This window comes from Nyctereutes procyonoides, unplaced genomic scaffold, assembly GCF_905146905.1.
Source record: "Nyctereutes procyonoides isolate TBG_1078 unplaced genomic scaffold, NYPRO_anot_genome, whole genome shotgun sequence".
NCBI classification, from domain to species: domain Eukaryota; kingdom Metazoa; phylum Chordata; class Mammalia; order Carnivora; family Canidae; genus Nyctereutes; species Nyctereutes procyonoides.
This window is the reverse complement of record NW_026575049.1, coordinates 40872077-40944165: the sequence shown is the minus strand read 5'-3', so window position 1 is coordinate 40944165 and position 72089 is coordinate 40872077.

The following is a 72089-nucleotide window of genomic DNA, read 5'->3' as shown; positions in this document are numbered from 1 at the left end:
CATTACTCCCCTGGCCACAAAGCTGTTGGCCAATTATCTCTGAATAAGAATTGTATCGGATCTTAGTTTGTAGTAACAGGGTCTGGTAGTTTGTGAGAAAAATAAAAATAAAAACCACAAACAAAACCAAAAGAACAATCCTTCTATCTTTCTTATACTGTTTCTTTTTGGAGCGAAGGGATCACATAACCCATTCCACACCTACAATGAATGGAAACGTTATCACATTATGTATGTCCCCATCCTCTGTGATAGTATCTCCTTCATCAAGAGGATTCACCCAACTGAGACTGGACACTGTTCTCCATCCCCCAGCTCCACAAACCCAGGAAGGCAGAGTTCTCCACAAACCTTGAAGAATGTTTGTAACTTGTCGGTTGGATCATAAGGAGAATCAATCCTCCTTTTTTTTTTTTTTTGAAGGTTTGTAGCAACCCTGCATTGACCAAGTCTTTCAGGGCCGTTTTTCTTTTCTTTTTCCTTTTTTTAAAAGATTTTATTTATTTATTCATGGGGGGGTGGTGGTGGTGGTGCAGAGACACAGGCAGAGAGAGGAGCAGGCTCCATGCAGGGAGCCCAAAGGGGCTCTTCCCCAGGGGCTCGATCCTGGGACTCTAGGATCACACCTGGGCCAAAAGCAGGCACTAAACCGCTGAGCCACCGGGGCTGCCCTCAATCCTCCTTTAGAAAATAGGTTTATAATCGCAGTTCTGGAAACCATGATACAAGTCTCTCATTTCAAATCAAATCATAGGCTTCTCCAGAGGTATAAAGGGTGAATACAGGCCCGAGGTACCCGTTGGGGGCAGTGTGTTCACGTTTCCTAAAATCTATGCACTGCCCTGAGCAGTTTTTGGAATAGAGCCGGGGAAAGAACAATGACAGAACCTACCCCACCGTCCACTTCACTGGCTCTTCCCGTGGTTTCACAGTACGTGGGGTGGCCCGGCTGCAAGTTGGCACATAATCGTTCCGAACGTCCACTCTGGGGCAGTTCTGAGAAAGGATAACATCGCTAACCAATGCAGTTGCATATTAAATAATTTGAGTTCACATGCAGGCGGGAGGCTTTTTCTGTCCATATTTGGGAGCGGGAGGTGGGCATCTAGCTGGTTCCTCCTGGGCTTGTGTCCCTGGGTGCGCTTCTCTCCACAGTCTGTCCTATGACACAGGGACACTCCGCCAGCCCCTTTGTTTCTGCACCATTCCAGGAGACCTAGCAGGTTGCAGGCATGATTGGCGAAGATGCTGACCATCTCCTGCCCCCTTGTTCCTTGCTCCTTGTTTTTATGCACACGTGGGGGGAAGCAGCCGGTGTAAGAAGGTCCAGCTGCGCAGGGTAAGCTGGAGCCCGGTCCGGGAGCTGCCCTGCGTGCTGCCCCGGGTAAGCTTGCCACCCAAAGTGAGCATCACCAGAGTGACATCTGGAAATAAAAACTTCTCCTTAAGGAGCCCCTGGGGAGGAGGAAATGCCCCTGGTTTTTCTGACAGAGGCTCTGTTCTGGGGCAAATGACACCTGCTCAGCCTGGGGACCATTGTGGGGGGAGCAGGGGGAGGAGGGAGTTGCCCTCGGCCTCCTGGCTGGTGGCCTAGGTACCTGTGTCCCAGTGACGAGGATGACCAAAGGGGACGGAGAGGTGGCAAGGAGAAGCCCCGTCACTCCCCTGTCACCTGCATCCGGACCGGTCCTCCGTCATTTCACACTGGGTTAGGCCTTGGGGGTGACCTACAGCCACGGCTCCGTGGCCACGTGGCCAGCCCATCAGCCGGTGTACAGCACCCACCACCCTTTGTCCAGCTGGCTGCCGGCTCGGGACTGACATTCTCCTGCTGCAGCTTTAACAATAAGGCCAGGAGCTGGGCCCCACGATGGAGCCTGTTGAACCCCTGAGAAACCCGAGCGAGCTTTGCTGGCTTGCGGGAGGCCAACCAGACAGCAGAGGCCGCGGCGAGAAGGGAGGCCGGGTCTGGGGGTCCCTGCGCTGATCCCGAGCGCCCCCCGCTCCCAGGAAATGCACGTCGACAAGGACTCTGACACTTCCATTGCCCATGATCATTTAGGATGTGGTGCCACACGCAGCGTCCCCAGCGGCCCTCCAAACCCCCTTTGAGGTGGATATGAACTCTGCTTCCTTGCAGAGCTGCTAAGACGAAGATTGGTAGATGTGACTTGTGGTGCTGGCGGGCATCGCCTTGCGGTGAGGGCTCCTCTTCTCTGTCGAGGTCTGCGTGGGTGCGGGGGCTCCCTTCTCCCACCCCAGGCTCCTTGGCATGCAGCAGCCTTCATCTTCATCACTCGGAAGTGCCTCTTCTGTACCTCTTGTCCTGACCATCCAGGCCCCCAAAGGCTGATCCTTAACTTTCCTGTTCCCAGGATGGGGGTGGGAGGAAGGCATTTCTGATGCCCTTTATGGTGCGGCTGTGCAATTTATGCAACCAGTGCCTTTGGCTCCAGAAAGGTGCGTCCTTCATTCACCCATCAGGACATATTTATGAACCCTGGGCTCTGCACCAGCCACTGTACCACACAGTGGCCTGCAATGGCAGGGGAAATCACTAAGCCCGTAAAAGACTCTATTGCCCATCTCCTTTCCTCAACATGGACTGGCAGACTGTCTTTGTAAAGGCTTAATTTCCACTTGTGCCACCACATTGCCAGGCAAATCTTTCATGCTCTAAATATCCCTTCCAGGCTCTACCTCCCTCACCTCCTCTCTTGTGTAGAATATATCTGATTCTGAAGATCTGGGCAGCCGGGTGGAGGTGATCTCAACCAAAGGTGGCAATAGGACCATCCTCAGGGCCGGTGGTGGAGCTCAATGCTCTGAGGTGGATTCGCTATGTGGATCTGAAATGTGTGGGGCATGTTTTCGAGGATGTTTTCTGAGCTATGACACAAGAGTTTGCTAAAACAGTTTATTTAAAGATGACACAAGATAATCCTCTGAAAGGACTTGGCACAGAATTAGGCACCAGTGAGTGCTTAAGAAATGCTATTATTGTTCCTTCCCATGATTTCAAGGTACAATGCAGTAACACATGTAAAGAAAAAATTCAATACAATAGTAGTGCTATTATCAAGCTGTAGACCAAAGAAACCCTTAAGATACAAGAATGTTAAAATTTCTAAAAAAAATCAGGGTATAATAATCAAAATTCTTTTCGCACTTGCTTTGCTAAACATCTAATACCTGCCATAGTTCTGTAAAACAGGTGATTATATTTCAAAGATGCTTTTTGCATGCGGTTGCTGTCTTATTTACTTAAGGAGAGATTAAGTAAGTGTTAAAGTGGAATAGCAAGAAGCTCTATTATTTTGTAATACTCATTTTCAAAACCTCATGTAGGTTCCTTTCTCTGGGATCAAAGCAAAGGAGGTCTGCTAGTCTAGAAACTAAAACTGGTACATCACCGTTAAAGAGAACAGTTGCTTCTTTTAGAATTATACCACTAGATGACAAGTAGGAAGAAAAAGCACAAATTTTCACAATTTCTTGATGCCTGAACAAGTTCTTGGCATGAAAGTGTCATACGATCGTTTAAAATGTAATTTAAACATTTCCATCATTTTCTTTTCTCAATGACCTCTTTACTCTTAAAAATCTGATCTGAAGAAGTCACTTTAACATACAAGGTGATCTGCTTCTCCATGTTCACTCAGAGGATGTTATGGGATTCTGATGACGAGAATAAGAACAGGTAGATGGGTCCTGTGAAGGAGGGTACCTGCAGAGTAAAGCCTATGTGTACCGAGTGACAAGTGGGTACTGCCTCCACCGAAGTTTTTTTTTTTTTCTGTCAGGCTGTTTTGGAACACACACTTGGATTTTTTTTTTCTAAGTGGGTGCATACTTTTATGCATATCTCATCAGTGGGATATCACAAGATGAAAGAAAATATTAAAAACATTTTAAAAAAGAAATCCCACAATTGTGGAGACATCATATTTTGAATATTCTTTGCATCCAAATTCAAAAATATAATCTTTCTTGGGTGTTTTCTGTTTGACTTTGCTCAAGTCAGGGGTGTTTGGGGAGATGAAAGGAGAAAACCCAATTGGAACAACACCTTTTAATATCGTAGTGAGTAGCAAGAAAAAGAACAGTTCTCTAAGAAGATTTTTTAGCTATTTTGTGACCAAGAAATAATAAAATAGTATCCATTTTGATTTTTAAAATCAGCTTTTTGCTTTCTAGATCTTGTCTACACAGGTGCCAGAAAATAATTCATTAGTAAAATAAGACTCTCAGCACTTTTTAAAAAAATTATTTCAATAGCAAATTCATTTGACTTTTTTGTTTGCTGATATCTTAAGTTGACTCTGACTCACAGAACTATTTCAGTTTCTTAGAAACACAAGATTATTAGCTAGATATTTATACAACTGTTTTAATGTTCTCATCATTTTGTTCTTATGCTTTGCCTCAAATTGATCAGAGTATGCAATTGTTTTAAAGAACAAATTTTTAAAAGTACAATGCTGGAGATTAATTCTCATCTCCCATTTTCTAGATTTCCAGAATAGAGTTTACAGTTAGAAATCAATAGTGTTAGTTTATAGAAGTTTTCTCTTCCTTGGTTAAGCTTCAACTTTTACTATTTAATCGCATAAAATGTGACAATTGATGAAAATATTTAACACTGGGTATCAATTTCTAAATTCCTCCAGCAGTTACCAACAACTAGCTTACACTGAAGATTTCTCTACACCTCTAAGAGAATATATGTTCAGTCGCTGCACCATGTGAAATACTATAATTGGAACCTATTCTACATTCAAATAAATAAATTATTAATACTCTCTGCTGCTGTTAAACAAGCATCACATTTGCGGTATTGAAATTCTGATTTGTCAAGTATTGGGGGATGTAACTATATTAAACAATGTGTCTATGCAAGGGGGAAAATATTCTTTAGAAGGGGGATCTTAATCAGTTTCATGCTGAGCAAAAGAAAATTGTAAACTATGCATTAAAAGAAGATTTACTGAAAGTTATTTTTGCTAGATCCCCTGCATTCTAATTCACGGCTACCCTTTTGCTTTCAATGATAATATACGTAATCTTCCAGCCACATTCATGAGCAAAGTTTGATGTGGATTTACACTTGTGGAGCTACATTACAATCGGTAGATTTAAGGTATTATAAAATGAGTTTTTGGATTTGTTACAGAGGTATGGAGCCCCTCAGATACAGGCAGATAGGTTTTCCAACATATGGCAACCACCTTATTATAAAACAAAACAGTGTTAAATCAAAGTACCTGATTACGATTCGCGAGTGCCATGCAGCTCCGATAGCCAGGCTTATATTTAATACCTCAGAAACAATATCATTTATTTTTCTGTCTTCTCTTATCCCTAAGTTATTGGGTTTGTAGGCTTTGAAACCTTAAGCAAAAGGATAAAATACAAATTATAGAAAACATTGGAGTATGGAGAAATCAAATTACATTTTCCACAATCCTGAAAAAGATGGTTCACATTCCTCTTGCGCAGTCTGGGCGAATCCCCATTACCAGAGAGCTTTCGAGGGGATAATTAGTAGTCTTTGGGGTACAAGGAGAGCATTCATATTGCACTAGGAATAGCCAACTGTACTAAAGGGTTAATTTCTGGGTTTGAAATAATAATTACCCAAATTAAAAAAAAAAAACATTAATGAGAGGATTAAAATAATAATAAAAAACCCCCATCAGGCGTTATTTACAGACAATGTGTATCAATAGAGGTCTAGAGAGGGTGTAATTTATTTCCGAATATTAGTTGGGTTATCCTTGTTTTTCAGTTCTCTCTTTAACTTGCATATTTACTACAAAATTGTGGAATTTTGGAAGTTGTTCAGGACCTGAACATAAAGAAAAATATAATCACCATCAACAGTAGAAAGCAAATTCCTTTGCAACATCCGTTTCTAATAAACAAGACCTGGTGGAAACTGTTAGTGGGGAGATAGAGTCAGTTGAGTGTAATAACTAGTTAATTTATAACCAATCAGAGTTAAAGTTCCATGGGCTTGTCTTGGGCTCTTGATCCTATACAGGGCTCTCTTATTAACAAGGCTTTATTTCCAGTACTGACAGACAAAAGCGTCGGACCCTAATGAACTGTCTGCTCGGTGTAGAAAGCTGGTGGTAACGTAGAATGTTAGTTACAATAATGATAATCTTTAGTATTTTTAGCTTGTCAGAACTTGCACAGCTAACAACAACCAGTCTTTTACTAAAACTCCACCTCATCAAACTAACTTAATTAGCAATTCAACTCCTTATTTTTGTTTTGGATTCCCCTCTGGCTACTAATTAAAGCTTAATCGAAACCGCTGAACTGAGGTTGTAAAGAATTCATTAATATTAAAATTAGCCCCAACAATTTTTTTGGGGGGCTGGTGCAATTTGTATTTGTTACTGTCAGGGGTTTGAAACTCAGTTGAATTGTTAAAAAAGCCATAACAGAAATTCTCAGTCTGCCATACATATGAGCTGAGCACATATGACGAATGCCAATAGTTATACAAACAGATCATTTCTGACCATACAAACTGAGTCTACTCGGGCCATTTAAAAATATATTTAGCCAAAATAGAGCTTGGGATATTTTTCTGAGGTCACTCACATGGCTTTATCCTCCTAAGTGGTTTCATATTTTGGATAAAAGAAAGGAGAAAGGGCTCTGGAAAAAATTTCAAGGATTGATTTTTATGTATTATCTTGACAAGATTAATATGTTTGAAAAACGAACAGATTTAGCTCTTCACTTTGATTTTTCCACTTTTTGCAACATCAAAGATTACTCGAACAGCGGTACTGGTCATTCTGAAAAGTAAAATCAAATGAGCACCAAACCCAACCGCTACGTATAGGACACTTTAAAAAAAAAACAAAACAAAACAAAAAAAAACAACCTGAAATCTGATCTTTTATCGAAAATGTTTGAAAAGGAAATGTAATACATTTTTTTCTCTAATAAAATGATTATGTCGGTGTATGCCTTCAGTTCTTTTCCAGATTTATTTTGATGGTTTAAGCAGTAAATTTAAAACTATTAATTTTTTTTTCTTTTTTAGCTCACATTAGAAAAAAAATCACTTATTCAATATTTGGATATTTGTAAATATTCTTAGTTTCGATGAAACTACATTTTATTTTCCCGTTCATGACATGAAAATGCAAATTGGAAGCACTTTTCTTCTTGGTGAACAGGAAATGATTTTCATAAATCAAATCTTCTTTTCATTTTAATTTTTGATATTTTAATAATTTTGTGAAAACCATGTATATTTATTTTACCCTTTAGGAAAATTCCTAGTGTGTAGGAAACAAACCTGTTGGCACTAAAATATACAGCAACTAATACTATTTAGCATATCTTATTAAACCTGAACATTTAAATACCCTGATAAAATGCAAAACTTTATCAAAATATACATGAAATTTACACTTACATCTAGGTTTCATTTAGACAACATTTGTGACAAAATAATCATGTGCACGTTTAAAAATAAATATATGTCCATTTTTAAGCCCCCTGGATTAAATCAACAATGGCATAGAAGGCACACAATTTTAAATCTTGGTGACAATTTCCATGAAGTTATTCAAATACATTTTGACTTCTGACAAGAGGATGTAATTTATAAAACAGAACGTGCCTATCAGTGGAACTTAAATTAGCATAATGAGGATACTTTCATTTCTGCAAGCAGTTTTTGACATCCCAATGTGGAACTCTTAGAAGAAACCAAAAAAAAAAAAAAAAGAAAGAAAGAAAGAAAGAAAGAAAGAGAAAAAGAAAAAAAAGGTCAATACACCTTAGTAGAAAATTATGAAAAAAAATACTTAGAAACTTTATCTGATTTGAGTAAACAAAAAAATATTTTCAAAAAAATCATGTTCCCTCATACTGATAAAAAAAATGTTTCTTAAAGGCAGAAAAGTCGAATACAGCCTTCAGCTGCTGTCATCCCTGTAAAGTAAGGGAGGTGTTTTGAGGTTATCATTGCATGACAAGAAACATTGTTTGACATTAATGTTATGCGATTTTTTTTATCAGTGTTTTGAGTTAATTTTCTATTGTGTTTCGCATAAACACAGCGCGAGCATAAGTATAACCTTTTAAAAATTGTTTTACAAATTTCTGTATTGAGTGGAATGAGGCGGGTTGTTAGCTGAATGATTTGGGTTATTTGAGAAAGATACAGCAAATCGTTAAGGAAAATGGATGCTTTTTTACTTGAAGCAATATCAAACTGTATTCACCAGCGGAAATGCTACTCATACCATTAGATTCAAACCTGACTTGAGAAATAATGAAAGAAGCCACAAGTTCTCTGTACAATATTTGAAAAAAAGATGGAGCAGTTAAGCAAGTAAAATAAGCAATTGTATTTGAAGCTTAAGTTACAGATACCATTTGCTTCAAACCTGGAACACAAGAAAATAATGATATTTTTCCAAACACATCCCTAAAATATTACTGATATTCTTTGGAGGCATTTGAACTTGTTGTCCTTGAGTAAGCTATGAAATCACTGACATCTATATATAGTCATATGAATACTTTCACCATTTTATACTAAACTAGGTTGGCAAATGCTACTCCACAATTGAAATATCTTCAAAGGGAAATTTCCGAAGACCTTCTCCTAAAAGGATACAGAGGAATATGTATTTACCTAAGGAATTAATATATTTCAGAAATATGGTGATGTCATTTTGCAAGGAATGGAAAAATTTAATATGAACGAGATATAGAAATGATAGGAGTCCAAAGTGGAATACAGACAAAGGCCATGAGATTATGAAATTTTCACTTTATTGTTTTAACTAGACTTTAATCTGTGGTCTCTTTAGTGAGTCGACTTTCCTTTTACTTGTTTATGATCTTAAGTGAAAGCCAGGGCAGTGGCTCCTGCCAGATTAAGCACATCATTATTAGGATCATACAAAACCTATATGTTACACATAGTTTCCAAGGTAATATTTCAATTTTTTTCCACGATGTCATCCTTGTTTGTCAGTCCTTAACATTTATTTCTTTAATAAATAGGTTGGAACCACCATTTTCAATATTACAGAGATACAGTATATAAATGTCATTTATTTTTAAATGTAGCACTGATGTTAATTAGCATTGAGTCATGTTACAATGTTTTAGGATATCATAGAATAATAATAGGCAAAGGAAGGTATATCTAGTCTTTATATAAAGATTCATTTTCTTCTCATCTGCTATTCCTTCTTTCACTATATATGCTTAATCCAAGAAGTGAAACTATTCCTTGACTATCAGTAACAAAAGAAAGAGATGCCATAATTAATTTATATATATATGTATACACGTATGTCAATTACATAATATTTATTTCTGTAAATGGAACTGATGGTAAATGGAATTCTGTTCTTCTGAAAAATCAAATTCTACGAAATTAATAAAATGTTATATGGAAGATAATGACTTTTCATAATATATAAAACGGTCCTCTGAACACTCCGCGGTGATTTGCGGTAAAGTAATACCACACGAAGAAAAACTTGGTTTGTGTGTATAAAATACCACTGTTCTTTTTGTTTCCTATTTTTCCTATGTGAGGACAGACGGGAAGAATGGGGGGACTCGGCTGGGGTGAGGTAACAGAGGACAGAGGGACATCTGGGAGACACAAAGGACTTGAACTGGCCTCAGGGTCTGCCATCAAATGCTGCATGGTGACTCAGCAATTGCCACTTGAATGAGCTCATTGGAGCTTATCTTTCCTGTTGTCCCCTGGGTCAGACTTGTGATGTGACTACTTTACAAGAAATTTTTTAGAAAGACTCTTTTCACTATGTCCTACCAATTACAGTGTTGGAAAGTTAGCAACAGAAGGCATAACGGAAGAAGGAAAGTGGAACGGTGGTTGCCAAAGCCTCGGGGAGGGAGAGTGGGGAGTTAGAGCTTAATGGGTAAAGTTTCAATTTTGCAAAATGAAAAGCATTCTGGAGATGCATGGTAGTGATGGTTGTACAGTGATGTGAATATGCTTAATGCCCCTGAGCTGCACGCTTAAAAATGGTTAAGATGATAAATTTTGTGTTATGTAGATTTTGCCATTATTAAAAAATAAATATAAGAAGAGGAACTTTATTTGAAAGAAATGTAACTTACACATGGTGAGTAGGAAATGAATGAGCAATAAAATTTCGAACAGCTGTGGCCGGAGGAGGATGCTCTGTATGTGTTTTAGGAACAGTATTGTGGTCTCTGCCTCACCAGATCAGGGAACTGCCTCTCAAGCTGGACCTGGAGTCTGCAGCCCGAGAGAAGCCCAGCTGCCCACCAGGACAAGGAGCAGTGTGCTGTGTGTGTGGGACGATGGGTGCAGAGAAGAGCCGCCTCTTGCTAATTGATGGTAGGCAATTCACAAATAAGGTTTTAAAGTAATAGCTAGGATTGCTCAGATTGGAAAACCCACTATACTGAAACACTATTTCAGCCCAACAATTGTAATTTATAAGACCATTAGATATAATACGATATAACACGAATGAGTCATTGAAGAAACTTTAAGTTTTGAAATTTGAGCAAATGCGATCAGTTAGAAAGAAAATTATCTTTAAAGCTTCTCCTTTTAAAGGTAGATCATTTTTTTAATATGGAATGCAGAGAATATGATAATAGGACAAGGGGCCTCTGAGTGGGGAAGGAAACAGACAACAGATATGACAACAGGGTAGTCAGCTATGAGTTTAACCTGTAACTTGTGGCTCAATTCTGATAATTGCAGAATTGCACTGGATGAAACCTGTGGTTTTAGGTGATAAAATGATTGCTTAAGTTACCTAGTTAGTAAATTGCATATCATCCTTATTTCCATACTGTATATTCAGCCGTTTAAAATTGGATTATGGAATTCTAAAAACCTGAATAAAGGTCCATCTCAGATTCATTAAAAATAAGTATCTAAACATTATCAGATTAAAATTACATACCCCAGGCAGGTAACATGTGCCTCTTTCTGATGGGTTTAACAGAACTTAGTCCTTTTTTGGACTTTATGTACATTACAGAAACATGTGAAAAAAAATCCAATGATTTGTTGTCAAAGATTAGGAGTAAATGAATTATAGCCAGGATGCCTAACAATAAGGCGTTAACGTAACTATATAATTAAGGTCAATTCTACAATTTTTCAAGTGATTTGCAATGGCTCTATAAATGAACGTTGCAACACATGCACTTTTACCCTTGTGATTGTAAAACATGCACAAATGTTAAGGCTTCGCCCCAGAGCCCCCACACACTCTTTATTCATGGATATAGAACTGTCCAGGTTATTCGTTGGTCTATCAGCTGAAGGATTACAAATAACACTCCTTGTAACTGGAAAACCTACTGCATTCGAGGTTTAAAATTCGTTCTTCAAGGTAACTTTTAAAGTGTTGTTTTAGCACAGTCTGCTGTTTCTTTCATATTTTCTTCAATTGTGCATTTCAATATATACTCTTCACTTTTTTAAAAAAGATTTTAAGTAATCTCTACACCCAAGGTAGGGCTCAAACTCACAACGTCGAGATTGAGAGTCACGGGCTCTATGGACTGAGCCAGCCAGGCACCCTATACTCTTCGTTTTTAAAAAGCAAAAACTTTTGAGTAATTTTTGGCACACACTGCATTTTGAGGTGTATCAAAAAAACTGGATTTCCTTTATGAAAATTTGTGGAATATTTGAATTAAGTTTATTAACCCTTTCCCTAAAATTTAAAATTTTATAATAATGTCACAAAGATAATGATATTTTTCTCCTTTGACTTCAGGAAGATATGAATTTCAAGCTCAGTTTAATAAGAAGCATACAGGTGTGTACAGATTACATTAAATTAAAAAATATGTTAGTGATTTTGCTGTTTCTTTTTTACTTTTAAATTGACAAAGAATGAGCAAATTCCTTTTATCTGGATCACATATAATTATGGATTCTGAGGAGTTTAAAGAAATTAACAAAATGTCAAAGGCTTATTCAAAAACAACTCTTTAAATTTTAAATGACTAAATCACTTCAAATAATTTAATATTAAAAATAAAACTGGTTATTTTTAAATATATAAAGAAATATACCACTAGTCACATCATTTTCCCATTAAACTTTGTTTGCAAAGTACAAAGCAGATCAACCACATCTTAATCAAGATTAATGATTTAAAATTTTACTCATAATGGTGCTCATTGCAGAATGTCTTTATTTCTGTCAGAATTCATAAATAGGGATGTCTGGGTGGCTCAGTGGTTGAGCGTCTGCCTTTGGCTCAGGGCATGATCCTGGGGTCCTGGGATCGAGTCTCACATCAGGCTCCCAGTAGGGAGCCTGCTTCTCCCTCTGCCTGTGTCTCTGCCTCTCTGTGCCTCTCATGAATAAATGAAATCTTAAAAAAAAAAAGAATTCATAAATAAAGTCTATTGAAGAAGTCTTGAATTAATTCCACTGATTGGTTTATGTTTGATTCTTCAGCGACAGCTGATTATTCTCAGCATACCATTCATTATGAAATGTAGCCATCATCTCTTAGTCTTGTTACTCATGCTTTACTCGTAGGACAAATGCTGGGGATTTCTCAGATGATCTCAGATGATTTAAGCTTTTGTTTTAAACCTGGCTTATTAAAATTGTTTTAGGTATATTCACAATGTTCTATTACAATAAACACAGACATAAGAAAAACAACATTGACACAGCCCGAAGCAAAGGAATTATTATCTAGCTATCCTTTCCTCTAGAAAATTCAAGAAGGATACACATAGAACTCTAATGAATGTGAGTCCAAAATATATTTTTAAATCCAATCATTTGAGGAAATCAGCTGAAAGCAGATGAACTTGCTCTCAACCTGGCACGCTATTTCAGCCCAACAATTATAATACACTTCTGCTGATACTTCTTGAGCAACCTCATTTGGAATGTTCTCCACAGCTGTTATTAGGAACACTTATGTAGACAATTTTAACCCAAATCCATCTTTATCATATAGGAATCCAACCTTTTGAAGCCTTTGGGTGAGGGGGTCTTTTCAGGGACAGATTTGACCTTTATTAGTGTAGATTTTTAAACATTGTAATGGTGACCCAAATAAAAAAGGAAGAGGGAGTAAAGATAGGGATACAGACAGAGACAGAGATAGACATGGACTTCAGGGAGGAAAGATGGAGAACTCTTCCCTAAGAAGAGCACCCATTAATCTCTGTAAGTGCAGGACCTGAGCGAATCAGTGGCTGGCATGGTGAGAAGCCATTTGCCCAATCAGGCACTGCCCTCTTCCCAGGTCTTATTTCTCATCAGAGTACATCGTGAGAAAGCTCTGCTCACGCTCTTTGCAAATGGAGACTTACCAGTGGTGGTAATGGAGTTGAGGAGCAACATCCCCACGAGAAAGAAAGAAAAGCAGAAAATAGACCTTGGTTTATAAGCTTTTATGATACAATTAATTCCGTGTCAGTAACTTCAACATCACTATCACCAAAAGGTTTCTTGGTGGCTACAGTTGTATGATCAGGAAAGCATGTGGCAGAGAGTGTTGACCAAGAGTTAAATGATATGTATCAGAGAGGGAATGAGGAAAGAAGGGAATAGTGAACTTTTTCAACCCCCGTTAATATTCATCTCACAGATGGGCACAGCATGTGCCGACCAGCACACCTGGGCTGGAGAACCGGCTGCCTGGATTTCTTGGGGACCCTAATATAATTATAAACAGACAAGTGGAGAGATGCCACAGGTCAGCCAGCAGGGCAAAGGGGGAGAAGAAAGTGCCAAATTCTCAAAGTTTCCCAGAGAATAATAATATCCACAACTTTCCTAGCACCTTTCATCTGAAAAAGAACCAGAAACAGATCTGTCATCAAGGAAAGAAGGTGCTAGCCAGGCTCCATACTCCCTCATATCTCTGATTTACATTTATCCACGTCACTTAGCTTCTCTTGAGCAGATAAGAGAAGTCTCGAATCACTCCCCAGAAGTCTTGATCATTCCATGTGGGGTCATGCAGTGAGACAGATAGAAAAGAAATCAGATAATCGGATATTGAATTTTTCTTAAGTGTGGTATTTCAATGCGACTCCAGTTCGCCCACAGAGCAAGACGTCCTGATTTTTATTCCTCATGTGCTCACTGGTAGTGACTTGGCAACAGTCAGGCCAGATGTGATGCTCAGACTCTCAAGGTGAGGATCAGGGTCTCAGTTCTGGAGTCTTGTCTACCTCAGGATCTCTTCATTCTGCCTTGGCATAACCTTACTGTGTTGTCCCTTTCCTGCCCAGATCATACTGATGCTGTCCTCTGCACATTTATCGTAGGGAGGCTAGTCTTTACAGGGGTATTTCGTATTGCTACCACCTCAATTTGTGTCCCTCTTCTCTATTTCTATAGGTTCGATCTCTTTCTTCTCCACTTAGATGGCCTCAGCATTTGATTCCTCTCCAGTGTTTCCAACTTTCACATGGCTATGCATTTCTTTATGGAACTTAGTTCTGTCTGGGAGGAAAAAGGATAAATGTTTTAAGTTAATCTTTGAAGACAGACACAAAGGAATTGCACTCACTCTAATTCACCTAGAATTAAATGCAAACAAGTTTTTCATAAATAGTAGGAGTGGACGATTGCATATAAACAAATACATAAAGATGGATAGGTAATAATGATATTTGATTTTCGGGTTTTGAATTTGAAAGCCAATCATGCAAGAAGGCCAGGGTATCAATCCGATTGCATTTGGCTATGAGTTTTAGAAAACCCAACAAATGGTGGCTTTAAAAAAAGTTCACTTAGAATTTATTTAGTAAGAAATCCTGGATTGGGAGTCCTGGCATTGCAGAAGTGGCTCACCAGCCTGAAGCCCCAAGATTCTTCCCAGGCATCTCCTGGGGCTACTTTGCCAGCTTTTTTTTTTTTTTTTTTTTTTTTTTCTGGAAGCATCCTTCCTCATTATGACAGAATGGAGGCCACAACTATAGATATCCCATCCTTGCCCCAGAGGAGATAGAGACTGGGTGTTGACCCTCAGGTAAAAGATGTTTCTTTCTCCTTTTATCAAAGATGGAAAATCTTTCTCACAGTTCCTCCAGCAGACAGTTCCCTCTGACCTCAGTGGCCAGAGCTGGGCCATGTGGCTCCTATCAAGCTGCTGGGAAGGTAATTTTCTGCCTTTAAGCCTCTCCGATGGGACCTAGAATGGAAGAGGGGTTTGAGAACAGCTATTGAAAAAATAACTTGGTGAATCTACTCCAGCTTTGCTTCTAAGCAGGGGCATGTTTAGAGTCCTGTACGTATTTGGAAGTATGGTAATGACTTTTGTTGAGTTCGGATATTTATTTTATGAGGGAGGGATACTAATAGCAAGGCAGCAATAACCAAAAAAAGGTGAAATGAAATAGAAATGAAGCCTAATCTCTTAAAGTCAGAAGGAATTTTCTGTAAGCAGAAGGTACACACACACACACACACACACACACACACACAATATTCCCCCCTTATTCTTGGGATGTAAGTTCCAAGATCCCCAGTGGAAGCTTAAAATCCATGAATAGTACTGAACCCTATGGATACTATGTCCTTCCTATACATACAAAACTACCTATGATTAAGTTTAATTTATGAATTGGGTACAGCAGGAGATTAACAAGTAATAATAAAGTATAAGAACAATTATAATGCAATGTAATAAAAGTTATGTGAATGTGGATTCTCTCTCTCTCTCAAAATGTCTTATTGTGTGTTACTCATCCTTCTTTTTCTGATGATGTGAGATGATAAGATGTCCACGTGATGAGATGCAGTGAGGTGAACAAGGTAGATGCAATGAAGTAGTGTTAGGCTCCTAGTGACCTGAGCATATGGCAGGAGTGTCATCTGCTTCTGGACCATGGTTGACAGGGGTAACTGAAACCAGAAAGTAAATCCACAGATAAGGGTGGGTGGGGGAGACTCCTATAAACTGGTGAATAAACAGGCTAGTTTTTCATCAGATTACTAACAGGCCTTTCTTTATATATCAGATTTGCCCACAATTTGCATTTATTCATGATAAAATAACATCAATTAAATCATTATAGATAATCTGGATAAGCATGTACCTCATACTCTAGGAAACACTGGTCAGTGATTTGAAATAAAAGAGAGCAAAATCTAAGTTTGAATAAATGCGTTCCTTTTTCCTCAGCTTCAGGGCAAAGAGCCAGTGGCTTGCTTTCTCAGAGAAAGAAATCATCAAACAGTGGACAGGAAGTCCTGCTGCAAGGGATCCCTTACAGCATCTAGCAGCAGCAATCAAGGAGTCACCTGCCACAACCAAGAAGTAGCCGCGCCACTGCTCTTTCCTCAACAAGGCCACGTCACCCAGCACAGTGGGAAGCCCGAAACACTCAGTACCAATAAGGACCCAAATTTTGAGTAAGCTAATTCCTATCAGGTGGTTTCTCCTGTAATTCAATCAGGACTTGAGTTTAGTTTCAAACACTTGAGCTTAGGGATTTAGAAATCCAGTTCTGAGAACAGATGAGGTGTTTCAAGGTATGTTCGCTTTTCATACAATCTTCTGGAGAATGTGTGTGAGCGGCTCTTCAGACCTAGACTTTCTCTTTTCTTCCATCCTGAGGGTGCCAGCCCACTTAAGCGTTGGTATGGTGTTATATTTATTTCTCTACTTGCAGAAGCTAAGCGCTCATGTTTCTTCCTTCACTGTGGATGAGTGGAAGGGCTATTTTCAACCCCAGTAGCTGTTTTTAATTTCATTTCTCACATGTCACTGACCCAGAGTACACCCGCCCTTCCTGATACCCTTAATTCTCTGTGCTTCGAGAATGACCCAGAACAAGCAATGACTTACCACCTGGCTGTCCTAGTTTCCGATGCTATCATAATAATGCCCAACGTTGATCCTTGCAGACATTCCAATGGCTGGTTATTAGTGTTTAACATATGGGGATTCAAGCACACTGGGGTGAAGTCAGCTCTCTCAAATGGCAGAGTCAGGACTCACACACATGAACACAGTTCGAGCCCAGAGCCCCGACTCTCGGCCTTTGTTGTCTGTGGCCCCAAGCTAGGGCCAAATATCAAAGAAGCCTCTAGCATTGGAGGATGACCTTTACTCCACCAGGACATACTCCCTGCCTCTGCACCTGTGGCTCTCCCAGACCTTCTTTCCTGCGCACTCACCTGCATCTCTCCTGGCCATCTGTGTGGTGAGCAAGCTGACATCATTGGGAATGCGTTGGCCAGGACCTGTCACCAGGAGCTCAGCTTTAGCTGTTCCTGAAGTCCCTTGGGAGAGACCCTTCTCTCTCTCTCTCTCTCTCTCTCTCTCTCTCTCTCTCTCTCTCTCTCTCTCTCTCTCTCTCGGCTGTTTCCTCATCTCTACCTGAGAAGTTAAAGTACAAACACCTGCTTCCTCCTAGCATAGGTTGAAATGCCCCTTCTGAGAGGCGAACAGAAACCAAATGGAGTTTCTTTCCTTCTAGATTTCCTTGGGTTTTAATTTGAAGAAAAAGAGAGAACTGCAGGGGACCAAGCCATCTTTCCAGGGATTCATCAGCAGCCCTCGCCTCCCGCGGCTGTTCTGATTAATGGCTGCGCCTCCCGCCGAGTCCCTGTAATAGGTGTCAGGAAGGTGTTTACTCAAAGTTTTACACCCAATTGTCGTGAAGGTCAAAACAATAGGGCGTCTCCCATGCAGGTTAAACATCTTTTTATGAGTACATAGTCTATTAGAGAAGACTCTGTTTTCAGGCTGGCTAAACTCAGTGGGTTTTTTCTTCCAGGCTGACTCAGCAGGTCCCTGGTGGGGGAGCTGGGCTTGGGCTTGACCCTGACCTGGGCCTTGGGCCTTGGGAAGTTAACCAGTGGGCTACCGACAGTCTCTCCAGCTTTGGTGCATGGGTCCAGTCTGCTTTAAAATTCTGAGCCATTTTATAAACCCAAGCCAATCATATCAAAATTCCCTTCCCAGGGAAGAGCCATTCATGCAGAAACAGGGATGGTGTAATTCCTTCAAATTAAAACGTCTCCTTTTGCCACATTAAACAATGACCTTGGACCCCCAGAGTCGTTTTCCCCCTCCCTTATTATCCTCCACCAATTTTCTCTCCTAGCCTCTCCACCTCCTGCACAAACAAGCCCAGAGAGCAAAATGCCACAAGTTAGAAATACTGTCTCCCATCTGTTGCCCACAGGTGTGTGTCAAGGGGGTGGATTTTGACCCTATTTCTGAGGAAGAGGAAACCAAAGGTCAAAGTGAATTTCCTAAATGTCAGATGCTTTCAAAGTGCTGCCTTATGTTTGTTCACACCATGCATGCAGCCGTCTTCGGCTCTGGTTCTTCCTGTTACATATGGGGTGCTTTCTGCTGGGTGCAGCAAGCAAGACCAGACCACAGCCAAGATCAGAAGATCCCATTGGAGTGTAGTAAGAGTCCTCCAGAGAGCAAGGGCTCCTATGGCTTCCACTGGGTTGATGTTAATCTTTTCAAAACCTTTCTGGTATAAAAGCATGTTCCTCTTCCAGTGAGGACCCATGCCACCCTCCACCTGTACGAATGGCCGCTCTTGCTTCTCTAAATAGGGAGATGACTACAGAGTTTTTTATTTATTATTTTAAAAGATTTATTTTTATTTATTTATGATAGACATATATATATATTGAGAGAGAGAGAGGCAGAGACACAGGAGGAGGGAGAAGCAGGTTCCATGCCGGGAGCCCGACGTGGGACTCGATCCCGGGACTCCAGGATCATGTCCTGGGCCAAAGGCAGGCACCAAACCACTAAGCCGCCCAGGGATCCCTACTACAGAGCTTTTTAAAACCATTACCATTCTGGATTTGACTTGAGCTAAAAACAAGGCACATGTTCAGGAGGAAATGAATTCTGTAAGTACTTATTGAGATTTTATCATCTGTTGAAATCTTTGGGATTAAGAAAGATGGATCATAGGCAATGAAAAAGAAGGAGAAGGTAGGACGGGAAATGGAGCTGCAGGGGGACTGAGGACAGTCATTGACTGGTAGAGATGAAAGGGAAGGGAAGGACCCAAGTGGGGTGATAAGCCCTTCACCTGTCTATAATCCTGTGACCATACCTAGCTTTTACTGCCTTCTTCATACATGGATGTGGACACTGGCATCTAGAGAGGTGGAAGGGGGGATCCCTGGCTGGCTCAGCGGTTTAGTGCCTGCCTTTGGCCCAGGGTGTGATGCTGGAGACCCGGGATCGAGTCCCACATCAGGCTCCTGCATGGAGCCTGCTTCTCCCTCTGCTGTGTCCCTGCCTCTCTCTCTCCCTCTCTGTGTCTGTCATGATAAATAAACAAAATCTTAAAAAAAAAAATAGAGAGGTGGAAGGCTTGCTATACACCATGCTGGCCAGGATTTACCATCTTGCATGGAGCAAGACCTGTTTTGCTGGATGACCACTAGACTCAGCTTGTGAAATGACATTGCCAGGCATAGGACAGGATCAGGCAAGAAGTTAAGAATTATAAACAAAAGAATGTGATATCCAGTTCTCTGAGATAAATCTTTCCAGTGGCACCATGAGCTGGAAGAAGGTATCAGGCTAGGTCTGGTGAGTGAGTGGGGAGGTGGATGACAGGCCATGATGTATGTCCTGTGGAGTAAGAATTGGTGGAACTCTGTCAAAAGACTGGATATACAAATAGACAATGGCCAGACCATATACAGAAATAGAACTCTGACTCATCATCTCTGACAACCAGCCCAGGAAAACAACCATGATCTCTAGTAACATTTCATTTATGTAATTGTTTTAAAAAATATTTTATTTATTTGGCAGAGACAGAGAGAGAGGAAGCAGGGGGAGCAGCAGAGGGAGAGGGAGAAGCAGACTCCCCATTGAGCAGGGAGCCCGATGTGGAGCTCTATCCCAGGACCCCAGGATCACGACACAAGTCGAAGGCAGATGTTTAACTGACTGAACCACACAGGCACCCCTCTAGTAACATTTCAAAGAGCAGAATGATAACCCCGATGATCATCAACCTAAAATGGCCAAGACCTGATTGATAATTGACAACTTTTCTCATTTTAGCCCCCATTTCACTTGGGACCAAAAAGAGAAAGCCAAATGTAAACCCCTAACCAATCACGTAGGGCACCCCACGACTAGCTAGCCTGCTTCAAGAGGCCCACACCAACAGCCCCCCATCGGGACATATAAAAAACACCTGAGCCTTCTCTTTTTTTCTACCATAAATCTCTCCCCCGCCTCTGCCTGTTCTTTATGCTAAAACTGGAATATAATGCCTGTCTTTTCTATCTGATGATAAAGTTGTGAGGTTCAGATGACTTCATGGATATAAAAGTACCTTGTATATTACAAACTGCAGTATACATAAAAGATACACTCAAAATAATAGCTATAACTATAATTCTTATTTATTTATTTATTAATAATTCTTAATTTTGAATGATTGTAAAAGAGGCATCAGATTTTAAGAGATTTTTTTTCAGGTGCTTGCAGCTCATTTGTCCTATTTGCAAATAGATATAGGAGTCTCAAATGTAGTAATATAGTATGTGGATTATTTGTTTCACAAATAGAATTTGGAAACTTCCAGAAGACCCAAGGACCAGCCTGGCCCCCATACATATGATAGTGTGATCTTAGGCTCCTGATCTCTCAGAGCTTTAAGCAGAAGGGATCATTTCTGTCCAGCCTACTTGCTTGTGAGTTTCTCCATGAGCTCTGTTGACTGTAAATGCCCGCATAAATGCAAAGTATTATGTTGCTGCATTTGAAAAGTGCTATTTACGTGCCACTTACTATTATTGTGGTTATTATTATAGTTGAAGAGTAGAATGCATTTCAGCAACCAATGATAGAGGTAGCGAATCTTTTACTGCCACATGAACTCCCTGGGTGTCTCACTCCCATAGGTAGACTTCTTTTCATTTGGGGCTGTCTATTGATATAATTAACCTTTGCCATATGATGGGCTTTGCTTTTAATTCTGGATACATATGCAGAAATATTTCATTGTATTTACCCCTATAAATAGGACCTACTTGATTTTTAAATTAAATAGCATTAGGGAACATGCTCTCAGGCTGACTATACTTACCATTTTCCACAAATATATTATGTATGACTTAATATTTTTCTATGTGCCTAGCTTTAGCTATGACCTAGTGAATATAAAGCTTTTATTTTGAAAAATAACTGTTAATATTTAAGATATAGAAGAGAAATAAAGAGTAAATGCTCCTTTGGTTCACCCATAAAATCAACCTATTTAATTTCCGACAAGAAGAATTTAATAATATTTTATCTATCATCTGGTGTTCATTTTTCACCTCACGGTATAATCTTAACAATATTGTCACAATAAGTGTTTTAATCTCTGGGAAGCTTCATTTGATAATTTGTACAAACATCAAGTAACCAAGTTAGGTGAATTGCACTTTGGGGTACATACTGTCTTTATGTTCTGAAAGTCTTAGCAAGAGTCCTAATTCATTTATCATTCTACCATGAATGATTCTGCAGGGACCACAGTTTGCCAGAGACTTGTAGGGCCCCGGTGGCTGCAAGTGACAGAAACTCCACCCATCATAGTGTCTTTCTGCCCCGCAGCATACTCACTACAAAGCACCCCAGGTGGCTGGGTCTTGGCCCTCTTAGCTCCTCAGTTTTATATTATATTATTTCAGCCCCTGGGGAAGAGACTTTAATTATGCTTTCTCTGGTTCCGTGTCCATAAATTCGAGGTCAAGTTCTCATTGGCTTAGTTTACTTAATTGCCCACCCTTGCATCGATCGACTGGGACCAGGGAGCGAGAACAATAAATAATAAGATAACCCTTTTAATTGAACTGTGAGACTAGGCAGTGGGAGAAGGGGTCATTCCTACAAAGGCCTGATGGGAAAGGTCATGGTCAGTTGACCTTTGCAATCACCATCTTTCACAGAGTATCTTGGACAGAATCTAAGTTCATGAAATGATTAGAATTTATTTCATTAAGAAAGTTCCCCAAGTATCTAACACATGAAGTTATGGAAAATTCTGTGGAGGAATAATTCTACCACTTTAGCTAGTGTCTGGCTATGAGTATGATCTCATTTAATTCTGACAATAGCTCTGTTATCTTCATTTTATAGTGGATGGATCTGTAGCTCAGAGATGCAACAGCAGCTAGCTGATCTTGGGGCCAGGACCAAAGCCACAAATTGCTCAGGAGTAAAGCTTGTGGCATATTCACCATTAATTTAAAAAAAAAATTCTTTCCAGAACATTTGTGCTAAATTCAGATCCATCTTTTTTAATCATTTCAGTATCTCAAGATTTCATTTCAGGGTTAATCTAACTTATTTGTCCAGCCCCAGAGTACCATTAGAAACAGATGAAATTTGCCTTGCTCTTTCCAGCACTGCTTTCGGAGACATTTCTCCATTTTCCTATCTTCTGTTGTGTTCAGATTTTTGGACAAATGATAACCATCTGGCATATTTATCCTAAGATGTGAGATTCTTAGCGCATGAGTCTTCTTAAAGTAGCTACACTGCAGAATGTCATTCAATGATTATACATACATAGCAAAAGAGCTAACACATTATTGGTTACTTTTTCTTTAAAGCTACCAAATATACATTATTTTTCCCATGGATGTCTGATAGTAATAGGGAGGAATTATTCAAAGGCAAGTCTCTGCTGAAAGTTTTTTGATTTATATGTCTAATAAACATTTCTAACTTTTTGATCTAGCATATGCACATAGAAAAGGTATGACATTTACAATTTTGGTATAGAAAAGAATAATGATAATGATGTCCATAGTACAGATTAAGTATCATCGACTCTTACTTTAATATGAAATCGAAACATTCACTGACCTCATGCAAGTAAAGAACATACCACATCATTCAGAGCATGCAACTCTCCAAAAGATAGACTTTGCAAACTTGTTTTAGTGTTAAAAGAAGAGTTACCATAGAGGTGTGACCATGCTTCCCATCAGGGCTATGCTAGATTTTGTGCATCAGAGGGGAAGGTATTTTGGGATGAGGGAGCAAGCAGATGCTGACTGGAAAGAACTGTGTCTTCTCTCCTGCTAGAAAGTGAAGCTGCTCTGTGTTTCTGACCCACTATGGCTTTCCCTAATCCAGACAAATGGCAGATGACACCACTGGCCTTGGGGTCAGAAGGCCAACCAGAATTTTTTTTTTGCAAGTTCTGTTACCTGGACATGGAACACTGTAATCTTAAGTAATTGCTTTATGCATTCCCCTTCTGTTACCTGGACATGGAACACTGTAATCTTAAGTAATTGCTTTATGCATTCCCCCTCCCGCCCCGCCCCAGAGTCTCGAACTAGCTCTTCACTTCAGCTTGAAAGTTAAATTTTGTTATATAGTTTCATCTTAAACTGTGTCTGCCTGGGTTGGTTTCCCACCTCACCCTGCCACTGGCATCAGCTCCTCAACAGTGTGGTGGAGGGGAAGGCACACAAGTTTGGGATCCAGGGAGACCTTTGTCCCCAGCCTTGAACTCACACTTTTCTTGCCCTGTGATGTGCAAGTTACTTGACTTTTCTCTGGCTTGGCTATTCCATCTACAAAATGGTGATAGTAGCACTTAACTGACAAGGTTAAATTTTGGCATGTAAGAGATTGACAAAGAAAGGTTTTATTAAAAGGATAATAGAGCATGAGTAAAGTGCCTAGCCTTGTGTTTGACAGCTAGTAGGTGCTTTCAACAGTTGTTCAGTCTTCTGTCAATTTAGTAAATATACATAGAGTGAATATACCAGGCGTCAAGCCATATGCTGGGCCTTGTGATCTAAGGGTGAACAAATGGGTGCAGTCCCTGACTTTGTGGAATCTGTATTTCATTGGTGGATCATGTGATCATAATCCCAAAAATATATACCTGGGATAGAATCCAAGAAGGAAAATGCTGGGGTGCTGGGTAGTGCAAGTGACATTTTGACCAGGTGTGCACAGCACAAAGTGACCCTTAAGCTCAAATCCAAGGAGTAAGAGAGCACGGGAACTGGGAGAAAAGGAGAGGAACATTCTGGGCAGGAGGAAAAAGCAAGTGGAAAGGCCTGAGTTGGGAGAATGAGTTCAGGAACTGAGAATTAAGTGACTACGGGGGTAAAGAGAATGAGGATCAGAGTCTGGGCTTATACACCTAGTTGGGGACTTGGTCCACTGGCGTGTGAATAATGGGACTTCACTGAAGAATTTCTGCTGGGTATGGTAGGATCTGATTGGCACTTGGAGAAGGGTTTATGAAAATAGGCTTCTCGGAGACGCCACTCTTGCCTGGTGGACCAACTAGCTGGGTGACTGTGAGTTGACCATGAGGAGAGTTGGTAGCTGGGACTGAGGTGCTGGTCTTGAAGAGGAAGAGAAGACATAGAAGTACTGAAGGATCAGACAACACAATCACATAAAGAGTGGTGATATGGGGCCCCTGGTGGCTCAGTGGGTGAGCATCTGCCTTCGGCTCAGGTCGTGATCTCGGGGTCCTGGGATCAAGTCCTACATCAGGCTCCCTATGGGGAGCTTGCTTCTCCCTCTGCCTATGTCTCTGCCTCTCTCTGTGTCTCTCCTGAATAAATAAATAAAATATTTTAAAAAAAGGAGTGGTGATGTAGCAAGTGTGCCGTGTCTGCTACCTGAGATCGCCCACTCTGTCACACGCTTGTGTACTGAATTTCTGTCTTCCTCACTGGAAGATATGGACATAACTCCCCAGTCCATGAAAATCTAACACAAACTCATTTGGCAGAAAAATCTGGACTGCACTGACACAAGGCTACTTAGAGTCTTTGTTTATTTCACTTGCTTGGAATATTTTGCCATAAAATTATGTCTGTGTTTTATTATCCCAGACCTTGCCTGGGTGGTATGCAATATACAGTGTACATATCATGTTACCCATGTACATTCTGAATTATTCTGAATTCCAAAACATATCTGGCTCCAAGCATTTATGAACCTGTAATCATAATCCCAAAACCGGCAGAGCGAAATTGCCAAGGTTGCTCGCCCGAAGGCTTTCAGCTGCCAAAATTTGCCCCCAGGTTCATCTAAACCCAATGCTGAGACCACTCAGCACCATGTCCTACCCCTTCTCTCCCTGAGAGAATTTGTCTTTTATTTATTTATTTATTTATTTTTAAAGATTTTATTTATTTATTCATTCATGAGAGACACACAGAGAGAGAGCCAGAGATACAGGCAGAGGGAGAAGCAGGCTCCCTGTGGGGAACCAGATGCAGGACTCAATTCCAAGATCCCAGGATCATGACCTGAGCCAAAGCAGATACTCAACCACTGAGCCACCCAGGCATCCCTACTTTCTCTTTTATTTAGAGGAAATATAGCCATGGGCCAAGTGCCCTCTAATTATGAAGTATGGATAATGGAGAAGTGAAGGAGACTCACCCAGGCTGTGAGGGAAAGAAGTTTCCTCCCCATTGCCATATTTTTCTCTTCTCAGAATCCCACAGCAGCCTCCTATTAATGTACAGCAAACCCGCTCACCTTCTTTTTATCACAAAACTCTTTAAAAACCATCTGCTCAGCAAAGCATTTCCATTACGATAACCACTCACTTCTCAACATTGGTCGCATTGCATTGTGTTTTATTGGTGTTCATTGTCTCGTGTGTCCTTGTGTGCATTCATATTGCAATCCCCCCAAGGAAAATCCTGGCTTTGTTCTGTCTGGTGCAAGGGCACACCCACTGTAGAGCTGTACCCACACCTATGCCCTGTATAAATAAAAGATAAGAACAAAAACACCACCACTGCCGTGTTTCATCTTTGAGGGGTAAGGAGCGGTACTTGTCATATCAAGAAGACATGATATAATTCTATGGGGAAACTTTTTTTAAAAAATGATGATTTATTTAGGTAGGATCTTTCATTAATTTTAAAGTGATTGAAATTATTTGGAAAGCCATTGGTGCAGGTAGATAATAAAGCATCCATGAATGCCCATCTTAAATGACAGGACATAACTGAGTTGATTATTGAAAGAAAATCACCACGGTCACATCATTAAATAAAGAAAATAACAGTCGTTGTCTTCCACATAGGAATAGGCAAATCAAATTTTGGGGAGAAGGACACAGTATAAAGACAATTCATTTTTTATGCTGTATGTATGTGCTTGGAGTTCTGGGCTAGACTCAAATACTAGACATATTATAGCTGCCCAGAAAAATAAAGGAAATACAAGAAAGTACCAAGATTCTCTTCTGTCAGGATGAATTGAGTTGAAATGGGGAGATGTGTTTCAGTATCGGAGATAGATTGGCCTCTTTGTGACAGTTTGTCTTTTTCCCTCCCTTAGTTAGTATTTTGCTATCTGTGGTTTATGAAGGCCATATTTGATGGACCTAAGAGCCATCTTCCTACTTCATCACACTCTTATTTAAAATCTGATGGTTACAGTGATCTGACACCTTTTGGGGTGTGTGTGTGTGTGTGTGTGTGTGTGTCTGTGTGAAAGAGAGACTTTTAACATGAGGGATTATCATTTACCCCTTTTAGCTAAGGGGATACATTGGGATTTTGTTACATATACACTGAATATTTGTGTTCCTTCGAACTCATGTATTGAGATTCTAACCACTATTATGGTGGTATTTAGGGGTGGGCTATTGGCAAGTGATTATGTCACCATAGCAGATCCCTCATGGATAAGATTGGTGCCTATATAAAAGAGATCCTAAAATAATTCCTCCTCCCTCCTACCATGCGAAGACACAGCAGTAAGGTAGCTATCTATGATTTAGGAAGAAGGTTCCCACCAGACACTGAATCTGGTGGTGACTTGATCTTGGACTTTCAGTCTCTAGAACTGTGAAAAAGAAGTTTCTGTTTTTTGTAAGTCACCCAGTGTATGGCATTTTGTTACAAACAGATGAAGATACAACTATATCACTGATTATCTTCAATACCAATTAACCAAATATTAATACTTTCCTTTTACACCCCAAATGGCAGACTTGTGGCCTTGGACAGGTACAGAATGGCACCTGCAGTGGACTTCCAAAGATTGTATCTGACACCAAAGGCATTTCCTCTGGTTAAAAAAATTACTTTTCATAATAGAAGCACTCCACAATATAAGCGACACTCAGACAGAAAGTGTAAGTCTTACCTACATGAAAGGTCTTATATTTTAAAAGTTGCAAGCATAACTTCTTGAACAAGCATCACATTTCTCTATTGGGAAGAATATTTGAGAAAACTGGACTTTCTGAAGCAGTAGTGCCTGTAGTAGTAATAGTAGTAGTAGTAGTAGTAGTAGTAGTAGTAGTAGTAGTAGTGGTAGATTTTATCCATGACAAATCACTATTATGAATGTCTCCATCCTTGCCCAGGTGATGTTATTACGTGACCCTAGGAAGAGGTTAGATGAAAAGCTTACTTTGGGGAGGGTACCACCTCACTCCACTCTTCCTTCCCCACTCTCCAGGAGGGACCATGCTGCACCACAACTGGTTTCCATTTGTGAGACTTAAAAGAAAAATAATAGATAAAATGAAGGTTTATGTGATTACCTCCATGTCCAAGACTGAATACCTGCACCAAATTAGCGTCGGAATATTTGTGATTAAAAACAAATAATAGGGACGGTTGTTTGGCTCAGGGCATGTTCCTGGGGTCCAGGGATGAAGATCTGCATCAGGTTCCCCCAGGGAACCTGCTTCTCCTTCTGCCTGTGTCTCTGCCTCTCTCTCTCTCTCTGTCTCATGAATAAATAAATAAAATCTTTAAAAAAAAACCCTCCAACTCCCCCAAAAAAGCCCAAATAGAAATTGCTCACGTTTATTGAATTGCTATTATAAGCTCGATATTATTTTGCTTTATGTAGATGATCTTGTTCTATCTTCAGTCTACATAAAGCCAATGGTGTCATTTGCCACTTTTAGAGAGGAGGAAACTGAGGCATGGGTAAAGTCATGGTGGAGCCAATGTTTGAAGTCTGGTGGTCTGATTCCCAGAAAATGCACTTCTGCAGTGTGCTTTCTTTTCATTATTTTAATTTTTTTCTAGTAGGTATTCTACATCCCTTGCCTTTCCTGAGTCTGTTTCTCTTCGTGGCACAATAGTCAGGGGTACAGTGAGAAGATTCACACTTGCAGACACAGAGCAACCACCTGGGGGCTGTAGGTGGGCTGCCAGTGGCTGTATTTGCCTCAGGCATGGATTCTAGAAAACTCCTCTTTAGTCCGTGCTGTCACATAAACTGTTCTCCTCAGAGAAGATTGTCTCTACCTCTGGTGTTTCCTTAATTCAAAACAGTGTCTACACTTCTAAGTGCAGTTCTGTAAGGTGAAATTATATACTAGGTATGTTGGAAAGGCTTCCTTGGGCCAAGTGCGGGGGAGGGGCTATCTAGTTCTACAGATAGATTGAGGGCTTATGGGAGCAGGAAGACACTTGGGTACAGGACCCTCATCACCTAACAGGTGCCAGGGCCCCAATATCTGGTCACTGCTGGGAGCCTGTGGGAAGCTGGCATGATCAGTAAAGCTCTGGTCTATGGTCACATTCTGGCTGTGCTCAGAGGCATGTACCTGAGGGCTTTAAATCTTTCCTTTTCTTCTTCCTTCTAATCAAGGTGAGATTTCTTTTCTTTTTTTTTTTTTTTTTCAAAGAAAACCTTTGGAAACTTTCCTACCTCCCTTAGAATGCCTCCACTTCCTTAGGCCATCCTTAGTTAGAACATTATTTTTATTTTTTTTTGCCACGTTATCTTGCTCTTTTTTCTACTTTCTTTTTTCTACTTTCCTATCTTTCTTACTGGATCCACAAGCTAATGAATGAATATGTAATATGTAATATATAGTCACTTAATACAACCGCTTTAAACAAAAACTAAAGCAGAGTGAGGGCATAGTGGGTACTGAGAGATGGGAGTTCAGACGAGGACTTGCGATCTGGATGGATACATAACATAATGAGGGAGTCAGATCCTCCTGGAGAATCAATCAGTCAAATAAGAAACCAAGAAGGAGTAGACTTTCCACCCATTTCAAAGGATCTTTGATATTCTGAAGTTTGAATATGCCAAAAGAATTTAAAGAGTCATTCATATTATTCATAGAGTCATATTATTCATAACAATAGAACTTGTCCTGTGACCTGTATAAAAGAGTAGATTTAACTTTGTTTATTTAGCCACAGACTCTTTTGAATAGCTGCTGCTATTGATCCTAGATAGAAAAATACACATGCATAAAATTTGGATAAAATTTCAGTAGCTCTCTGGAACCATCTGAAGCCCACACATGGATCTCAGCTTACATATCCTTTTTCCACATCCAGAATTATTGAGCAAACTTTTTTTTTAAAAAAAATCACAACTTTTATGTCATTATTCCTTTTGGTTGAAGTTGGCTGTCTTGGCCTGGGCCCCCAAACAGGGGCTGAGACATAATTTTGGATGCAGGTGGCTTACTTTGGAAGTGAGCCCAGGGAGCAGGAGGACAGGAGGGGAGGAAATTACAGCAGGGCAAGAAAGAAATGAAACTCAAGAATGTCTTACTGAGTTGGCACCCCATCTTTCCAAAAGCTTTGGAAAGGAATCTCAAGATTATCTGTCTAGCTGATAGAAGGGGGAACAGGCTCACTTCTGGGTCCTGCCTCCCATCAGGATAGCAGCTTAATGATTGTGAATTCTTTTTGTTAAAAGATGTTATTTATTTATTCATGAGAGACACACAGAGAGCAGAGACATAGGTAGAGGGAGAAGCTCCCCTGCAGGGAGCCTGATGCGGGACTCCATCCCAGGAACCCAGGACTCCATCCCAGGAACATGCCCTGAGTGGAAGGCACTGAGCCACACAGACGTCCCAATTGTTAATTCTCCTGAGCTTCTAACTGACAATGGTGGAGGCTGAGCTGCTTCTCCAGGCCTTCATGAGATCCACAGTGGAAGACCCAGGTAGAGGTAGAGGTGCAGCCTCGGAGTGAGGGCAGGGTGCTGAGCTTTGCATCCTACAGTGTCCGCAGATGTCTGCCAAGAAGTGGTCTGGGCACAAGGGCCAGAAGAAAAGGAGGGGCTCAGGGGATTTCAAGGGATGCTTAAGGGGTGCCCATCAGACTGGATATGCCGTCAAAAATCATCTTTTTTTTCATTGATAGGAGAACAAAAATCAATTTTCATATATGGTTACTTTTAACCATAAGGTTTACATGTAATCATCAAAGTAAGTTGCTTTGACTTCTGTGAATACTTTGAAACTGTTACTTTTTTTCATTTTATTTATGGTCTATAGCTAGGATTTGGTTAAACTGCATTAATTTAGTTACGATGGTAATAATGGCAGAAAACATATATCCTGTAATACTTTGTGCCAGGCACTGTTACAAAGAATGTATATGGATTTTCTCAATGAATCTTTATGACAACCCCATGAGATAAGTAATACTATTGCCTTTTCATAGATGAGCCATATGAGGCTTGAAGAAGATAAATCATGCGCCAAGGGACACGTGGGTAGTTTTGGAGGCAGCCTTCAAGCTTAGATTTTTCTAGTAGCAGGGCCATAAACCACTATGTTTCTCAGAGTCTAGAGTATCTGAGAATCATATGGAGGGCTTAGTGAAACACAGAACACCACCCCCTCCCCATCTTCCCGCTCAATTTTCAGTGGGTCTGTGGTAGAACCTGAGAAAGTTCATTACTTTGTTATTTTTTTAAAAGATTTTATTTATTTATTCATGAAAGACACAGAGAGAGAGAGAGAGAGAGGCAGAGACACAGGCAGAGGGAGAAGCAGGCTCCCCGCAGGGAGCCCAATACAGGACTCGATCCCAGGACCCCATGATCACACCCTGAGTTGAAGGTGCTCAACCACTGAGCACCCAGTGGCTGGGTGGCTTTCTAACTTTCTAGCAAGTTCCCAGAAGATGGTGATGCCAGGGGCATAACACTTTGAGATCCAGTCACCTCACCAAACTAACTGGCCTATCTGGGTCCTAGGCTACTTCACGAAAGCAGCCTGGGATCCTTCCAAGCCTTATTCTCCAACACTTGTTCTTTTGTTTTCATCTTCTGCTTTAGTGAAAAGGCATGATACTGGAGAATCTTCTGAGAGGATTTCTTCCTGGAACAGTTAGTGGTTTTTGTTTTGTCCCCCCCACTCAGCCCATGGCCAAGGGCTTTGTGCCCATTAGCGCTAGAAACCAGTTCAGCTCATGAGGCATTTACTTGTTGGAAATCCAAAGAAGCACATCCATCTTACAAATGATGTTTCGACTCTGCCTAAAATATAAATATTTATGAGAGTGAGGTTAGCTATTTGGCATGCGATACATATTTTTTGTTAAAGTTTTCCCATTAGAAGACAGTTGCTTGGGAAAGCCTTAGAAACTAATATTGCATTTCACTTCATAAAGATTGTGGAAAACTAGACACCAAGAGAATCCACATTCCAATTGCTGATGAGAGGTGAGGACATGTTCCCACAACCTCCCGGTGTTAATGAATTACAGTCACAACACGCAGCATGGCTCAGTGTGGTGTTTCCAAGCCATAATTAAGGAAAGAAAGAATTATAGTATTAGGGCTGAAGAAAAATTTCTGAGAGGAGAGCCAGTGTGAGAGCTGGATGGTAGCAGGAGTTGGCTGAGCTGAGAGAAAAAGCAGTCTAAGGGAGGCATGGTGAAAACCAGCCGTGTTGACTGGCTCCCAGGATCTCTGTCTAGGCAATATGGATGCCAGATTGATGTGAGAGTCCACTGTGGCTAAGGACAATTTGCACTCAGCCACTTTTGGCTTTTCTGGTTGGCGTTTGTCAATATGGGGTGGAAAGATGGCTCCACCAAGTTAAAGTGAGGATGTCAGATTCACACCCCATCACTGGAATGGTAGTAGGCCGAGGAAAGGAAATCTATACTCAGGTGCCTAGAAAATTATATGGGACATCATTTTCCCGTGAGATATTACTTTCTTTTTCAAGACACATAATGGGAACGTATGGGTCTTGAGCCAAACAAATCTACTTTGACTTAGCTCTGCCCCAGGTTGCCTTGGTGAATCTGCATGGCACTTGGCCTCACTCATTCTCAGTGTCCTCTTCTTAGGATGGCCCAGCGCCAAGTCCCTGAGTCATTGTGAGGAGTAGCTGAGGCACGATGCCTGGCATGCAGTGTGCTCTCATGATTTGGCCTTGTACGCTGAGGTGATCCCATCCCAACACCCTGTAAGGACAAGTGTGCAGTTTTAGTATTGATAGAAACATTTCCTGTTTCTATCAAGGGATCTTAGTAGGAACATTTCTCTTTCGACAACTTCTGTAAGTGCTTTCTCTCCATGTTTCTTGGGGGCTGTGTCTGCTTCTATTTAGGGATTTATTTTTTTTTTTAATTTTTTTTTTAAATAAATTTTTTTAATTTTTTTTAATTTTTATTTATTTATGATAGTCACAGAGAGAGAGAGAGAGGCAGAGACACAGGCAGAGGGAGAAGCAGGCTCCATGCACCGGGAGCCCGACGTGGGATTCGATCCCGGGTCTCCAGGATCACGTCCTGGGCCAAAGGCAGGCGCCAAACCGCTGCGCCACCCAGGGATCCCTCTATTTAGGGATTTAGATAGAGTGTAAAGGGGTAGTTTTGAGTCACTCCACAAACATGGCAGTGTTCCTTTTCCATCGAAGAGGTAAGCATATAATGGCTTTACATGCGGCACTTAACAAACTGTATCAGAAGCTGAGACGGAGGAAGGAAACGACAAAGATGAGGAAGGGTGACAAGAGGAGGGAGAGGCAGGGAAGGGGGAAGGAGGGGAGGAGGCAACCCAGGTGTCTTCAGTCATTCGTGGCAAGAAGCGCTAACCGCCTGCATCATCTCATTTAATCTTTACAGCAGTTGAGTAGCAAGTACGATTTTCATCTTCACTTTAAAAACAAGGAGTCAGGGATGCCTGAGTGGCTCAGTGGTTGAGCATCTGCCTTAGGCTCAGGTTGTGATCCTGGGGTCCTGGGATCGAGTCCTGCATTAGGCTTCCTGCAGGGAACTTGCTTCTCCATCTGCCTATGTCTCTGCTTCTCTCTGTGTGTCTCTCATGGATAAATAAATAAAATCTTAAAACAAAACAAAACAAAAAAAAAAGGAGTCAAGAGGCACTTGGGTGGCTCAGTTGGTAAAACATCTGACTCTTGAGTTCAACTCAATTTGTGATCTCAGAGTTGTGAGACCGAGTCCCACTGGGGCTCTGAGCTCAGTATGGAGTCTACTTAAGATTCTCCCTCTCCTCTGCTCTTCCTCCTGCTTGCACACTCTCTAAATAAATAAATAAGTAAAATATTAAAAAACAAAACAAAAAAACAAGGAGTCAAGAAGATAAGCTGGTCAACACACTGCACTCCACTGCCTCTGGTTCTTAACTTATCTTTTCCAATATGCCACCCCCTAGGTGCCCTGTTTCTCCCCTGCCTCCCAGACTTTGCTATATGTATCATAATTCTAAAGTGAAGAATTACAGGACTGTGTATAATATAGCAGCTTGCCTTTCTTCAGTGTGATCTGAGAAAGTTTGGGTAAAAGAATGTATAAAGAAGATGGTAGAAATGTAGCAGGATGGTCCAGCCCTGCTCTCTACAACTTAATCTTTGTGAATGTACTGGGGAAGCCTGCAGGATGTGGGTGTAATCTGAGGCCTTGGAGAGTGAAGAGGGGAGTCTGGAAATAATATGAAAAAAGTAAACAAAAAATAATAAAGGACAACTTCAAAGCCCCTTATAATTTCATTATGATGTTCAACTTGAGAGAGGGCAGGAGTATAAGGTTCTGTTTGAATCATCAGATACTTTCTAGGTGGGTTAGCATGTTCTGAGATGTTCTGTTCCTGTGAGGACCTATGGTTATGTTAACACTTAGGAGTGCATAAAATTGTTCCTTAGGCTGATACTTCCTTTGAGTTCTTGTCACAAAGGAGTTTTAGTATGACCCTTAGCATTGTGTCAAGCAGTCAGATTTCAGTAATTTTATTGCTATTGATTCCAACAATTTTATTTTAAAGATTTTATTTATTTATTTGAGAGAGAGTGTGAGCAAGAGCCATCACAGAGGGAGAGGGAGAAGCACTACCCTGCTGAGCGGGGAGCCCGATTTGGGGCTCGATCCCAGGACCCTGACATCCTGACCTGAGCTAAATGCAGAAACTTGACCAACTGAGCCACCCAGGTGCCCCTGACTTGAATAATTTTACATTTGTTGAAATAACTGTATGTGAGGAGTGATGGAATCATTCTCGGATTTGGGCAATTTATTCATTCTGGAATCTCATCAGTCGGTGGTTCACTTCAAAATCCCTGTTTGATTCTTAGAAGACCAAAAAGAGTCTTTAAAAAGTCATCACACACACTTTTACATGCCCTTGCATGGACACCCACACAAGGGAAGACACAATGAAGTAGCACGTTTCAAGAGTTAATAAGAGCCACTGCTGTTGAGGTCTGATTTCCATTAAGAACTCACTGAACATCTACCCCAAGCCATATATTGCATAATTGTTGGAGATACCAGGATAAGTATGATTTGCTCTTAACTAAATAAGCATGTAGACTAGGATAGAGATAAATGAGTACAATATGCATGGAAACTTAGTATAAGCAATTATGAGTCATTAACTTGAACGCATGGGATTCCTCACAACGTAGTCTACAAGCAGGAGCAGAGAAGTGCAGAATTTTCGCCAAATGCACAGGTGTTATGTTGTTTTTTTTCCCCCCATGTCCCACTTCTAGACTCTGCGATTCAATTTGGGACTGGTGAGGGTATTTCCCAAGGCCGAATAATATCCATCATTTAAGCACTGGGATTTCAAAATGATCGCTAGAGAAGTACTTATGTAGTAAGTACTCTTGGCACCTCTGAGAAAGACACAGTAGCATTTCTGTGAGGGAGCTGGAGAAAGTGGCCAGAAATGGAAGCCAAGTGTTTGCTTATACAGTTTGCCTTAGATAGGGATCACAAAATTTGGACTTCCCCCTTCATTCTCTGCATCCAGTAATTCCAAACACATTACAGTTTTAAATTCTGTATGGGGCTGAAGGACTACTTAGGGAATGAAGAGAAGGAAGGGCCTCTCTTATTTAATTTTTCTAAACCACTCCACTGAGCTCTAGAAGCTTCGTGTGTAGTGAATGGAAAATTTGCTCCTTTTAGGGCCCATCCTTACAGAAAGACACTTGAGTTTAGAGAAAGCTAGGCTTCTCTCCCCACCACTGACATACTCAAATCAATGTGGGATTTTAGGAACAAATCCCTGATTTTGTGAAGTGGATAGTTTTTATACACTTTTGACAATAAGGTTTTTTTTTTTTTTTTTGGTCCCAGTTCTTCCTTCCTGGAGTGCCTTAGTACTGGAAATATATTTAGTCTCTTCCCTTTCATTTCCACAAAATCGCTCATGTGTTCTTTTGGTATTTCTGTGGCACTTCCAGTTTGGGTTTGCTGTTGTTATGTGGGGACACCATAGTGTGCCATGGAATTGTGCTCTTCTTTTTTAAAGATGTCAGCTCATTGCTTAGCTGATTCTTTGACATCCCTTTATCGATGTAAATTTCCTTATATAAAGGAGGAGTCACATTAAAAACAGACAGAATTGGAACCACTGATAAGAAAGAACATCTATCAAGCATGTGTCGGTTCTCTTAAGTGTTCCTGTGTTGAGAACACAGGGCTTGCTGCCTGCAGTGGAGTGATGTCAGGATCCCTGCCGTGCCAGTCCTGGACCTCAAAGGACTGCAGTCCTTCCTACACCAGCATTATCCAGTTCTGGCACAGGTCTGGAAAGCCAGATTTTGTGCTGAAAGCCAGATTTCAGGTAATATGACAAGGAAGGCCTTGCTGTCAGGATCTTACTTTCATTACAGAAAATGAAAACATCCAGCCATTGATTAAGAGCCTGGACGTGGAGGTTCTATGAACATGAAGAGGAATAATAGAATCTTTGTTAAGGAACTGGTGAGTTTCAAGGTAGCTTCACAGTAGTTAGCACATATAGTACAAGGTAGAGGATTTTAAGAATCATGCCAATCGGGCACCTGGGTGGCTCAGTCGGTTGTGTGTTTGCCTTCAGCTCAGGTCATGATCCTGGGGTCCTGGGATCAAGCCCTGCCTATAGCTCCCTGCTTAGCAGTCTGCTTCTCCCTCTCCCTCTGTGCTCACACTCTTTCTCTCTCTCAAATAAATAAATAAGCCTTTTAAGAAACAAAACAATCATTTCAACCATCTCAGAGATTTTCTTCTTCGTATATGGGAGGAATCTGTCCTTTTCATCATGTAAAGAGGACTCAGTTCTAACAAGAGGAAAAGGTAGAAACTTCTGACTTACTGGAGCCCTGTCATTTGTAAGAGCCCTTGGTATGAGGGGATTCTGGGGAAGAGGGTACCCCTGGGGTGAAGCAGTGCACGGTAGAGAATTTATATTCTCTGAAAGGTGAAGGGAGAGGTTCTGTGCTGGTGACAGGAACCCAGTGCCTCATGGGGGTGTCCCAACTGGTGAGTGGCCAAGGTTGGAAGACCCCTTGCTCCTTATTCATCATTACCTGGTCCTTGGGAGCCTGAGCATGTCCTTGGGCACTAAAAGGGTTTTGTCCTTGGAGCCCAGCATTGACCATTGCTACAGCACGGCCAGGGCTATGGGTCAGCAGAAGCAACTACACAATAATGACCAAGGGCCCACCAGCCTGTGGAGGATGGCATATCACAGTGATACCTGGTGGCAACAGAGGAACTAGTGTGATCATTGTCACAGAGGCCAAAATAGTCATCTAAGTAGGAAAAGCTTTGACCATGGAAATTATTAATTCTGGAATCTAAAAAATTATCAGCAAACTTCTATGTCTTCTCCCTGCCAAAAGCAGAGTTGGAACATGGGCAGGCCTGATTACAGAGCTTGTACTTCACCCCTCTGCCACCTTAGATCAATAGGCAATGAGTGGAGGCATGGTGAGATTCCAGAAGCAACCCCACACATCCAAGCTTATAAATTACCTGTAGAGTGACCTTTTCATCTCTTACTTAAGGAATGTCATTTTTAAATGTAGGGTTCATGTTAATTTAGGGAGTCATTGAAGTCAGTCAGGCCGATGGACCAAAAGACGCAATTTGTGTGTGTGTGTTTATTCCATCGTAGCACTGTTGGAAACTCTCTCATGCCCACACATCATTAGATTGTCTTGGATCATCCTACAGAGGCCTTTTCACTTACAGGCGGGCCCAGGATTGAATTTTGTGCAAATTCTGCTATGATGCGGCCACTGGATGCCTCCAAGAAGCCTACAATCAAGCGTTGCTACCCAAGATCGAGAAGACATTTTTCTTACCCCTATACCTAAAACTATCTCTCTTTGTGTGATACAGTCTTTGAGAGAATCTGTCAGGTTCTTGGCTCCTTTGCTCTGGACTGGTTCTTTTGTGGAAGCTTGAAGTGCCCTTCGTTTGAATGCTTCATGTCTGGACACTTGCCACTTACGATTAAGTATGAAAATTCAAAGGACATTCATGGAAGGAGGTTGTGTTGGTTATGTCTGTGTAATTGTGGACAAATCTGGCCCAACAAAGGCCAAATACAGTTCTCTCTCATTGAAACAGCTTAACACTGAGAATTCATGAACAACCAAACCAGACAGAATGTTCCTTGTCAATGCAGCACTTCGGGAAACAGCGGAGGGTGGGGAGTCGGGAGGCACCACGGGATTGATCTTTGATGAAGGTAACACAGATGATGGCAACTGATGAGTTCAAACATCTGAGCTAAAGAATGCTCTACATTTTGTTCTAAACGTGGAGCAAGTTAAAAATGCTCTAAGAATTCCATTGTTCTAACCCTCTTTCCATATATTTCTCTACATATGGAGCTTTCCTGCAATTTGAGGAATCATATGCCAGAACACCAGCTTTACGGAGAAGTTAAGTTAGAGCAGAAGCGAACTGACAATTAATACATTTATTTCTTTTGCCTTCTCTATAAGTTAATGGGTGTTAATTAATAGGTACTAAAAAATTCAACATCTCAGGGTAGGATTATTAAACATTTTTGGGTCCGATACAGTAGCAAGCGCTCCAATCAGTGTAATATACCTTCCTGTAAGTAGTGTTTAATTACAGGGATTAGCAAGCAGCGACTCTCTTAGTTAGCTTTAATTTTTCTAGACATACACCAGCCAAAAAGCCCTGGCTTTTGCTTTCACCACGGTGCAGATGAAACCAAGGATGACTCCAACGGCGAGCAGCAGCAGCTATAGGAGAATCTATATAATTGGCTGACATAACATCACCGAGGAGCAGGTGCTCCGTAATCTGACAAATCAAATTAAAAGCAAAACAAACCGTTTCCTTTTCACTGTGACCAGATTCAAATGTCCTTTTGGTATCAAGGAAGCAAAACATTCTTAATTGTTTATTGATTATTCAAATCATGCAAACCTGAGATGTATGAGTGTGGTCAAACTGTTTCTTTTGAAGCACAGGCACCAGGGCTTAATGGGAAGGCAGTGTGCTGAGCCACCGCGTGCAAATGTGTGTTGCTAGGGCCTCTCTGTTTGGGATGATCCGAGGTGGGGAGTGCAGAGGTGGCACCTTCATTAACCTAAAGGGTGAGAGGGCCTCACAAGTCATCTTTCCAGCAGCGGAGAACAAGCTTTGAGACATCTATATAGAAACTTCTTTTTGGGCTCTCTAGCAATGGAGACGCCTGCCAAGTAGTGAGCTGGCAAAGGATAAGAAAGCAGAGACGGGTGGGGGAATCTTGAAAAAATGCTCCTTTGCTACCCAAATGAGTTTTTGGTCAAAGTCTCTGAGCACAGTGTGAGAACAAGAAATGGAGTGGGAGGAATATTTTGCAGCTATTTTGCAAGCTAATAATGTCAGATTTTAGGGTTGAGGGGAAGGAAAATGAGTGGGAATGGAAAGGAAGGAAAAAATATCCCGAGATTACAATGTTATCTTTAAATATTGTGCTTCAACTACACAGCGACCAGGGGCTTTCACGCTGGCTGCAAAGTCTGACAAAAATCTTGGTTTCCTGGGGGTACAAAGTCATGAACTGTTCCCCGACACCACTAGGTGGAGATGTAGCTTTACCAAGCATTCGCTCCCTGGCTAAAAATGGCCTGTCATGGCTGTGAAATCCTTAACAAAAATTTAAAATGTTCAAGATTGATCAATTATGAATCATGTTGGTCACGAATTCACACTAATCTCTGGGTGGGGGGGGGGTTAAAAAAATCCCACATCATACAACAACAGCAAAAACCCCTCAACGCGCCGTTGTAAAGTTGTCCATGCGAATTACTCTTTTTTTAAGCCATAAGTTCTGATGTTTAAGACTCTGAGAGAGAATAATCACGCTATGTTATAAATTGTCTGCTGCCAATACACACATATTTTCCTTTATTCTCACACCAGCTGCTAGCTCATGCTATCAGTGGTCAGGAACAAACAAACAAAAACTACCCCTAAAAAAAAAAAAATGCAGAGCTTCCTTTCCAACTTCATCAGTGGAAATGTGCCAGCAACTGGCAGGATTTGGGAATTGTGTGTTCGAGTTTAAGGGGCTGCTTCTAAATGTAGTACTTTTTGCGAATCTCATTACCTCACATCTTGATGTGTGAAGTGTGATTCACAGCACAGTTTGCTAAAGGCTAGTTAGCTCTTGTCTTAACGGTCTTAGGTGTCTAATATCCCATTAATCAAACCTTAGTGAAATGAAGCATTTCACTTTGTTTTGGCTAAGCCTCTTCTGTCTACTTAGCTGACCCCTTTTCTTTTATGTTAACTTTTCTATGCCCATTGGTAGATGGCATGGGCTATCAGATGGCTTCCAGAATAGACAATGGATACCAATCGTTTTCTAGAAAGCCAGGGAGTCATTTATTATTTCTCCTTTCACACTTGTCTCTCAGATAAAAATGCTCTTGAAGTTCATTTAATCATTCACTCACATTTTCTCTCTCTCCTATTCTCTTGGTCTCTTTCATAGAAAGAATGCCTCATAGATTTCATCTGTTGCCCATGTAACCCTACTCCTCAGAGAGTGTGGCTATTCCACCTGCCAGGATTCCATTTAAAGACTCCATTTTCTCATGGAGTAAAGGAACTCTCCATTTATATATGGCTGGGGAAGTTCAAATGCCAACGTAATCACTGCTGCGGTACAACCAAGCGAGTGGAGACTCTCCCATGATGAAGGTCAACGTTGAAAAAGAATGCATTGTGGTAGCAAAGCAATCATTGCAGCGAAAGATGTTTAAGATTCTATTAAACACCTCCCCCCTAAGATTTCAAAATACACAACATTTTTTATTACTGTGCAGATTAATCTATAAAGAAAAGTAGGAAATGTTATTAGTGGCCAGGGGAGAAAGGAAGTAGAAACAATTAAAATACAAACACTAGATTTGCATCTAAGACATTACCTTCCATCCACGCTCATCATTAATTTCCAACTCGTGTTTTTTGTTTTTGTTTTTGTTTTTAGAGAGGCAGAAAGAGAGAGAGCCAGTGTGAGGGTGTGAGGAAGGAGGGGCAAAGGGAGAAAGAGAGAGAGAAAGAATCCTAAGCAGGCTCCACACCCAGCATGGAGCCCAACACAGGGCTCAATCTCAGGACCCTGAGATCATGACCTGAGCCGAAATCCAGGGTTGTATGCTTAGCTGACTGAGCCACCCAGCCGCCCCAATTTCTAACTGTCCTAAAGTAATATTATCATAATCTTTATTTATTAACCATAATCCCACAATTAATGCTATATGAAATTAAGCAATTTATTCACAATGAGTCCCACATGAGGAGGAGTTGCATTTTCTAATATCATTCATTCCACGGCTTCTTTGAAAAGCATATTTCATCAAGGCTCATATCATCATTGCATGCATTACTCATCTTCTGATTCTAGAGGGGGAGGTCTATGTCTAGAAGTCATCCTCTCCTGAATAGACATTAAATGAACATTATGAGCAAAGCATTGCACTGGGGTGATGGGGATGAAGGGCTGACCATCACACAGACTGAACCGTCAGGAGTTCAACTCCTTGGAAGGATCATGTTTTGAAAAAAGCCAACAGCATTGCTGCATGAAAATTACCTGTATGATATTTCTGCTTTCTTTGTCCTGTGAAAATCTCAGAAGTCACCAGAGTTTTGGTAGAAGCATAAAATCCTTTATGCAGGAGAAAAAGTAAAACCCCCCCCTTATTAATAAGCTACAACTTCGGGGATCCCTGGGTGGCTCACCGGTTTAGCGCCTGCCTCTGGCCCAGGGCGTGATCCTGGAGTCCTGGGATCAAGTCCCACGTCGGGCTCCCGTCATGGAGCCTGCTTCTCCCTCTACCTGTGTCTCTGTCTCTGTCTCTCTCTCTCTCTCTCTCGATGTCTATCATAAATTAATTAATTAATTAAAAAAATAAGCTACAACTTCAGTAAAAACAACCACTTATTTTTTTTAATGCTTAATGCTAGGTGTTATTAAAGCACTTTCCATGGATAAACTGATTTAATTGTACAAGATTCACTATTAGTATTATTGTTACACCCACCTTATGGAAGAGGAAATGGAGGCACAGAGAGGTGTAGAAACCTGCCCAATGAGACACAGCTAATGGGTAATGAGGCTGGGATTCATACCCAGGTAAGCAGATAGAAATACCTACCATCTTACCCCCTTATCCCTAAAATGTAAATACATACTTGCATTCAATAACTTACAACTTTTTTTAATAGAAAGAGTTTTCTTACATAATATGGACATATGTATGCACCTCAAAAAAATACCCTATCAAAGTGCCGCTTTTCCCAGAAGAGATGAATTTTTTTTTCTCAGTTCAAGGCCTCTTGATATATAGTTCTTTTTTTAAAAGATTAAAAAGTAAGGTTTTGTTTTTTTGGTTTTTTTTGTTTTTTTTTGCCACGTAAGTAGTTCTTCCAAAGTCATTGTAAGATACATATTGTAATTTTACTGTGGTGGTATGATGAGCAGCAGGACTATGCACTTCCATGAGAGATGGTATCAGGGAAAAGAGTGGTTTTGTTTATTTATTCATCAGAGACACAGAGTGAGAGGCAGAGACACAGGCAGAGGGAGAAGCAGGCTCCCTGCGGGGAGCCCGATGTGGGACCTGATCCCAGGAGCCCCAGATCACTACCTGAGCCAAAGGCAGACGCTCAACCACTGAGCCACCCAGGCACCCCCAAAGAGTTGTTTTTAAAAATCAGTCTACGTTCCTCCTTGGGATAGGCAGGAAAGTATTAAAATAACAAAAATAGGCCTGTAATAAAACTGTATATTGCTTAGTGGGCAAAACTGTTTTCTGCAATACCCATATGACTATTACCCAAGCACATTCAACACCATACAAGAGATTACTTCTGAGCAAAATCATACCATCAACATAAACCCCCTCTGCTCAAAGGCAGACAGACAACATCTGAACCACGAATACAAATCCATGCTGGTCTGGTTTGAACACAGAGGTCAAGTTTTTGTTAGACTGAAACTTTGAAAAATTCTTATCAAGGAAAAAAAAAAAAGATCAGAATTTACTGGGTTCCAGGAAGAGACTAAATTTCTTCCCATGCACATTCTCCTCAGTGAGACCTTGCCCCCCCTCCATCCAACATTAGTCTAAATACCTTCTAATCAGTGACAGATTGTGAGGAAGAAATGGAGTGCTGGCCTAATCAGCTTTCTCCTCAAATATTAAATATTAAGAAAGGTTTCGGGGAAATCAGCCTTGATATGATAATGTGCTGATGTGCGTGTGCTTGGTCCACGTACACAAACATGCCTTCTGAAAAGTCAATCAGTGTGAAAACCAGGAATCACGGAAAGAAACCTCGCATGCAAACCAAAAATAATTGGGTTGGTGGAGGGAGTGGAGAGGTAACTTAGTTACAAGCAAGCTTCTTATTAACCAGTTACTGTGGCTTCTCATTCTCTGTTAGAACTTCCATGGGCTGCCCAAATGGAAGGTTCCCAGACAGGCAATCCCTCCAGAAGACATGGACTGAAGTGGACCAAAGAGGCAGTGCTTGCTTTTTGGCTTTCACACCCCTTTGCCACGACAGAGCTGAGTCAAGGAGGCTCACAGTCCGTCACATTTAGTTCTGACTGAGCCATATAAAAAACTGTCAGGCTGGCACATTTGATGGCTGCTAACTTTTGAGACGACATGCATTTGCTCCACAATTTCATTTCGTAATTCCTTAGAGTCCCTCCACAGATGCGTGCTTCCACAGAGGTGAGTGTTGTGCACATTTGTAGGTGTTGGGGATGTCGATAGAATCATATGGGAAAGGGAGAAGAAGGGAAGGGAGATGCCCACCTGGAAATCTTGTCCATTGACAGAGCATACGTTTGATCAAAATGCAATGTCATTTGTCTTTTGTGGCTCTTTGTCGATCATGTTTGCTGGAAGGATAAGTGAACTCCATGAAAAGACATTTATCTAAATTATCCTCATAAAGTGCCGTCACTCTGTGTAAGAAGAAAAATGGGAGAAGGCCAGTCTGTGCACAGGCGCCGTAGACTTGAATTATTTGAGGAGGAATACAAAGATACATCATGGGTAATCCAAAGATATATATGTAAACTATGTATGTATGTATATGTGTAAATACGTATGAATATATACGTACGCATTTCTGTGCATGCGCGCGTGCGCGTGCAAACTAGGATCTGATAGGCTCCAAGTTACTACTGTGGTTAGCTGCTCAGCTCTTATCCTTTTGAAATTCATATAATGCGCAAACCTAGCTATAACCCAAGAATCCTCCCTGGCTCACTGATAGAAAGCCGGTAACCAAATTGTAAACAAATATGGGTAATGTCTGAGAGTCTGTGCGGACAAGTAGATAAGAAGATAAATGTAGAGTTTCTCTTAATTAGCCTTTCTTAATTAAAAACAGCAGCAGTATTGTGATCAAAATGAACTCTGGTGGGAGCGTGGTCACTTGGTCTTCTGGGTATCACTCAAGGAAAATTAGATTTTTTTTTTCCCCTTCTAGGATAAATTGTGCACTAAAGAAGGAATAAACGGTGTCTGTGAGCAGTGTCCCTTTGGTTTTTATCTGTGCGAGATGGATGTGCCTCTTGCCGTTTCCAGAATGGCGTGGGGGCAGACTTAGCCATCATTAGCACCCCAGGATGGATCCAATTCACTAATTACTTATGCTGTCCTGGTTCACTGAGATTTAACTACCAAGTCAATCCCATTATCTGCAGTCTCCCAAGCTTGCCAGAGCCATCCGTCTTTCATGGAAAAGAAGCACAAGGGTTATCAATTGGGCCCTGCAAGACTTGGGATTTTCTGACTTTGGGAGAAGGCAAGATTAGTCCCAACTCAAGCCCAGGCCCCTCTAATCCGCCACTTTGGATGTGATAAAAGTAAACGGTGACAATTATCCAGAACTACGTGAAGGAGCGGGAGGGGCTGAGCAGAGAGCAAAGGGAAGGGAGGGGAAGGGGGGGGAAGGGAGGAAAGATAAAAAAACCCGCCAAGAAAAGAACGCAGGCCCCCCGCTGTGACCCAGGGCCTGTGGTTTCAGGCAGCCCCGAGCGAGCGTCACCTCCAAGCTACAAACGACAATTCCTCTCCCACAAACACACGATAATATAGTCAGAAATCAGGAATTAAAATATTCTGTGGGCCCAAGGCCCCCTCTGAGAGGAGGGATGGCTGGGGAGGGGCCGCAGGAGAGAGAAGGGACCCAAGGAGCACCTGCCTCTGCAAGGGCCTCCTCTGTCCACACCAGACAGGCTCCCGCGTCTCCGCGGCTCCCGGTCCCGGCCGCTTGCGACGGGTGATTGGCACCTGCTCTGCCGAGGGGAAGGGCCTGGCAGCTATTGGCAGCGCCGTCTCGTTCATTTGCACACTTTAGGAAGCAGCAGTGTGGCTACTAATACAAAAAAGAATCTTCTAAGCAGCATGACATCTCTTGGAATGGAATATTTGTCTTTACAAATGATTGCTCTGCTGCCAGCACTTGACACGGTGCTCGCAAACATGTGTAATTGTTGGAAGTGTAATGATGATTATTTGCATATTTAATGTTCAAACAGTACTGAAGAAGTAACCTAGACTAAACCTTTTAGGGGAGGATTTGAATATGTTCAGCATCAGCCCAAGGAGTCCCAGGAAGTAGGAGGCATCCGATGGTGAGCAAATGCAGGAATAATTGGCTTAAAGTTCAACGCACTGCCGCCTTGGTGCTTTTATTCAAGGACACAATAGCACTCCCTGGACCCATGCGAGGTGGAAGTTCACCAACACCAGAAGACGCTTTCTTTTGGCTCTAGTTCAAGCAAAAACTGCAAGACGCCCTGTATCAGCCTGCTTTTGCATTAACCAACTGTGACTCCTAGAACAGTAGCCAGGAAATTAGGGGAAGAGTTCTGACGCTACAGGGAGGGATGACAGACACTGAATTCATTATACTTTTTATCCCCTGGGGGGTGGAAATCTTCCACCCATTACTGCACCCCCAAAGACATCATTCCTGGGGAACAGCCCAGCCCAACTATTCAAATGCCGTTATAGGCAAAATGCTAGGGGGAACATTTTACTCTCTTAAAAAAGAAGATGCACTTCTTTTGCAGAAGATGCAGATTCTCTTCTGGTTTTCGCGTAGACGGGTGCTTGTTCTTTTTCTCCGGATGTTAAAACGAAACATTGCGGTGATCATGGTGTACTATCTACCTATATCAAATCACTATGCTGTACGCCCGAAATGAATACAATTTTATATGTCAATTATACCTCATTTTAAAAATGCTTTTTTTTCTCATTATCCTCCTTAAAAATAGAGTAGTCGAAAATCTAAATGGAATTAGAAGCTCCTCTATTACCCTTTCCCCATATCCCTCAAATTTTGACCCAGATGCATCTTTATGGGGCTCATAAGGTGCGGAGGGAAGTGCTTTCCTCTTCTACTTCCCAGCCATGACCAGATGGGTCTGGGAGGCCCCCGGGGATGCACGGGGCAGTTCCCTGGAGTAGGTTCCCTTGTCGGAAGTGTCCCAGGAAATCCGGAGCTGGGAACATTCCCTGCGCAGATGACACTCAGTACCCCAAATTTCTCAACATACACAAAGGCCCGGACCCTGGGAACCCTGGCGGCCTGCCTGCCTCCCTCTCTGAGCTGGCGCGAACTAGACACTCACAGCAGGCCGACCCGTGCTTACCCACATATGCCTACGCATCTTGAACGGCTTGAAACTCAGAGGCTGTGCTGCGTGCTCCAAATCAGCGGGAAAGGAGATTTTAGATGGTGGTAATCATCTCAGGGAAAACACACCTCACTGAAATCAATAGAATAATTTTTGATAATGTGGCCACTTGATCTGGTAATTTGGCCTTTTACCTGTCGTGAACACTTCACTGGAGACTTCTGGAGCTATTAGATGCCTCTTACTTGGAGGCTATCCTGTTCTTGTCTTCCAAAGGATGTTGAATAATTAGCTTTTGAACTTAGTGCTGTCGCTCCTTCCTCTTGCCCCTCACTCTTGTCACAAGGCCCCGCCTGCCCCGGCTTCCTCTCAGGCTCCTCTGAGCCAGGCCTCACCCTGCCAGAAGCCACCGGGTAACAAGGCACAGCTTGTCACAGACGTGTGAGGGGCAGCCACAATCCACCCAACTCCATTATCATTTTCTAAACTGATTTTTAAAAAAGTCCGATGGCTGAAGAGATGGAACGTTGCCATCACCACCCCCATGGTCCCAGGTACAGCTCCCTACAGGACCTGAGCCTGAGTGACAATGCCTCTAATGAGCACTGTCTGTGGGCCATGTCCACTATCTGTGGAGTCACCTACAGAGTACGAGGTCTGGCAACGTTGCCTTTGCACACCCCTCAGTCAGATGACTGACTCTTTAGAAATGACAACAAAAGTGAGTTTTGCTTTGGAGCGTCAGAGAGGCCAGCCACTTTGTGGAGACATGAAGGTGGAAAACACCAGGGCAGGGAATAGTGGTGGTGAACCCTTTGATAGTGCCAGACACGTTTCTGCATTCGTGCATCTTCATTTTCACAGCGACTTGATGAGTTCACAAGTCCCCATTTTAGAGATCAGCAAACTGAGGCATGGAGAGAATAAAGCATGAGCCAGCTGTCTCCCAGCTCACAAAGGGTGAGACTGGGATTCACACCCAGGCATGGCAGCACCCCAGTGGAACCGCTGAACGGTAGTACCTTTTGGGGCTGTTAGCTACACTTCCTGTCCTGGTGTTCACGCTGGGCATTACGTACGGATGCTAAAGCTGTCTCATCTCTCCCTGGACTGGTTTAGTGCAGTATCACAAGACTCTGCTTGCCACTTCATGTGTCACTGTAGAAAGAAGCTCTTCTGAAGTGCAGCTGACCACCACCGACCCCAGGGATCAGTTCATTGCTCTCCTACAACCCAGAACACAGAAAGCTGAGGGCATTTTAAAAAAAATGATATTAAAACGACCCCTTGGGATACGAAGTTGAATTTTATTCCTTGTTAAATTCTTTGAAGAGCAAAGTATTTAAAAAACACATGACAATAATTAGCAGTATTTCTTTAGGGGTTTGTTGGTTTGACCTTAGCCTTTTAATCTGTCAAAGTATGTTAATCAGCCTGGCAGACAGAAAGATAAAATGTGGGGGCAGATGTGCTAATAGTGAAAGAGGAAAAGAAAGGAGAGGATGAGGAGCCAAGGGGAAGTGGAGGACACTATGGTCAACAGTCCCTGTGGGGGAATTCTTCCCGGGTGGCCCCAAAAGGTTCAGAGGGAGACAGAGCCTCAGAAGCAAGTTACTATTTTTATTCAAAGCCCAGCAAAGTGAGCAAGCTGATTGTGTACGCTCCAAAAACTTCCTTTTACTGTGAGCTGAGCTTAAAATACATTTTGTAGTATAAAAAGTTGTGAATGGGATGGGAAAACACATAAATGTCCTAATTTAAGGTTCAGTGGACGACATCTGCACTTCCAGCTCAATGCCTTACGCCGTCCTGTAACTTGGGCAGAGACATTTACTGCTCACCAAATATCCATGGACTCTTCCATTTTTCCAGTCTCCCTGTGGTCTGGTGGGTCCATACAACTGGGCGAGTGGAAATGACGTGTGTTAATTTTGAGTCCCCACATTTTAGGGCTTGTGTGTGTACCTCCAGCTTTCTCTTCTGCTGAGGGAGAATGCAAGGCCTGGGATTCACATGGTACAGCTACCAGGTAAGAGATTCCTAATTTCCTGAGATCTATAGTAACTGAGGAGAGCTGAAACGATTAGACATAGGTTCTATGAGAAAGAAATGAACTTTTATTGCAGTAAACCATTGATTTCAGGGTTATTTTGTTACTGCAGCATAACGGGATCTTTTCCTGACTATAGACTTATAGAAACACACATGCCTCTAGTAACTGAATGGCATAGATCTTTTGAATTCATGCAACATCAACCAACCATTTGGTTCCTCGCTATACCTAGCTCAGATGGAAGAATAAAGGGGAAATTACTGAATATGTCCTCCATCATGTACATTGTATAAAATGCTGCACATAAGTCATTTCACTTTGGACTCCCAGGACAAAAGGGGCTAGATGTTGACATTTCAGCATTTGTTCAATAAAAAGGGAAATGAAGTTCAGAGAGGATAAACACCTGCCTGTTGATATACAGTTCCTTTTCTGGGATTTCATGCATTTGGCTCTAAAATCTGTTTTCTGCTTTATGTTGCGTGACCTTCCTACCAAAGCAAACCAGAGACTATTTAGGTACCTTAGAAGTCAGGGAATAGATGGCATGGTCTTCTCACACTTTCTGGGCCCTTGATTCCATGATTCCATGCTTGATCTAGCAAAGTAGTACTCGTAAGTTTCCTCAGTAGGAGAACCTCAAGCTTGAATCTGTTAATTTCTAAATTTCTTAAAGTGGGATTTCTATCACTTGAGTAGGGATGGTAGAGGTATTTGTAAAAGGACCCCAAAGAACTCCTAAATTCCAAGGAGAATGCGAGTAGCAGAACCCCTACCTATTGACATACATCTTCCCAAGGACCCCCTCATACATGTTATTATTACTGGTTTCTTGGTGAGCTTTTAGTCTTTCTTGGGGCACCTTTATTTTTACATATTCTACAAATAGTTTCATTATGCCAAATACTTTTGTGTGTTCATGCGTGAGTGTTGGCTATGTTCAATATATAAAGCAAATTAGTCATTGACCAATTATATACAGCACTGGCATTATTGTATTTAACATTATTGTATTGAAAAGAATTAAGACACTTTAAAAGTAATCCCTAACTCAAATTTATGACCTCCACATTGAGAGTTGCACATTCCACCAACTGAGCCAGCCAGGGACTCAAAAATATGGCAATAATCCCATTCCTGTATATGTCACCACCACGCATCAAACACATATACACTCATACACTCCGGCACCTGTTACCTTCCCTCTGCCATACATACATATGCACATACCCACATTTGTGCTGTGAAGGGTTCCATGAGTCCTAGGGCAGGAAGTGTAATGAAAAAGTGTGAGAATTACTGATTTGAGAGTTCTATTTTCTGGATACCAAGGTATAGAGACTAGAATATTGGAGATGTGTGGAGGCCATTAACGTGGCTCATAGGAAATAGGAGATGGTGTTCAAGTCCTCAGAAAACTTCTGTTTAGCACCTATGCCAATAGCAATACAAAGACAACCATGATATAGTCCATACCCTCATGTAGGGTACACTTGAGATGGGAAACTGCTGTTCATCATGTTTTACTCAAAAATTGATTCTGGTCTTATGCCATTGCCACCTTATCTTAAAGTGAACATCTTTTCTGCCATGTCTTCTCCAATTTCCCTCCTAATGATGTATGTGGTGATTTAGTTCTTTTCCATATTTTCAGGGGTCCCTGGCTGGCTCAGTTGGTGGAGTGTGCGACTCAATGTGGAGGTTGTAAATTTGAGTTAGGGATTACTTTTAAAGAATGTTAATTCTTTTCAATATTTGCATCTCTATCCATATGCTTCATTTACTATGAGCTACTTAGAGCTCTCTTCTGGAACACTTACCTGGATGACTATGCCAGCACTGACCACTGCCATCACCACCATCTCCAGCATCATCATTATCGTCATCCTGTGGTACTTATTACATTCCAGGCTTCTCAGTATTATTTCATACATGCCCAGAAAGTACTGAGGCCAAGATTGAAAACCATATGTTCTTGATCTCAAGGTCCATTCTCTTCAAAAGTGTGCTGTCCTCCCACACCTACATATCCACAACTTAGTTCCTGCTTACATCCAACCCATTCTTCCAACTCAATAGAAGTGCCATTATCCTGCCAATTGTTTTAACCAGAAAGCTGTATCCTATCACTCAGCACATCTGCACACACAGACTCCTTAATTGCTCTTGATTTTCCCAACTTCCTTCTGTTTCCACAGGCACTGGCTCAAGAGAAATCCCCATCAAGCCTCCTAGCCACTGCCTTGCCTCTAGCGCCTCTTGATATTCACTGTTGACACTGTTGCCCGAGAGATCTTTCTTTTTTTATTTTTAAGGATTTTATTTATTTACTCATGACAGAGAGAGAGAGAGAGAGAGAGAGAGACAGCAGGCTCCATGCAGGGAACCCGACATGGGACTCAATCCTGGGTCTCCAGGATCACTGAAGATGGCGCTAAACCACCGGGCCACCAGGGCTGCCCCCCCCCCCCCCCAGAGATCTTTCTAAAGACCTGAACTTCTCCAGTTTAATCTGTCCCAAGATACCTCATAGCTTGCAGGGTAAAGGCCCAATCCTCAGTCTGGCAGACCTGGCCCCTCTGCCCTGAGTTTACCCCTTGGCCATAGGCCTACTAACCCCAGCACCATCTCTACCATCTCAACCAAGGGTCTCTCTGTGAGTCTTTCTGCTGTGGGCAGAATTCCACCACATCTTGTTCCCTGCTCATCTGTCATCAGAGGTTAGCCCCTGAGCTCACTTCAGCCTTTCTACCACCTGATCCTGGCTCAGCTCACTTTTAGGATGCTCTTTAGAGGATTACATCACACCTTCACCACAGCCCAGTATAAGTAGACAGGGCAGTCATTATTTTAATCACCATTTTACGGAAGTATAAACTGAGGCTAGAGACATTTAAGGACCACACACAGGGACGTGGTTGATATAAGCACTAAATCACGGGTCTTGGTTTCTAAATCCTGAGTTTTCCTAGCCAATTTCTTTCAGATTAGAATTTGAAGGTACTGCGGACATTTCCATTTTTCCTCCTTCAAGTTGCTCTTCCTGCAGAACGGGGAGTGTGTATCTTACTGCATCTCCTTCATTGCTCTATTAGCACAGCTCTTTTTGCACTTAGCATCCTCTATTGTCCTTTATCTCTTCCTATGCAGGTAAGGTGGTATAGTGTAAGGAGGAGAGCTTGGATAGAATTTTCTAAATGCTTGCTGTGTGACTTTGGGAAAGTCACTTCATGTCTCCAGATTCAGTTCCCAAATCTGCAGTATAAATGTGCTAGGAGCTATACCATATGGGTTTGGAAGTCTTGTATTGATGCTGTCATTAAAATAAATACAGATAACTCTCTGTACTGTCACTAAAAGTAAATCAAGTATTTTGGCCAACCCATTATTTCACAACAGAGAAATGTTGCCCACCTAATAAGCATTTCAAATGCTCAGTTTCATGTCACCTAACACTCTTTAAAAACTAAAATAAGGATGGCATGAATAGGAGGTTTAAATAAGACTCATCTTTCTTCTTTAAAATTTATTTTTAATTTTTAAAGATTTATTTATTTATTTATTTATTTATTTATTTATTTAAGATAGAGTGAGGGTGAGTGAGAGAGAGCATTAGCCAGAGGGAGGGGCAGAGGGAGAGGGAGAAGGAGAAGCAGGACCATGGGATCATGACCTGAGCTAAAGGGAGATGCTTAACCAACTGAGCCACCTATGTGCCCCAGGACTCATTTTTCAATTGGTGACTGGATGCAGATCTATTGACTGAAGGAGATAGAATAGCTAGGGCAGGTCCTGCATTGAAATTCTTTCTCTGCCTCTGATTGGCAGTGGATATTGGGCACATCATCTTCCATTGAGGATGATAGCAGCTCCAGTCCCTACTTCATGTTGTCTAAGGCCGAGAAAAGAGATATCAAAGCCTTTTGAAATGTTTTATCCTAGTAAAAGGTATCACTACAATTATCTCCGATAAACCACTTTCTGTCACTGGACCACAATTTTTTTCTTTCAAGTAAAGGGATTTAGCTAATTGCCTTTTCAACTTTACTTAGTACTGGACATAAATGATGATGATGATGATGATGATGATGATGATGTTTATCACATAAAGGTTTAGTGCTCATTCTGTGCCCAAATCGGTGTTGCACACTTAAGGAGAACCACGAACTAGCTCTTTGATGGAATGACACTCAAATGGACAAATCCACAGTGGCAAACATGGGCAGTGATCAGAATGGAAGGCACACTTGCTCTTGTGTCTTTCTTCTCACTTGATTTGCTCATCACAAGGCTCAAAGGTAGAACCTAATACTGTGTCCAATGTCTACTTCTTTGAATTTTTGACTATGGCCTTACAAACTTGCTATATCCTTAACAGACTATTCAACATTCCCCTAGCAAACACATGGATTGCTTTGATCTCCTGATGCCTCTACCTTTCCTCATTTTGGAAGTCCTACTTTTCTTCTCCTGGAAGTCTCTTGCCTCCAGGGTTATGACTTCTATGTCACTTCTCTTGAGCTCTCACTTAGCAGGTTCCCTCAGCAGAATGAGTTGTGCCTCCCCAAGACATTTGCAGGTCCATGTTGTATTACAGCACTGGATTGCTACCAATTTGTTTACATCTTGTTCATTTCTTCTATGACTGTGGCCTCCCCCAACAAAGAGACTGGGCATTCTCTCAGCTAGGAAGGGCTCAGCACTTTTTGGAACTATACAGAGTTTTATGAAATGATGACTCAGATATTCAGTGAGTGCTCTCCACCAGCTTTGCTTTATCGATTTTCCTCCAAAATACATTTTATGGTTTAACTCTGCTGTTCTCCACCCATGACTCATTGCCAGTGGCTGGAATAATGAATTCAAATGCCTAATAAATAAAAATAAATATGAACATTCAAATTTGTCTTGTTTCTTCCACCCTCAATAGCAACTATTTAATTATATATTTACAAAATGCTAAAATCTTCACTTGATTTCACTTGATAAAGGTCTTAAAATTCGTTATGTTTCAACACATGAAGAATTTACTTCATACAGGCCAGTCTTAGATGGTGTGTAGGATGCAATGAAGAATGCTGCTGTCCCTGGGGTTGTAGAAACTTATACAGAAATTGACATGAATCCAGAGAAAATGATTAGAGCAGCAGGATATTGGGAAGCAAATAGTTTCAAGAACCCAGAGAGAAGAGGACAGAGGATTTAGGGTAGGTTTCCCCACAAACTATTAAACTTTGGTAAAATTAATGGAAATGGCAGTCAGCAAAGGGTATGGAAAGAGTGTACAGTGCTCATGAAAATTGAGGGGGAAGGCCAGCCTACAGAGTTAGCCTTAGTGATGGCAGAAGCAGAGCAGTCATGGGCAGAGGTCTAGACCATGGCACTGGAGGGAAAGAATTGGGCCAGAAGGCCATGAAATTTGCATCCAGGGACGGGGCTTAGATTTCAACGTGGAGGATACTGAGAGCTGACAGAGATTTTTGAGTTGGGAACAGAGGTTTGGGGCACCACAGACACTTGCTTTGGGGTTTTCACTCTGGCCCAGCATATAGGAATGTTTGGAGAGAGAAGAGTCAATTATGGCCAGGGAAGCTATATTAATAGTTCAGTCATAAGTATCGATTGTTCCAGAACTATTATTCAAGGGAGTCTATTTTTAACCTCTCATGGAGAACACTGGTCCAATGTAGAGCAGCATTTCTAATACACACCTTAAATATAGCTGCATTATCACCAATTGCAAGCATTTGAATCTTTGAAGGAAAGGTCTACGAATGGCTCCATCCAAAATGGCAGCAAAGTCATAATTGCCATTGAGTTTCCCGAATCACAGAGCGTAGGACTTAAAAAGATAGTAGTCTATCCATTTCCTCTAGGTCTGGTCATTTTGCAGTGGATTCTTGCTTTCTGGACGCTCAGGCATTCCCCTTGGGATAAGGAATCTCAATGCCCTCACCCCGCTCTCTGCCCACACCCCCGCCCCTGCACACAACCTTTGTCTTTTGGTCCCAATCCAGAGCTCCTCTTGCCATTTCCTTTTCTTCTCGCCTGAAACTCAGATACTCTGTCAAGTGCTACGGTAGAATGCTAGAGAAGCAAATGCAAAGGGGGAGATGACGGGGGAAGTTTCTTTCTTCAAGAAGCAATATCTTAGAGGTGGGCTGTCAGGGATCCCACAGCATCTGAAGTTCCTGAGACTGAATGAAAAACACTCAGCTAACAAAACGGAGCGCTGCACAGGACGCTTCATCTGCTCTGGCCAAATCCCTTCTTTCTTTCTATCCTTTCTCTCCTAATAACAGCTGCCCTCTCATTCCCTGTTACTCTGCTGTGAAGAACAAAACCTCCCTCCGACTATCTGTTTTTCTTTTCTTCCCCAGAGTAGGTCTCATTACTGGTGATTAGCAGATGATTAAAACCAATTCAGCTTCCCCCAGTAGATATTTTCTCCCTGTTTGTGCCTAACGCGTCAGCCTTCAATGAACGTGCTCCTAAGCTTATTAACAGGCTCAGAGGATTAGCTGCCGCCAAGCTCGGTGGCTCCCATATTGTGATGCAGGGAGTGACATGGAACCATTTGCTGAGCGCAGACAGGACCGTTGGGACCAAACTATCTAAACCACAATTTTATTTTCCATGTAGAGCAAGATAAAAAAAAAATCCCAACAATAATTACAAAAATCAAACGTTTGGACAAGTCTGAAAATATCCTAAACTCAGTGGCAGAAAACAGGCTAAACCCTTCATGAAGGGCATCAGTGTGTGTGTGTGTGTGTGTGTGTGTGTGTGTGTGGTTAGTTTACATGAACATAGAATCACACAGTTTAGCCATGTTCACACACGGGTATGAAGATGAAGATCCTCATTTAGCCTCTGCATTCACTTTGGTGTCTGCACAGTATGTTTTTAAGTTGGCTGATGGATAGATCTCTCTCTCTCTCTTTTAATAGAGACAGAAGAATTGTCAACTTGGAATATAACACACTATAATTTAGGTGATACTTTAAAGAGCATCCAATTTTCCAAAAATTGTGAAATTTGGATGTTGGCAGATATACACAAAGGAATTCTAAGTAACTGGTTTCATTTCTTTTTCAGAACCACAAAGATGCCATACGGTGAAAGTTTAGGAGGCATGTTTCCCTATGTGCAAAGGGTTTTCTTTCAAGTATAACTAACTAGATGTTAAGTACCATAATGATTACAATAATAATAGTGATATATTTATTAGCAGGGATCACAGTCAGCAGGTTAGGAAGCAAAAGGGACTAGTTTCAGAAAGTTCTGAAAGAAAAACCTCACGGTATGATGTTTGGGGGATGGAACTGTATCATTGTTACAAATGGTCTCTTATTCTAAATCTTTAAGTCTTTTCCCATTTATTTTTTTTCCCACCTTTTCAATGCAGCTTAACTCTGAGCGTGCTGGAGCTTGAAATCTAGTTTCCGATTCATAATAGCAACAGGGTTTGCAGAAAATGTCAACAAATCCCTCATCACCAGGGAAAGGAGGAAATGTGAAAGGTAAGTCACATCAGTCTCCCCTGGCTGCATGATGGAGTGCATCTGCAGAAGAGGAGAAAGAAGAAAAATCCTAGCAAAATGGATGCTGCAACCAAGCACTGAAAACCCAGCAATGCCAAGAAAACAAAAGGAGACCTGAAAAAACAATAGGGAAGTAATGAGGACTTAGAGAAGGATATTGTCAATCACCAAAAATGGCACAATCATATTTTATTTAATTTCAATCACTTAATATCTAAGGGAAGATGACAGGCAAGGAGTTCTTATTGGTTCGATCTTACCAGCATTTAAAAAAAATTCCGGCAATAACCCTGACCTTGGTTGGCCCCAATAAGTGGGTAATTGCTAAAGGATCAATTCCCTCATCATTAAACAATAGGCCCCAAACAAACGCAGTTTGTATAATCAACTGACAGTAGAGCACCCCTGAAGGTAACAATACAAAGGAAGCTTTAAGAATGAAATTCCCAAAAGTGCTGTGATAAATACCAGGAAAGTGTTTAGAACCAAGGATCTGTAAGATTAAAACTAGAAGGTGCAGGAAACGATTATGGTTGAAGATGGTTCCAAACATTTTATGATGTGCCCGCGAAGCATAACACATAGGAAGAAAGTGTTGTCGTGAGGAGACAAAGATAAATATTGTTTAATGAAATACTTTGGCTTAGAAGTAGTTTGCTGGGACTTGAGAGAATTCCCATGGCCATGCAGAGCCAAGTTCAGAAGGGGGGCTGTGCCAGGCTCAATAGATGAATAAAGGAAACTGAGCCATGGGAAGGGAAAGCTCTTTCTGTTCCCTCCTCAGCCAGCTCTGTGCACTACAGGGCCAGTGAGTGCAACATTCTGAACTAATATCCTTTCACCTACTGAATTAAACATCATAAAAAGACAACGGCTTGTGTTTTTTCCACAGTTCTTCAAACAACCTTCGCCTTTAATGGTGGGCCACAATGCAATGGTTGTCCTGCTACTTGCGGAATCCTAGAATTATTTCTGACTCCTTGATATATGGGGTCATTTTCCCCTTCATAATTTGTCCTATTTTCTTCTTCTTTTCAGGCTCAAAGAATAGAATTACACAGGCATGTGACAGCACCTGTCAGGAAAGGATGGACCCCACAAACTCCTTTTACCGTTATCATCACAATACTAGGGTGGTTAAGAACCGTGGTTTGGATCAGCTCTGAAAATGACTGGTGTATGACCTTGAGAAATTGGCTTCACCTCTTTGGACTTGCATTACAACATCTGTAATGGGGTAGAAATACTACCCATCTCGTAGAATTAACAAGGATTCATAACATAACAAAGGATTTTCAGATAATGTTCTCGAAGGACTCAGTCTGCTACTTGGCACAAAATCAGAGCCCAGGAAATGTTGGTCATATCAGTAATTGGGTCAGCAGGAGTGACAAACTGTATGTAGTGCTTTCACATGTGTGGATCCTACCTTGGTAGGAGTATAAAAAGGAAGCTCTCTGAGTTAATTAAGACACTTAAGAAGTTTGAGAGACAATAGCTACCTTCCCTAGGCCTGAATCTTGTAGGAGTAGAAGGCGGGAACTGGGTGAAGCAGAAAGATAAAAATATAAGGGAAAGGACACACATTAAAAGATCAATAACCATCCAAGGCAGTACTGTAAAGCAATAAATGAGGCTAGAGATAATAAATATTGTCTGGGAGGGGACGGAAGGGGTCATGAAAGACAGGGAAAGGCGGTGGTGGAACTGCAGTGAGGGAGTAGATGGGAGCTTGCCATGGACAATCCATCCAGGCATCTTCTGTGTCGTCGTCATCGTCTAGAGGCTTCTGTCCAGACAGCCCTCCCCTGGATACTTCCTGAGCTGGGGGCTTGTATGCTATTATGTGTGAGTGAATATTCGACTGGTGGGAGGGTTATTACTATTATTATTAATGATAATACTACTTGAAACCACAGCCAATTTAACCCAACCATTTGGAAGAGCTACATTGCCCTATTATCCAATTGATAATTTCAGGGTTTTATTCACAGGCGCAATCATAAGAAAAACAAGGAGAAGACTGTCTCTCGGTTGTGTACATATGCATAGACTTTGCCTTTTGAGAACATAATTGGGGATGGGAGTTACAAAGAAAAGATCATTAAGAGTTACAAAGAAAGAAAGGGGGGAAAAAAACCCTATTGCCTTCTTGTGCCATGTGCCAAGCCCCGGGAGGCCTGCTCGACTTCATTCGCGCTGGAGGCAGTGCCCAACCAACTGGGGCAGAAACAGGGCAGGGGACCTCAGAGACAGCAGACATCAGGGCAGAGAAATAAAAGGGACAGGAGGGTAAAGGAAAGTGCTGTGTTGGAAAAAAAAAACTGCAAGGGAATTTTCTTCCATTTAAACATTAGGCAAAAAATAGCAAATATAGCTGCCGGCAGAGACCGCCCCCTCTCTCCCACCCAGCCGATAAACACAATGTCTTCAGCTGCCAGCATCTCTAATAATCTACAGATTGGTGACTAAAGCGTTTTGGTGATGTGTGCGTTAGGGACCCAGTCAATTGCTATCTGCTGTCTGAAACTGAACAAGGGTGAAGCCGGGAGGGGGCAGTTTAGGGGGACATGGTGGGCCCTCTACCACTAATCCTGGAAAGACTCAAACTGTGGGATGGCGGGCAATAGAGTGCTTGCAGAAGCAAAGGCTCACCTGTTCCATACTGCCGGTCAAATGTAGAGGCTCGATTTAGCAAAATACATCCACTGAGAAGCAAACAGCTAGTTTTATTAAAGCAGCTAGCTTTTATTAGACATAAAAAGACAATTAGAAATATGGAGGGTTCAAATTGATCACTCATCTAAAAAAGATAAGTAAATATTCCTGAGAACTTCTTAAGAAGTAAATAGCAGTAAAATTGCTCAGTCTTAGATTAGGCTGATAGAAATATTAAGAACTGATCTTTATCCACCTATCTGTTCATCTGTCCATGTATATTTTTACCATTCTAGTTTTTTCCTCTAATACTAGCCATAAACCTTTAAAGGTAGAATCTATTACATCCTGGATTTTCCTACAGACCCTACCTTAGTGCAGTAGAATAAGTATGTTTTGAATGAGTATATAAATAAAAAAAAAAGAAAAAATCCTGATAAGACTCTATAAAGAAATGCCATGATGCAGATTCCAGATTAGCCCAGTTACTGAAAAATGATACAGCAGAGGTGCCATACCCTTCCTTGGCCTTTCTAAAGTAGCCTTTGATTCTAATTCTGTTGTGCCACCAGAAGGCATGACTGTAAGGTCATGGAACTGAGGTCTCCTAGATTGTGGACACTGTGGCATTATAGTGTTGACTTCTGCTCAGAAATACTAATAGCTAATACTCATGTGACAAGCACTGTCCCAAGTGCTTTTGAAGACTAACACATTTAAACCTCATACCAACCCATGAAGTAGGTGCTCTTGTCATTTTATCTTTGTACATAAGGAAAGCTTACACAAATAAATGACTTGTCTGAGGTCCTGGTACAGTAAATCGGGGTGCTGGAGTTGAACACAGATATCCTAGCTCTTCAGTCTATGCATTTAGGCTTTTCTACCTCCGAGCAATGCTCTTTTCCTTGTGTTTTACACAATTTCTTCGAAGTCTCTGTCACTCAGCAGTACTAAGAAGTATTTCTGATTCTAGCAATAACTTTCAAATCCTGCATTTATTTTTAAAAAAATATTTTATTTATTTATTTGAAAGAGAGTGAGAGAGTGAGCAGGAGCCAGGAGGAAGGGAGGGGCAGAGGTAGAGGGAGAGGCAGACTGCCTGATGAGTGGGGAGCCCAATCCTAGAACCCCAAGATCATGACCCAAGCTGAAGGCAGACGCTTAACCAACTGAGTCACCCAGGCACCCCTTAAGTCTTGCATTTTAATAGTAATGGGGGATTTTAGTCAAATATCTGTCCAAATACCAGTCTTACACATCTCTCGCTGAAATATACACACAGCAAGAATACCTCAGACATTCTGGATGGGGAAAAAAAAGCAATCAGTATATTTTAGTATATATCATAAGCTTGAACAGGCTCTGTAGAGGTTGACTTATCATGTATATCAGATATATATCAATTTTATCTTGTGATAAAATTATCACATGCAACATATGAGAATGTTCATTCAATCCTTAAAACCTACAAGGCCCAATTAGGTATCTATAAAGAAATCCTATTGTTTGGTATTGCTGATTTAAAAAATATTTATAACATTTACTGCATATTATCATAAGTATATTATATAATAAAAGTGGTGCATGAGAGAAGATATTTAAGAGTTTAAGAAAGTTTTAAGATGTTTTACAATGTTTAAGGAGTTTAAGAGACAGAAAGAATGAAAGATTGAAAGAACAAAATAAAAAAAGAGAAAGAAAAGAGGAACGGATAGAGGGATAAAAGGAGAGAGAGGAAAAAAGAGAAAAGTATAAAGTCCATTTGAAAGGGTACAGAAGATGTGGTTCCTACAGACACCCCAAATGAATTGATTGCTATATTTTTAAATGAAATTTGGCTGTAAGTCTTGAAACCCTAAGGTAAAAAGGGAAACTATATCATGAAATAATTGTATTATGGTGTTTCATAGCTATTATATTTTATTTTCATAGATTATACATATTATGTTTAGAAGTACTTGTTATGTCTTCAATTCACAGTTTATTACAAGTGCTAAATATAACTGAACACAGATATTCGCATTCCACTTGAGTAAGTCTCTGCTTTTGTATGACAAATATAATGTAAGTCAGTCTCTGGAGGTTCTGAATTGAATTATCACATCACTGATACCTTGTTATTAAAGACATCTTAGATTAAGATAAAATACCACTTGATGCTTAAAGGTAAGCTGATCAACTAATTACTTGACAAGTTTCAAAAGAGATTCCCTGAAAACAAATAGAAGGAACACTTTTGAAATTGAAATATAATTATAAAGTAATGAAGATTATGTAGCACTTAGATCCTTGAGTATTGACATTGAACAATCAAACATGTGCCTGAGAAATGGTGTGAATTTCCCCAGGCAAATAGCTTCCTCTTGGTGTTCCAGCATGGCTTGAGCAGGGAAGTTGACACAGGCTTTTGCTGTCTGAGGAAGCTGTGGACATTCAACATCGTAGGCTGGCACACCATGGACAGCCATCAGAGCTACATTTTCAACACAATCAGCTTGTGATTGTTCTGTCAGTTGACTGATCCCCATAAAGCAGGAGTTGGAAAAGAATCCCATTTTTTATGCATGCAGGGCAATATTCTTCCTCTAAGAAGCTAATCTTATGCAGGCCAATTATCTCTCTACACTTCAGTATCTACTTCAGTTTTTAATTTGAGAATGAGAAAGACTTTCTATCTCATTTATTCATTCGTTGAACTAATATCATGAAAAACAAAGGAGACCAAAGTCCTTTCCTTTATTCTAGTAGAAGAGACAGATAACAAGCAAGGAGGTAACATATCCAATGGTGGTGATTGCTATGGATCCAAATAAAGCAGGATAAAGGGGAACCCCAAATGCAGGGGTGAGGGTCGCTGTTTTATGAAGGGCCCTTAGGGAAGACCTTACCTAAGAGGAATTATTTAAACAGAGATCAGAGGGACGTCTAGTTACAGAGAGGAAGATTACTTTAGCCAGAGGATACAGCAACCAGAAAGGCCCAGCGATAAGGGCTTCCTTAGCATGTTGGAGCAATAGTGAGGAATGCTCTACTTACACCACTCAAAAGACAGTAATAAAATGAACAAAAAAATAGACCCAAATATTTACATGCTATTATAAATCCACCTAAGACTTAGTGGCATAAGTATGTTGAAAGTGAAATAAATGGGAAAATAAAGGGGACAAATCCAGGAGTGGCTATACAAGTATCAAATAAAGATACTAGAGCAAAAAAAAAATTATTAGAGACAAAGAAGACATTACATAATGATCAAATTATCAGTCATAAATTAAAAATACATATTACAGAAGAAATACAAAATACAGTAGAAATGGACCAGTTCCTTGAAAGTATAAAATACCAAACCCAGTCATGATGAAATAAATAACCCATATAGTTCTGTAACTGTATTCTATATTCTATATGCATATCTATAAATATATTCCATATTCCATTATAGAAATTGAATGTTTATTTTAAAAACTCCTGAAAAAAAGCCTCCATGTCAAGATGGTGTCATTAGAGAATTTGATCAAATATTTAAAAATTTAACACCAATATTACACAATTCCTTCCAGAAAATAGAAGAAGCATTTCTCAGTTCAGTTTTTTGAGGCTAGTGATATCCTGTTATCAAAATTAGACACAGACATTACCAAAAGAAAAAAAAAGTATAAATGAATATCTTTCCTGAATTTAGTTGTTAAAATCAACAAAATTTTATCATATCAAATCTAACAATGTGTAATAAGAATTAGAAAATGTGACCAAGTGGTATTCCAGGTATGCAAGATGGGTTCAACTTTTAAAAATCAATGTTATCCATAATAGGAATGAGCAAAAGAGTAAAATCCATATAATTATATCAATAGATACAGAAAAAAACATTTGACAATATCTAGCACCCATTCATTATAAAAAGTGTAACAAAAAATCCAAAACTCTGTAAAAGAGAAAGAGAAGAAACTTCCTTGACAATTATATCTACCAAAAAACTCCACTTAACGTCATACTTATTGGTGAAAGATTTTGTCTCTAAGATTGGGAAGCAGACATGCATGCACACTCTAACCACTGTTCTTCAACACAGTAGTAGAAGTTCTAGCAACTACAGTATGGCAAGAAACAGAAACAAAAGACATACAAATGATACAGAAAGATATAAAGTTGTCTCTATTTGAAGATGACATAATTGTCTACATAAAAAATCCTGAGGAATCTAAAAAAGAAACTATCGAAAACAAGCAAAACAAGAAAAAAAAAACCTTCCCAGAGCTAGTCAGTGACCTCAGTGACATCTCAGGATATAAGATCAGCACATAAAATTCAATCACATTTCTATATACTAACAATGAGCATGTAGAAAGCAAAATTAAAAGCATTTACGAATACTCCAAAGAAAATTAAATGCTAGGTATCAACTTAACCTAATATATACAGGATCTGTATGCTGAAAATTACAAAATATTGAGAAAGGAATAAAAAAATCCCTACATATATAAAGACACATACTGTGTTAGTAGATAGGATAATTCAAGTGGTAAAGATGTCAATTTTTCCCAAATTGATCTATAGATCAATGCAATTCTATAGATCAAAGCAATCGCGGCAGGTTTTGATAGACATAAACAAGCTTATTATAAAATGCATACAAAAAAGGAACAGAACCTGAGATAGTTGAAACAATCTTGAGACAGAAGAATAAAGCAGGAGGGATCACTTTATATAGATATTAAAAGCTATTATACAGCTTCTTTAGCCAAATTAGCCAAAGTGATGCCGTATGGAGAGAGTGAGATATACATAGATCAATGAAACAGAGTGGAGAACCCAAAAGTCCCCCCAAAATGTGGCCAAAGACTATTTGCAAAATTGCACAAACAATTCAACAGGGTTAAGGTCGTGTTATGGACTGAATTGTGTCCCTTTCCCTTCACGATTTACATGTTGAAGTCCCATCAACGTATTTTTGGAGATGGGGCCTTTGGGAAGTATTTCGGGTTAGATGAGGTCATGAGGTGAGGATCCCTATGATTAGATAGCAGCTTGAAAAGAAGAAAGAGAGATCACAGTCCTTCTACCATGTGAGGATGGTGAGAAGGCCGCTGTCTTCAAGTCACAAAGAGGGCTGTCACCAGGAGCTGAATTGGTTTCAGTTGATTTTGACTGCTTTTCAACTTCCCAGATTAGATGTCTGTTGTTTAAGCCCTCACAGTCCACGGTGTTTTGTTATAGAAACTCAAGCAAACTAATACAGAGAGACCTATCAACAAATCATGCTGCAGGTCTGGGCATCCATAGTGAAAAAAAAAGTGAACCTTAACCTCACACCTTATACAAAAATTGACTCCAAGTGGATCACAGGCTTAAATGTAAAATGTAAATCTATAATATTTGCTCTCTAGGACTAGGAAACAGTGTCAGACTTGATCCTAAAGGCATGACTTTTGATGAGAAAAATGGACCTCTTCAAAATTAAATTTATTTGGTCCAAAATGAAATTAGACCTCATCAAAATTAAAAACTTGTCCCGTGAAAGCTGATGCAAAGAAGATAAAAAGACACACTACAGAATAGGGCACAGTATTTGCAAACCACATATTTGATAAGAAGTGGTATCTAGAATATATGATAGACTCAAAATTCAACACTTAAAAATAAACAATTCGGGAGCCCCGAGTGGCTCAGCGGTTGAGCGTCTGCCTTTGTCTCAGGGCATGATCCCAGGGTCCTGGGATCGAGTCCCACATCGGGCTTCCTGCATGGATCCAAGTAAGTAAACAAAGCACTTGGCCCTACTTGATGACAAGAGATCCTTCCAAATTCCTTTTCTTTCATGTGACATTTGGCAGTCAAATCTGGTATGTCTCCAATGCAGATTGGAGGCTTATTCTCGTCTTTGAACTCAAATGGCCCTAATACGTAAAGGACAATTCAGAATTTGTTGGTGTTCACATGTGTATTTTTCAAAGAGAAGAAAATAGACAGGGGAAAAGTTCAACTTCTACAAAAATGTTAAATTTCATGGGCTCAGAATCTCTCTCTCTCTCGATTCCTCCTCGTGTGTGTGTGTGTGTATCTATTGGGTTAAGTCCAGAATATGAGCTCAGTACCTTCCAATCACTTCCAATACCTGCCTACAACCCACAGAGGCTTCACAGATAATCAGGTTCTTTTCATGCACCTTTTCAGAAAGTCCATTATCATGAGGGATGGGAGACTGGGTGTATAGTAATTTAGTTGATTCTGTCAAATATACTCTCCCTAAGAAGATTTCCTGAAGAGGGACACCTGGGTGGCTCAGTCGGTTAAGTTTGGGACTCCTGATCTCAGCTCAGCTCATGATCTCATGGGTCCTGGAATGAAGCCCCACATCAGGCTCCACATTCAGCAGGGAGTCTTCTTAAGGTTCTCCTCCTCTGCCCCTTCCCCCACTTGCTCTTGCTCTCTCTCTCTCAAATAAATAAATAAATAAATAAATAAATAAATAAATAATCTTTAAAAAAAGATTTTCTGAAAAAATATAAGAGCAAACTTTACTCAAGGGCATCTATCACAATAGATGGAGGGACTACTCCAATGTGGGTTCCTGTGGGGGAGAGATTGGGCTCAGCTCCAAATATAACAAAAAAGCAGAAGTTTATAGCCAAGAGGCAGGCTGTGCATGTGTGGGATCAGGGATGGAAAATACTGAGAGGATATATCAGTAGTATCGAGGGGATTCTGGCTAAACCAGAAGGTGGAGGATGAGGAACCCAATCAAATTTTCAAGGTGACCAGATAGCAAAGATAGGGGAATCTGGTAAGTTGACTAAGCAGGATTCTTGCTAAAATCGAACAATGCACAGATGACCACAGAATTCAAAATGTCAGGATCTACTTGAACAGAGAATTCGAAAAAGCCTGAGTAAAACTGATCAAGAATAGAATCTTTGTCCAACTTAAAGAGAATTGCAGGGTGAAGCAGTCTGGGGCTCTTTTAGGCAGACCTCTGTATGCTGCCAGTGCATCTTTACTCACATCTGTATCTTCATCTGGGGGCCCTCCAAATCCAAACCATGGTGCATTTGCATAAAGAGACCATATATGCCAACACATTTGTACATTTGTCTGTATCTTTGAAATCCATTGGGGTACCATGGAGACCTTCCAGGGGCAAACATGTCCACGAAAAGGTAGGAACTAAGTCCTGCTTTCCTTTTCCTTCGAAGAACGTGTGGTGATTTCCTCAACTGTGCACTTCTGAGCACGAATGCTGAGGGAGACAAAGGACTCTTCCCCAGTGGCTCTATTACGTGAGAAGAATCTCATCTGGAACTTCCTGCTGATACCACATCTATTGTCACATCATCTGCCATAGCCATTCACCTCTTGGACAAAGTGACTGTCTTCAAAGAGCTTTTAGAAATGACTTGATCCGGGATGGGTAGCCTTATATAACTCACACACAGGTAACTGATACCTGAGATTTGCTAACTCATCCACCCACTTGTCACATGTTTTAAATAAAATAAGGAGACAAATACAGTATGTTCCCACACCCAAGGGCACTGAACATTGTAATGGAAGTATTGTGTAAGGAAAGCTGCAGACCAGATTTTCCCGGGGAGAGCAAGAGATGGGAAAGAATCTTCTAGTCCAGAGACTGACACATAATAATTGCTCCTTATATTATAGTAATACCCACCCAACTTTCCATTTTTCTTTTGCTTTTAAATGTCAACTTTGGATTATGGCAGCTAAACCATTTGCTGAGAATAAATAAATTCATATTGTAGTATAGAATTAATTTAAGGATAAACATGTCCAATAACCCTGGAATGTTATAAATGCAATTTCTGTATATAAACTTTTGAGTCTTCAGTGTGGATTATGTGGCTGAGAGTATCAGGTCATTTCTGTTTCAATACTTTTTATTCATATGGATTAAATCTTTTTTCTAGACACGATGTTCTAGGGTGTAATTATAGGCAGTATGGACCCATTGTTACCCCTTATGGGTGTAATTATGGGTCACACCCATAATTTATTAAAGGTTTAAAGTAAAAGTGCAGTGAACAATGTTCTCCGAACAAAATTGTTTGTTAAGATTATTGTGATAATAATGCTGATTTTTCCATAATTGAAACTTCTCGATAAGACATCTATTTCCCATCCTATGCAGAATAGTTCTTCGCGTTAAGACCTTTGTTTTACAGCATGAGAAAGTCCAATGTTGTTTTAGTTTTTAAATTTTTCTTTTGCTCATTCAATTGTTGTGGAGGACAAAGGCTGTGCTTACTTCTGTGTGTGATATTGGTTATGGGGGTGCAGGAGTTTGTGGTCTGAGTGGCAGGCTGTTCTGATTTCAGGAGACATTGTTGTAGTGGTTAGTGGTAATGCAAACAAATGCTTTCAGTGGTCTGACAGACAAGAGTTAAGAATTCATATTATTAAGGGGACAGAGAGTAACGCACAGAAAAGGCACTAATATGACCAATATTTAGCACTGTGACATTTTTTTAACTACAGCTACCTGGTGAAAAATATTGGTGATAACATATCACCTAAGAAGCATAATCTCTAAATGCTCTGTGATATTTCTCTGGGGTTTTAAATAGATTGGTTTTCTTAGAGAATGTCTGAAAAGGTTAAAGACTGTCTCAGGAAAAATACTTAAAGATGCAGATTGTGTTAAAAAGGAAAAAAAAAAAAAAAAAAAAAAAAGAAAAGCACAACACCCGGAATGAAGATGCTTATGGCAGCCATTGTTAAAAGCTGGATTAACACTCTCCCTAACTGAATTCAACAAGCGTATTTTTAAGATGTGACCTAAACATCTAGTTTTAAATAAGCATGGTAGAGGATGGGATCTCAAGAATTACGTGTAAAAACTGAAAGCATCACCATCAGATCACTAGCACTGAAACTAAGAAAAATGTGATTACTTAACTAATTTGAGAATGAGCAAAGGGTTCCCAAGTATAACTGTGAGGATAGAAATCACATAGAAAACTATTAACCTATTTTAAAAGCTAAATATTTCTCTAAACCCAAACTTTTCATAGGCAAATGTAAATGAAACATTGGCAATTGGGCCATGTTCATGACAAATATAAATAAATGTTAAATTTCCCATGAGTCAATAAAAAAATCATTAATACCTTTTACCTTGAGAGGAAAGAATATGAACCACTAACTGTTTACTCTTTACTTGATCTAGATAATATCAGTTGATAGAATACATTTTTCAATATCTTACCAGTTAGCACACATTCCCAAACGGATGTGGTCTTGAGAACCCCCTTCCTCCTCAATCGCAAACATCTAAGCATCAGGGGGCTTAGTATTGGGTTTTCCTCACAGAGACAGAACAAAAATCAGAAATCTGGCATAGGGACAGGAACACTAATTTGCCCCATGTCACGTTATTAAAAGTGATTTTCTAAGTGTTTCAGCTTAACAAATAACCTCAATTCATTTAAAACAAGGCCTTTTAAACATATATTTTCAGGGTTATTCATTCAGACTAATGGAAAGCCATTATTTCGCTTGTAAGCATACACAGTTGCAAAACGGTGTGTTTGGCCACAGAATCTATGTCCTGATCTCTGGAACTGTGCGTTCCCCCATTCCTGGCACTATTCAGCCTTCGTCTGGGTAACTTCCCTATTCCCCCAAACCCTTCAATCCTGCATAACTTAGCAGGCATGGAGAAAGGAAATACATGCATTTTCATCATCAGATAATATTACATACCATTCTTGGTAGAGAGTGGTCTTGACCTGTCTTAAGATCCTTTGCTTCTATTTTCTGGCAGTTTTATCCAAATAGGAGTTACTATTCACCCCATTTTCAGCATTATTTTAACTCTTGCATCAGCCAAAGATCTATTTCTAGGGTTTTCCTTCTGTACTTCTAGGAAGCCAACTTGCTGGCAATTCTCTCTAGGGAATCCATGGAAATTGTACACTCTGAGTAGCAGTTGGGAGCACTGAGTAGCACAAAACAGCAAGAATCTATGAGCACACTATCGGTAATATCAGTGTGTGAATATATCTTCTCAGTAAAGTGGTTTGCAAGAGCCTGCTTATAGTGATTATTTAAAAAAAATAAACTATAGATTTAGCTTCTAGATAGCTCAGCTTTCTAAAATAGTAATTATTATTTTGTACATGTAAAAGAACAGAGACAGACTATGGTCTTTCAGAAAATAGCAGTATCAGAATAAGATTTGCCTATTAAAACTTGAGCTTAAACTACTACAACAGGGGTGCCTGGGTGGCTCAGTGCGCTAAGAGTCTAGATGCCTTTGGCTCAGGTCCTGATCCTAGAGGCCTGGACTTGAGCCCCGCATTGGACTCCCTGCCTAGGTAAGAGCTTGCTTCTCCCTCTCCCTCGCCCCTCCCCCTGCTTGTGGTCTCTCACTGTCTCTCTCTCAAATAAGTAAATTTATGAAAAAAATAAACTACTGCAACATTTATTTGCATGCTTGCATCAGGAAGCTGGATGTGTAATACTGAAAAAGTAACCTTATTCAAACACAAGTTAGGCTCCATGTAATCAATTTATCTCATTTAAATTTCAGATTGAAGTACTATTTCCCCAAATAATGTAGTGGGTTCCCACGAAGGATACATGACTTTAACCTCCACTCAGGTTCTTGGATTTTACACCCATAGCTGGGAGTTAAGAACATGGGGACCTGGAGCCAGTGCATCTATGTGTATAGGCCAGCTCTGTCGTTCAATAACTGTGTCACCATGAGCAAGTTATTGCTCCTTGGTGTCCCTCAATTACCCTGTCTTTAAAATAAGGACACTAATAGTACCTACATTGTAAGGCTGCTGTGAGGATAAAAGGGGTGTTGTATAGTCAAGCACTGGCAACAGTGCCTGGCACATACTGAGGTCTACAATGATCACCACCAACATCATCATCCTCTCTACTCACCTGTTAGCTCTAGACTTTTCCTTAAAGAGTTGTGCACAGGGGTGAAGGAGAAATTCTGTAACTCTTTCACTTCCCTGATGGTCTCCAATGACTAAAGTCCAGACCCCACAGCAAGTGCCAGCTTCATGGACACTGTAGGAATTGTCCAGTCTTTTTTTTTTTCTTTTAAGGACAAAGTTTTCTTTTCTTTTTAAAGATTATCTATCTATCTATCTATCTATCTATCTATCTATCTATCTATCTAATTTAGAAAGCTCAAACAGGGTAGAAAGACAGGAGAGGGAGAGAATCTCACGCCGACTCCATGCTCAGTGCAGAACCCGATGATATGGAGCTTGATCCCAGAACCCTGAGATCATGACTTAAGCTCAAATCAAGAGTTAGATGCTCACCCAGGCACCCTGTCCCATCTTCAACTAAGGGTACTGTCTCTCAATGTGGCTGAGAATGCCATCTTCTGTTCATGCTGCTTCCTTCAGAAGCCATACCTTGTTCCTGAGGGGAGGCCAAATGCTAGGGGGTGATTTTGCCTTCTAGAGACAATAGAGATATATTCTTTTGAAAAAAAAAAAAGAGTAGTTAAAATGTTTAAATAGCTTGTCTGGGCAGGCCTGTATAATAACGATTTGATTGCTTTAGCTACATAACTATATTTGCTGAGTACTTTGGTCTAGGCACTTTACTAAATAAATGCTCTACATAAATTTTCTAAAATAATTCCTGTAACAAGTCTGTAACATAGATTTTTTGATTTTTTTAAATTTTTAATTATTTATGATAGTCACACACACACACAGAGAGAGAGAGAGGCAGAGACATAGAGGGAGAAGCAGGCTCCATGCACCGGGAGCCCGACGTGGGATTCGATCCCAGGTCTCCAGGATCGCGCCCTGGCCCAAAGGCAGGCGCTAAACCGCTACGCCACCCAGGGATCCCAGTAACGTAGATATTACTATCACTGCTATTTTTTACAGATAAGGAAACCAAGAAATAAATATTAGGTAATTGACCTGAGGACAAACACCTATTAATTGAATATCAGGGCCAAGAGAGAACTTAGATCTAACTCTAAAATCAAGACAGTAACTATAGGAGCACCTGGGAGGCTCAGTGGTTGAGCATCTGCCTTTGGTTCAGGTCATGATCCCAGAGTCCTGGGATCGAGTCCCACATCTGCTTCACCCTCTGTCTATGTCTCTGCCTCTCTCTGTGTCTCTCATGAATAAATAAATAAAATCTTTAAAGAAAAAGACAGTGACTATAATGCCATGCTACATCTAAGCTGGTATAATGGCATTATGAATTGCACAGGGAACACTCTGCCTGCATGATTTTCTACGAACACTGATTAGGAAGACATGGCTACCTGATAGGGTTTAGTTATTGACATGATTTCCTATTTCTCAAGATCCTCCTCCTGGAATTCTTGAATTTCTCAACATACACCATTTCAGATATACCTGATTCTGCCAAAATGCCCTCCAAAGTGGATAAATACACAAAACTACAATTCCATTAGCCATGTCTGAGAATCTTGTAGCTCAACAACTTCATCAACACTTGATGTTGTCAGCCTTACTTTTTTCTTGGTCGTCTTCTTCCTTGTCCTCCTCCTCCTCCTTCTCCTTCTTCTTCTTCTCCTCCTCCTTGTTCTTCTTCTTCCTTTTCTTTCTTTCTTCTTCTTCTTCCTTTTCTTTCTTCTTCTTCTTCTTCTTCTTCTTCTTTTTATAAATAACATCTTTTTTATTTTTTTTTAATTTTTATTTACTTATGATAGTCACAGAGAGAGAGAGAGGCAGAGACACAGGCAGAGGGAGAAGCAGGCTCCATGCACCGGGAGCCCGACGTGGGATTCGATCCCGGGTCTCCAGGATCGCGCCCTGGGCCAAAAGCAGGCGCCAAACCGCTGCGCCACCCAGGGATCCCCTTCTTCTTCTTCTTCTTCTTCTTCTTCTTCTTCTTCTTCTTCTTCTTCTTCTTCTTCTTTCTTCTTCTTCTTCTTCTTCTTCTTCTTCTTCTTCTTCTTCTTCTTCTCCTTCTTCTTCTTCTTTTTGCTAATACCTCAGAGTCTCATTCACATAAAACTTCTACTTTTAACTGGTGTGTGTCCCTTTGCTACGTGCTTAATACTTTTGTACTCAAGTTTTCTCCTACTTTTTGTAATAGCACACACAAGGAGAATGAATATTTCTTGCAAAATAAGGAAACAAGTTAAGACCCAAGTGAATTTACTGCCCTATAGGAACAATCAGGGGTTATTATCAGCTTCATTAGGTGTTCTTTTTAGATAACAAACTCCAAATGTATGAATTTTTTTGAAAAGGTTCCTAGAGAAAATTAGTTCTAATCTCCAGCTCTGTCCCAGAGATGTTTAATGAAGCCCTTTAATCCCTTGGAGACAGTAAGAATAAAATCATGCTCCAGTCACTCATCACCCTTGCTCTTTGTTTATATGGACTTCTCAGGGATAAGTATTTGCCTTCTGACCAGTGGGCTTTACATGATATCAGGGCAACTTTTTCATCTCTGACTTTACCATAAGAGTGGGATTTAAGATCCAAGAGAGTAAGTAAGTAATAGGAAAGGAAATGTGTATGTTCATGCGGGGAACTCCCACATTCTTTATTACATGCTGTTTATTTAATTCTTTCTACTTCATTTTCCAATTTCTCAACTTCATGCCAAAATTGGTTTCAAGGTGACTTTTGTCAAATTCTGGAGTTTAAATCTCTG